The 72089-nt window shown below is 43.8% G+C and overlaps 1 protein-coding gene and 1 long non-coding RNA gene across 3 annotated transcripts; one reads left to right on the forward strand and one right to left on the reverse strand.

The window, feature by feature from the left end:
• Window positions 1–19126: 19126 nt before the first annotated feature.
• On the reverse strand, window positions 19127–43311 carry SYPL1 (synaptophysin like 1). 2 transcript variants are annotated; one of them, XM_023638879.2, is made up of 8 exons: window positions 42170–43311; window positions 41874–42063; window positions 41229–41741; window positions 40943–41014; window positions 26795–26916; window positions 25304–25511; window positions 20859–21044; window positions 19127–19370 (listed from the first exon to the last, which is right to left on the reverse strand). In XM_023638879.2, exons 2-8 carry the CDS (start codon window positions 41928–41930, stop codon window positions 19236–19238), a joined length of 1293 nt encoding a protein of 430 aa, XP_023494647.2. In that variant the 5' UTR covers window positions 41931–42063; window positions 42170–43311; the 3' UTR covers window positions 19127–19235. The 2 variants fall into 2 exon arrangements, with proteins under 2 accessions (XP_023494647.2, XP_070121534.1); XM_070265433.1 differs by lacking the exons at window positions 41874–42063; window positions 42170–43311 and having other exon boundaries at window positions 41390–41552.
• On the forward strand, window positions 41570–50890 carry LOC138923873 (uncharacterized). Its single transcript, XR_011438093.1, has 2 exons — window positions 41570–41708; window positions 47649–50890. It is a non-coding gene; the product is annotated as an uncharacterized lncRNA (long non-coding RNA).
• Window positions 50891–72089: the final 21199 nt, after the last annotated feature.

Raw genomic sequence — 72089 nt, forward strand, 5'->3', positions numbered from 1 at the left:
AGTTGTAGGTCCTTCTGGTTCTACTATGTGGGCTGCCACCTCAGCGTGGCATGAGGAGTGGTGCCATGTCTGCACCCAGGATCTGAACCAGCGAAACCCTGGGCCACCAAAGTGGAGCCAGTGAACTTAACCGCTTGGCCACCAGGCTGGCCCCCACTATAGCTTTATAATAATCATTGTATCTGCTGGGATAATCCCATAGCCTCCTTCTTATTTTTCTCCTTCAGAAATACCTCGGCTATCCGGGGCCTTTTGCTCCTCCATACATATTAGAATCACCTTCTCATGTTCCGTGAAAAACCATGTTGAAATTTTGACTGTAACTGATTACAGTACATCTTAGATCAATTTGGAGTGAATTGACATGTTTGTGATAAAGTGTTCCTATCCGTAAAGATGGATAGCTCTCCATTTAGATGTTCTTTACTGTTTTTTGCTAAAATTTTATAATTTTCTGTGTACAGATTTTGCACATCTTTTGTTAGATTTTTCCTTCTCCTAGAACTTGTTTAGTTTTAGGGTATTTTAAATCAATAATAATAATATTTTAAACTAAGTTGTTTTTTAATTTGTGTCTCATATATGGAGATGACTGAATTTTTTATACTGATCACATCAAAATCGTCTATTATGTCTAATGATTTATTTTTAGATTCTTTCAGGGATTTCTATGTAGACGATCATAGCATCTGCAGATAAGATAGTGACCCATTGTGCTGCGTAGGATCTCTATAAAGTGCTGAAAAAAGTGAGGAGAGTAGGCACATTTACTTGGTTCCTGATTTTCAAAGGAAAACTTCCAGTGCTTTCCTACTTCTCATGATATTTGTCTAAGAGTTTTATTTAAGAGTGGATTTTAATGAGACTTTTGAAGTCTCACACAACATTCTGTTTTCATTCCGTTGGCCAGAACTTAGCCACCACAGTACACGTGGCTGCAAGAGAGGCTGGGAAATAGCCTTCTAGCTGGGGGGCAATGGGCACACCGAGTCCTGTTAATTTGAGATTAAAAGGAACAATGGACATTTGGTCAACGATGAGTAGGCTGTACCGTATCTTGGGGATGTTGCCCAGAAACCAAGATGGATAATTGGCTAGTATCACGTGGATAACTTTCAAGATATAAAAATGTCTTAGGCCTTTCTGTGAAATTATAAAAACAAATAATAATATTACAAAAATGCTGCAAGTTACTTCCTTAACCCATGGTGAACCTTACCTACTTCCTGGTCTCAGAGCTCCATTCTGGATCAAACCCCACGCTCTTCTTGTCAGGGAGGGAAGAGTAGAAACCACAGCACTCTGATCGTTTCTTTTAAGATGCACAAAGGGGAATTACCAGGACCAAAGATATGAAAATCTTCATGGTAGAAGGAAAAATTGAAGTCTTAACCAGTTTTTATTACCAGTGCCATTTGTTACCCCACCACCTTGGCTTTCTTGTCCTTTGAAGGCATTCCACCAGCCCAGGAAGCTAAGATACTACCCTTGGTAGGTTGTTCCCAGAGAAAGGCAGAGAGAATCAAATGAGTTAAGGCTCAGGCACCGTATATTCAAAATATACTTTTGCAGTCTTTGCTAGAGAAGAGGCTTCAAGAGCTTGAGTCTTTTGAGCGTATTGAGTCTATTTCCTGGCTTTAAAAAAAATTAGCCAGGGGCCGGCCCCATGGCCAAGTGTTTAAGTTCACACACTCTGCTTCGCCAGCCCAGGGTTTCACTGGTTTGGATCCTGGGCGCAGACATGTCACGGCTCATCAGGCCATGCTGAGGCGGTTCCCACACAGCATAACCAGAAGGACCTGCAACTAGAATATACAACTATGTACTGGGGGGCTTTAGGGAGAAGAAGAAGAAAAAAGAAGATTGGCAAAAAAAAAATGTCATAGAGAAATAAATCAGAATAAGATTTCCAGGGCTGGAGGGTGAGAGAAGAGAAAGTCAGATGCTCCTGGGAGTCTCCAGGGGGAGGCTGGAGCTCTGGGTGCTGCCTCAGCGAGCACACCTGGTGAGAGGTGATGGAGCTGCAGACAGTTTTGAGGGCCTGAGGGCACAGCACCTGTGTCTGCGTCCGGCTGGGGCAGTGGCAGGAAACGCTGGTAAGGTGTGTGTGGGCAGGGGGAGGTTGGGATAATTTTCAGCCTCATGCTTCTGAGCAGTGCAGGAGCATCTGGCAGAAAGTGGCGGGGAAACGACAGAACCGGCGGGCAGGCCTGAAGGCGCCTGGGGTGAGGTGGAGGAAGCCCTAGTTGCAGGACTGATTTTTGGCTCCAGGAACATCTCAGTGTATTTGGTGTGGGGGTGAGGATAACCTCATCCGAGACCAGATGGGGGACAAGGCCGTCAGGGTCGGATGGCGCCTTTTAGGGCCATGATGAAATGTAAGCTCCCAGAATCTAATTGCCAGCTTGCAGAGAAGGAAGGGGGACATAAAAAATATTGAATTAACTGAGTTTAATCTGAAACAACTGAATTTACCAGAAATGTATCTAAAATTATATTAATAAGTTCTCAAAATGGATATGATGAGTTATAAAAAATAAACAGGAAGTCACAGTTTTACATACCTGACTGTAAAGTGAGAAGATAGTTTACCTTTTGCAGTTTCGAGACTCTAGGTGTGTATCGAAAAATAGCCCAGCAGAGCATGGGCTCCTCGACCGCAGGAAGAGTAAATTCATCACATTTGAGGGCTCAGCGCTGAGCAGATATTTAATCAATATTTGTCGGATGAAACTGTTTTCCAGAAAGGTTATTAGCCGTCTGTGTTTCTACTTTAAATGTTATGCATTTACTTATTAAGTCAATCTGAAGTTTATTTTGGGGAATAAAGTGAGAATCTAACTTGCTTTTCCCCTAAATGTCCAATTTTCTCAATACCAATTATTGAACGATAATTCCATTATCCATTGACTTCTGACACTTCCTTTTATTCTAAGCCATTATTTATAAGAGGATATATTTCAAGGCTAACTGTTACACTGATGCGTCTTTAATAAACTGCTTAGTTATTTCTTTTAAAAGTAACAACTACTCCTCAGTTCAAAACCCTGCAAACGGTCCACATTTCACTAAGACTAAAAGCCCAAGTCCTTACAAGGGCCTGTGAGGCCCCGTATCACCTGGACCCCAGTACACATCTCTGACCTCATCCCTTAGTACCTTCTCCCATGCTCACCCCAGGCTGGCAACACTGGCCTCCTTGCCCTTCCTCTCTGTGAGTTTAAAGTCTGTCAATGTGGTGGTTTGAACTACATGTCCCAGAATTCCCTTCTCCTCCTCTTGGCAACGGCCTCCAGAGAACGTGGTGTGGGGTTTGGAAGACAGCTGTGTGGCAGCAGCCCGGATGCTGTGAAGGCGGCCGCAGGGTGCCAGGCGCTGCTGCAGCCCCCGCATGCGGTCCCCCATTGGCTGGTGCACTGTGTCGATGGGGGCAGCTCCTCCTTCATCTCTTCTGAGCCCTGAGCCAGGCGCGGGCCGCTCCTCAGGGGAGGGCAGCTGCTTCTGCTGGTCACCTGTGCAGTGGAGGTGGCGAGCAGAGACGGGGGGCGGGGGGCGGCGGGGGGGGGAGGGTTCCAGTTGGGCTTCACAGCTTCCAGCAGTTCTCCTGTTTCCTACCTCCCTTTTCATGTTCAGCTTTCCTTTCCGACTGCTGGCCCTGCTGGTCCACCACGACTTCGTATCTATCACCAGATGCAGAGGCAACCTCCAGCCACAAGCGTTTTCATCTGCTCCTGAGTCCCATGAGGGTCAGTCCTTCTAAGACACCCCTTCGTGGCTCTGCTTTCCTGGCTGAACCTGATGCACTCACACACGTGAGGCAGGGTCCCACCTCTGCGCCTCCGCCCTGGCTCTCTCCTCCCTCTGTGGGGATGCTCTTCTCTCAGCCTCAGGACCAGCACCTGCCCCGCCGTCGGTGTTCACTCCACCTTTCCAAAGAGGCTTGTCTTAACCGTCCACTTAAAATCCCCACCTGTCTTCTCCAAACCTCCCTCCAACCCCTGAACTTGCTTTCTCTCTTCTCTTTTGTTCCTGTCGCAAAATATGACACAACTTTTGGTAACGCACCTGTTTTTATTTACTGAGATGACGTGTACTCTTTGTTGTGTGTCTTCCTGTCTAGAATGGAAGCACCACGAGGGGCTTTGTTTTGTATCCGTGGCACAAAGTAAACCCTTCATAAACATTTGTTGGATAAATGAATTTTTACGTATTATATTTATACCCTTACGTAATTATGGCGGGCATAAAAACATGACCTTTACTTTAAAAACAAAAAGCTGTTAAAACTTTAAAGACAATGGATTGGTGGAACAAACAACACAGGACTTCTTCCTCTCTTTCCACATTTCTTCTGGTAAATCACCTAATCTTCCCAGCCAGGCAGCATAACTGACTGCAAGCAAAACCTCACACATACGTATAAGTCAGTCATTTTCCTTTTTCTCAAAGTAAATTACAGCGTGTGTATTTTTTGCAAGGGGAAGGGGTGGGGAGAGGAGTGTGGGGGATGTTTTGCTCGTGAAGGCAGAACTTGACGTGGAGAGAAGGGAGTGGTGTCTGTGAAGGAGGAGAAGGCAGAGCTAAGTTCCTGCCGTCTCTAGGGCACCAGAGAAAACACTGTAACTCGACCCTAGCCAGGGGCCAGAGTGGTTCTGGTAGCCAGGGGACCTTGAGATGGAGGTGGGACAGGGAAGAGGGAGGAAGGCAGTAGGAGGGCAGCTAGCACCTTGCCTGGAACAAGGCGGTGGACACAGACAGGGAGCAGAACGGCACACACGGTGAGCCGACAGTAAATGATGAGTGAAGCTGAGAAAAGCCATAGGTGGGCATCACCTCCATTCACAGTAGTTGTCGACAGGACCCACTGCGCATATGTTACTATGTATTCGTATTTAGTTTTCTCCCCCTTAAACGTTTCTCTTGTGTAATGTTTGATACATCCCAAAGAGTTTATGCAACATCTATAATTATGAAGCAGAACAATATATCGAACACACATGAATCCACCACCTGGTTGATGAACTTTTGAAACCCCTATGCGCCCCTCCTGGGACTCAAATCTCCTTTCTCCCTCCGAGGTAAGCATGGCTTGAATTTTACGTTTATCATTGCCCTGCTTTCTCAGAAATTTTTTTTAAACGAAATATCAATGTACACCTCCATCACGGTCTGCTCTGCTTCTTTCTGCGCTTCTGTAATTTGCTCTTCTCACTCAGCATTGTTTCTGAGATATGTGTGTTCTTGCATGTAGGGGCAATTTATTCATTTTCACCGCAGTGAAGACCATGACTTTCTAAAAGATGTTGTTCCAGCCTGTTTTAAAGTTTTTTAAGTTTTGCCTTTCACATTTAGATTTTCAACTGATCTGAAATTGACTTGAATTATGCTCTGAGGGGCACATCTGATTTTTTTTTTTAATATGGATAACTAATTGTCCCAGTATCAAGTACTAAAGAGCTCATGCTTTTTCTACTCATTCATTTATCCCAATATTCATTATTAATTCAACAACACAAAGTGAACACCCATTATGTGCCAGGCACTTTCCAGACACTGAATCTGCAGCATCGCCTATGTCACGCATCAGTTTATATACTTGCACAGGTTTCTTTCTTAAATATTTCTTTTATTCCCTTGGTGGGTTTCTCTCTCCTTCACAGCATCATACCACGATAATTCCAATAGCTTGACGCAAGCGTTACCCTTTAGCAGGGCCGATCTCTCCAACCACCTTCTTCCCTAGGAGTATCTTGGTTATTTGGGGCTCTTCCATAACATGAGAACATATAACATAAAAATCAACTTGCCAGTTTTCCAAAATCTTTGGAATTTTGATTGGAATTCAATTAAATCTGTAGATCAGGCAGAGGAGTTTTGCAGTGTTCTTAGAAAAATCTGGCATATTTTATTAGCTTTATCTTTTGCTTCCTAATGTTCTTTTGTTACTTTAGATAATATATTTTTCTTAAATTGTTTTATAACTGTTCTCATATAGAAATGCAGTTTTTGTATACTGATCTTATCTTCAGCTATCTTTCTAAACTCATCAATTCTAGTACTTAGTTGGTAAATCATTTTGGATTTCCTATGTGGACACATACTATGTGTTAATATTAAGAGTTTAGTTTTTTGCTTTCTAATATTTACAACATTTTTTCTTGTCTTATTGTGTTGGCTAGGGTCCCCAGTACAGTTATTTCATTTCGATGCATTCCACTTCACATGTTCTTTAATCAAACCTCTGCACCTCCTCTCTACTCATTCTCAGTTGATGACCTTGCTTATTTCACTGAGAAAACAGGTGCAATCAAAGAACTTTCTGTCTAATTACCACCAGATCTACAAACAAACCTTTAAAAATTCTGTTTTCTGGGGCCAGCCTGGTGGCGCAGCGGTTAAGTGCACACATTCCACTTCTCGGCGGCCCGGGGTTCACCAGTTCGGATCCCGGGTGCGGACATGGCACCGCTTGGCACGCCATGCTGTGGTAGGCGTCCCAGATATAAAGTAGAGGAAGATGGGCACGGATGTTCGCTCAGGGCCAGTCTTCCTCAGCAAAAAGAGGAGGATTGGCAGCAGATGTTAGCTCAGGGCTAATCTTCCTCAAAAAAAAAAAAAAAAAAAAAATTCTGTTTTCTGTCCTAATACCTGAATGGATGAACTGTGTTTGCTCTCACCAAGATCATCCTTCCCCCTCTCACGTTCTCAAGGACTCAGTTCTGCAGTCGTCCCTCCTCTCCTTGCATCACCAACTTTTCCTGTTCTAAAGTGAATCAATCCTCTCAGCTTAAAAAGATGCTAGAATAGGGACCAGCCCTGTGGTGTGGTGGTTGGGTTTGTGCACTCTGCTTCGGCAGCCTGAGGTTCGCCAGTTTGGATCCCAGGCGTGGACGTACACACTGCTCATCAGGCCATGCTGCGGTGGTGTCCCACACAGAAGAACTAGAAGGTTTTACAACTAGAATAGACAACTAGGTACTGGGGCTTTGGGGAGGAAAAAAAGAGGAAGACTGGCCACAGATGTTAGCTCAGGGCCAATCTTCCTCACCAAGAAATAAAAAATAATGAAAAATGCTATAGCAGCTTAAATCTTAAGCACAAAAAATCGTCTCCCCTGACCCCACATTCTCCTTTAGCTCTTCCAATTCTCTGCTCCCCTTCACGGTGCAGCACCTCAAGAGTCATCCACACTTGCTAGCTTTCACTCTCATCTTGAATCATTCTGTTGGACTAATGGAATTAGCCCACGGTTCCCAGAATTCCACTGAAATAGCCCTTCTAAAGGACAATAAACTCCACAATGTCAAACGAAATGGTTGATTCTCAGTCCTTACCTTGCTTGATCTCTCAGCAGCACTGGACAGAGTTGAGTGTGTGTGTGTGTAGGGGGTGTAAATACATGGGGTTTTTATGTTTGTTCATTTATTCAAAATTTACTTATTTTTTCAAAGAGGTAAAGCATTTGGCTGCATGATACAGACAAACATCTACCTAAACTACTAAAGGATTTTTCTGTTGTTGCAACCAAATGCATTCCTTGCTGGTTTCTAAGTTTATAGAGTCTTATTAAAAATCTCAACAAAAGAAACTCTACTATTTATTAGAAGCAACATGGCACAGTTGGGGGGAAAGTGAATTGACAGTCCAGATTTACTTCCCCATCGGGACTAGAATGGCTATTACTTTCACTCAAGCTTGCTACACTTCGGTTCCCATTTCTAGAGTGAGCTGTATCCGTCATGTAATGGTTTTTGAAATCTCTATCTCCTCTCAGGTCTGGGGTAAAATCAGGAGCACGGACACAGCCTCTGATTTAAAACGAAATTCTGGATTGACTATTTTGGTTTGAGTTCTTGAAAAAGGGAAAATTTGCATCAAAACTATTTCCACAGTTTGATAGTTATTCTAGCACCTCTGGTCACGTGCTAAGGAGGAGGAAAACAATGACTAAGACAGTGAAACAGGACATTTTCTCTACTCAGTCTTCCCTCCTCTCACTCACTAAAAATGTAATTTGACAGAAAAAAATGAGGAGAATTTCTGCTTCCAAAACGATGGAGTGGATGTACTTTTCCCTAGTCTCTCAGCAGGTACAACCAAAAACCTGGGACATTATATATAAAACAAACATAAGAAGTTTCTCAAAGGTGGAGAGATGACTAAAGACTGGACAGGGACCTTGAGACCCAAGGAACACTCAACACGGTGGTGAGTTCTCTGGATTTTCTTTTTACTTCATAAATCTCAGACTTGGAAGTGAAAAGGCTGGCAATCTGGAAGCACCGAAAGGTGCAGACTGAAAAAAAAGAAAACCCCAACAAAAGCTGGGTCCCTTTAGTCAAAGGACAAGAAAACTTTTAGACAATAACCACTCTATTCCAGCCAAACACCACAGAAAAAACTGTGGCTCCACTCATAGCCACACCAGCAAAAGCTGACAAAGAGCCTCGAGTCCCACCCGTGAGGCTACAGAGGCGGCCTCCCCGTCTCTGCGGGAGGAAAGTCAGAGGAGCCTGCGAAAAGAAAGGCTTACGTGAGTCCCAGAGTCTCATAAGATGATACCCCTAATGTTCAGGTTTCAAGAAAAATCACTCATCATACGAAGAACCGGATGGATTTCCAACTGAACGAAAAAAAACAATCAATGGATGACAACGCCGAGGTGACAGAGCTCTTAAAAATCTCTGACAAAGAATTTGAAGCAGTCCTAATAAAAATGCTTCAACAAGCAGTTAGAAATATGCTTGAAGCAAATGAAAAAAGAGTAAAGAAAGAGAAATCTCAGTAAATAAAGAACCAAATGGAAATTTGAGACCCTGAAAGTGACCAAAAGCTCAATGGATGGACTCAACAGAGGAATGGAAGACACAGAGGAAAGAGCAAACTGGAAGACAGAATAGAAATTACTTGATTTCTAGAGAAAAAAGAGACTATAAGAAGATAAAGAAGAAGAACGGGTCTCTGAGACCTGTGGGACTGTAACAAAAAAATCTAACATTTATGTCATTACAGTCCTAGAAGAGGAGCTAGCGGGTGGGGCTGAAAAAGTACCGGGACAAATAATGGCTGCAAACTCCCAAATTTGGCAAAAGACAAAAACCTACAGATTCAAGAAGCTGAACAAACCTTAAACAGGTAAATCTATTTTTCCTGATGTATCTTTTTTTCATTGTTTTATTTTTAATGTACTATATCCTTATTTTACATGGGCTTCAATTAACACAGAAAAGAATTAAACAATAAAATTAATAACGTGAAATATAGGGCAAACATAAAACACCACATTCAACAGAATATACATTCTTTAAAGCACATGAAATAGTTAAAAATTTTGATCACAAATTTGGTGAAAAACAAGGCAAAGCAAATTTCAAAGGATTGATTATTGCAGAGAGCACAATGCAACTACCTTAGAAGTCAATAAAAAAAGAACGAGAAAATCCTATGTTTTTGGAAACACATGACTAAATAACCAATGGATCCAAGAATTATTATAATGGAAAATTTGAATATATTTAGAACTGAAATGACAAAAATACTGCATACTGAAGACTTGTGGGATAAAGCCAAAGCAGTAGATAGTGGAAAACATAAAATCTCAAATGTGCATATTAGAAAAAAAGGTTGAAAAATTAATGAGCTAAGTACTCATTTCAAATTAGAAAAATGAAAAAAAAAAACCAGCAAAACAAACGCAAAGAAAGTAGAAGGAAAGAGCTAAAGAAAACAAACTAGCAAGGGTCAATAAAGGTCTAAACATGATCCTTTGAAAAGATGCATCAAACTGACAAACCTCTGGCGAACAAAAAAATGGAGGGCACAAAATAACAGGAAGAAAGGATACAACAGCAGATGCTGCAGACACTAGAAATGTAATTAATGGGCTATCGTGAACTTCGTACTTCTAAATTTGAAAACTCAGATGAAATGGAACAATTCCTCAAAAACACTACTGATTCAAGAAAAATTTAAGAACCTGAATAGTCCTATAATCACAAACAAGATTGAGTCAGTACTTTTAAAATAATCTTCCCGGAAACAGAATTCCAGGCCCTGATGATAGTACTGGGGAGCTCCATCAAATACTGAAGGAATGAACAGCTCCAATCTTACACCAACGACTTCAGAGAACACAATAAGGGCAAACACTTCCTGACTTGTTTTACGAGCCTGGAAGATGTTGGCGACACGTATAACCAAAAACAACAGTACCCAGAATATTATGGAACTACAACAAATCAATAAGAAAAAAAGAAGAAACAACAAAAACAGTAATTTCACAGGAAGAATACGTACATTGAGAAGTGATGTTTAACCTCATTCATAATCAGGGATATCAAAACCGGTGTGAAATATTTCACTCACGAAACTGACAAAAGGAGAGTGAAACAATGCCAAGTACGGGTGAGACTGTGAGTCCACTGCTGGAGGGAAGGTAAACGGGTACAACCGTTTTGAGAAATGGCGTGTCATCACCTAGGTTGAATAGGCACATACCCCACAGCCCAGCATTTCCACTGTACCGTTCCTAAGAGGAAAAACTCCACCAACCCGAATGTCCATCAATAGGAGGGGTATGTGAGTTGTGGTCTATCTACACAATGAGACTACATCAGTGAGAATAATAAACTACAGCTAAACTCATCAGCCTGGATCATGTTGATAATCGATAATCGATTCTTGTAAGTCAACAAATCATGAGTTCATTTTTATAAACTTCAAAAGTAATCAAAGCCACATCTTATTTTTTTTTTATCTTTTGAGGAAGATCAGCCCTGAGCTAACATCTGCTGCCAGTCCTCCTCTTTCTGCTGAGGAAGACTGGCCCTGAGCTAACATCCGTGCCCATCTTCCTCTACTTTATATGTGGGACGCCTATCAGAGCATGGCTTGCCCAGCGGTGCCATGTCCGCACCCGGGATCTGAACTGGCAAACCCTGGGCCACCGAAGCGGAAGGTGCGAACTTAACCGCTGCACCATCGGGCCGGACACCAGCCACGTCTTGTAGTAAAAGCTACAAGAAGAGATAAGCACAACATTTAGAACTGAAGATGCAATCAGGGAGGGCTAGTGAGAGAACTTTGAGGGGCACTGGTAGCAAGCGTTGTTTCTTGGCCAGACAACTGTACATTTTCATATACTTTGTGTTACATTTCATAACAGAATTATCTTTGAATGGCACAGTAGGGTGGATAATGACCACCCAAAAACATCAAATACGAATCCTGGAGTTTGTAAACATCACCTTGGGAAAAGCGTCTGCGGTCGTGATTAAGGCTCTTGAGATGAGATTGCTATGGGTCATCCAGTGGGCCTAACAGCCACCATACTGTCCTTTTGCAGGCAGAGGGGTTTCACACAGACACTGAAGAAGGCATTGCGAAGGTGGAGGCAGAGATTGGAGTGACGTGGCCACAAGCCAAGGAAGCTAGCAGCCACCAGCAGCTGGAGGAGGCGGGGGTGGGTTCTCCCCTGGGCCTCTGGAGGGAGCACAGCCCTGCTGACACCTTGCTTCCACAGAGGAAAACAGGTTTTGGACTTCTGGCCTCCAGAACCGTGAGAGAATACATTTCTGTTGTGTCAAGTTTGTAGTAATTTGTATAGCAGTCTCGGGAAAGGCAAACAAATGGTGAAGAATGGGTGAGCGCTCCTGAGGGATTGGTCCAGAGGCCCATCAAGATTGCAGACATTTACAGCAGTATCCATCTGCACAGCTGAAGGGTTTAGTCCAGCAATACTCAGCAGTCCTACTGTAGGACCCAGAAAGCTGACAGAATGGCCTGCGGTTGCGCTTCTGCTAGGGAAGGAAAGAAAGAATCCTGGCCCGAGAGTGGAGCAGCCAGGGAGGGAGGAAAGTGAAACCGGAAGAGATGGGCAGAAAGTAGGGAGAGTTGACAGCAGTCCTGGGAAGATCAAAGCATGGATGCAGTGGGGATTATCAGAACAGAGAACTGAAGAGATGCTGGTTGTGGTCAGCAAGAGTTCAGAGGGGCGGCAATGAGGGTCAAGAGGTCTCGGGTGTGGTTAGAGGTGAGCGAATAAAGCATAATGGGGAAAAGCAGAAGACGAGCCCTCCCCAGGTTCTGGAGGATGCTGTGGTTAAGGCCCTGCTCACTTGTCTGAGGTCTCTGCTACTATCCCCAGGCCCCCTCAGTTCTGATGATAGGTCAATACACGCTGTAAAGAGACTTAAACTTACGTAAACCAATTTCTCTACCTCTTAAAACAATCTAGCAACAGTCAGAATGGCATTTACACTCCTCACATGGGATAATGGTTTGAGACTCCTTTGTGCAAATTATTGACCAAGCTCGTTTTTCAGGTCTGTCCAGAAGCAAAGGCTGGCCAGGGTGCTTTCTGCCGACAGGAGCAATGCTGCTCGCCCCTTACTACGCAAACAGATCACCGGAGGCACTTGTCAGAATGCAGATTCTAGTTCAGCAGGTCTGGAGAGGGGCCTGCCGGTCTGCATTTCTGTTGGCTCCAAAGTGATGCTGCTGGCTGCTAATCAGGGGATGAATCCGATGAAATATTTCCCTGTCTAAAAAGGTGATCCTTAAAGACGTGGCCCACTTGGAAGTGACCTTCCCCTCAAGGAAGGGAGGCTGCAGCAGAACCAAGGACGAGTTTATCATTTCCATGTCCCGGGATTATGACGATGATACCCAATGGGTATGATACCCAATGGGGTACGCTGACTACCCAAAGACCATCAGGTTGTGACAGGGAACCAACCTGTACCTCGGAATGGAAACATGAGATAGTTCATATCTACTAGAATAAGTGAATTTAGCAAGGTTGCAGCATACCAGATCGACAGACAAAAATCAACTGTATTTCTATATAAAAATATTGATTACAATGGCATCAAAAATATTAACTACTTAGGGCTAAACCTGACAAAACATGCACAGAACTTGTACACTGGAAATTACAGAACACTGTGGAGAGAAATTAAAGACCCACATAAATGGAAAGTTGTGCAGCGTTCACGAGTCAGAAGACTCAATGTTAACATGTCACCTCTTCCCAAATCGACCTATAGATTCAACACAATTCCAGTCAAAACCCCAGGAGGCTTTTCTCCAGATGTTCACAAGCCATCTACAATTCATATGGGAATGCAAGCCCTGTAACAGCCGAACAACTTGAAAAAGAAAGCTGCAAGACTGACACTACCTGATTCAAGACTTAAAAAGCAAAGTAACCAGGACAGTGTGGTATCAGCATCAAGACAGACAAACAGGTCAGCAGAACAGAATATAGTGCGAAAATTGACCCACACATACGCGGACAACTCACTTTTTAAAAAAAGTGCAAAGGCAGTTCAGTGGAGAAAGAACAGCATTTCAACAAACGGTGGTGGAAACACGGGACAGCCATATGCCAAAAAATAGAAACTTTGATCAATACTTTGTCCCATATATAAAACTCAACTCAAAATGGACCATAGTCCAACATGTAAAACCTAAAACTATAAAATCTATACAGGAAAAAAAGAGAAGATATTTATGACCGTGAGTTATACAAAGATTTCAGAGATAACAACATCAAAACACAATCCATGAGGAAAACATGATAAATTTGAATTCATCAAAATCAATAACTTCTGCTCTTTAAAAGACTGAGAATGAAATAACAAGACCAAGAATGGACTTATACCTAGAATATCTAAAGAATCCTCAAAACTCAATAAGAAAACCCAGATAAAAGTGGGCAAAATTTTGAATAGATACTTCACCAAAGATGGACGATTAGCAAATAAGCACGTGAGAAGATGCTCCACATCATTAGCCGTTACAGAAATGCAGATCAGAACCACAGGGAGATACACGCCTATCAGAACGGCTAAAAGTCCAAAGACTGACCATACCAAGTGTTGATGAAGAGGTGAAGCATCTAAATTCTCCTGCACTGCCTGCTGTTGGGAATTTAAAATGGCACACTCTTAAAAAATCACACATACTCCTACCATGATTCAGCTATCCCACCCCTAGCTATTTACCCAAGAGAAGCATATGCCCATACAAAGACTTTTATATCAATATCCCTAGCAACCGTATCCGTATTTGCCCCAAACTGGAAACAGCCCAAATATCCACCCGCAGGTGAATGAATAAACCATTTGCGCTATACCCATCCGCGCAAAGGAGTAACACTCAGCTATCAAGAGGGATAAGCAGTTGAGACACAGCATGCCTCAAAATAACCATGCTGAGTGAAAGAGGTCCAGCAAAAAGAATATATACTGTGTCAATCTGCTTACATACAACTCTAGAAAATGCGAACTCCTGGTGACAGAGATAAATGCTGCTGGGAACTAAGTGGGATGGACGGGGCGAGAGGGCCTACCAAGGGGCGTGGTCACATTTTGGGGAGGTGATCGAGAGAGGCTCACTATCTTGATGTGCTGACAGTTTCACAGATAAAGACATTAAATTGTATACTTTAGATATATTGTCGTTTATTGTATGCTAATTAAACCTAAATAAAACTGTTTTACAAAATTTAACTATATTTTTCAAATTCAACTAGCAAGCAAGGCTTCACTTGTAATTATTATTCTTGTACAAAGAAAACCCAAACTGTAACAGTAAGAAATAGACTCTGTATGATATTATAAAATATATAATAGTATTATGTTATTTTCATCAGTTTAATAAGTATTTTCCATTTATTTGTCTATTCTACAACATAAGAATTATTGACATTTATCAAATTTTATATATTACTACTAGAATGACCAAGATACAACATGGTGTAAATTTGTGACTAAGTTTGCTATACTAAAACAAAATTGCAGCAACTGTATTTCCAAATGAGTATACTTTTTCTATTTCTCATAGATTTCAATGCCAATTATCATGTAACTATAATTAGAGAAAGATAATAGGAGAAAAAAGAGGTTTAATCTAATTTCCAAATACAGCGAAGAAACAAAACTATCATTATCTGCAGATGATATAATTATCCACATAGAAAGTGGGGGAATCTACACGTTGTTAAAGTTAATAAGAGGTTTAGAAAGGTCGCCTTGTAGAAAATCAACAGATAAAAGTCAGCAGAAGTCTTGTGCATCGGCAATAAAAATTACTATTTAATTTAGAACATAAATGTTACTATGTATATTTATGTAACAATGTAACACAGGCTACAAGATACATATGTAAATCTAAATCTCTATATAGGAAATTATAACTTTACTGAAGGACACAGAGAGATAGTCTGTGTTCATAAGCACAAAGGCTTGGTATTATAAATATGACAATTTTCCCAAATTGATCTACAAATTCAATGCAATTCCTTTCAACTGAAATCTCGCAAAAGTTGTTAGGAACCTGACCAGCTGACCCTAAAATTTATACGAAATAGATTAGGGTTCAAGATAGCCAACACAACTGTGAGTGACAATAACGATGGAACCCTGGTGCTTACTCTATTAGATAGTAATTCTTCCTGTGAAGTTACGTATAATTAAAGGTGGATAGGACTAGATATGGTTCTGGTATAGAACATACAGAAGTAGCTACAAATAATATGGAAACCTGATATATGACATAGGTGACTAAAAAATGAACTTCTAAATAAAGCATACTATGAAAATTGGGTATCAGTATCGAACATTACAAAAATTAGATCCCTACCTCAACTATATACAAAAATACACACTCAAAGGCTTAAAGATCTAAAAGTGAAAACAAAACGAACGTATCTGGAAGAACATAGAGATGGATATCTTCATAACATTGAGAAGACAAGGATTTCTTAAGACAAAAAAGCACAAACCATGAAGGAAGAGAGTTAAATGAATTTTAAGATAAATTTTTGTATGACAAAAATCATAAAATGGAAATAGAAAGCATGGACAGGACAAGACACCTGCAATCCATACAAATGCCAAGGGATTAGTATCCAGAATAAAGAGCGCCTCACGTCAACAGGGAAAAGACAAACACCACAATGAAAAAATTGCCCAAGGATAGGAGTAGACAGTGGAGTAGCGGAAACCTACGTGGCCAATAAATACAGAGAAAGATCACCAACCTCAAGAGCCATCAGAGAAATGCAAATTAAAAATATCAAAGACATTATTTCCAACCCATTGGATTTACAAAAGTCCAATATCGTCAAGTATTGGCAAGAACAGAGGGCAACAAGGGACTCTGACATACTGATGGGAGACTAAATTGGTACAAGCACTTTGTTGAACAATTCTGTAATACCTAGGTTACAACTGAAAATGTATCTTACATTCATTCCAACAGTTCCACGTCTAGTGAGGATAGGTCCTAGAAAAGCCTTCATATATATCCTAAAAAATTTATTTCAGTGCTTTTCACAATAATGGAAGGTGAGAAAAATCTAACTAAATTTCAGTAAAGAAAAGATTGTATCTGTAATGCTCTTTTTTTTTTGCTGAGGAGGATTCACCCAGAGCTGACATCCGCTGCCAATCTTCCTCCTTTTGTATGTGAGCTGCTGGCACAGCATGGCCACCAACAGACGAGTGGTGTAGGTCCATGCCTGGACCCAAACCCTGGCTGCCAAAGTGGAGTGTGCCAAACTTAACCACTAGGCCACCGGGGCCGGCCCTATGTTTTATTTCTTTAAAAAGACAAAATCAAAACAAATCTGACAGAAATAAAATAAAATGTTAAGGTCTGTTCAATCTAGTGGAGGGAACTTGTTTATATATTACTTCTTACACTTATCTATCTGAAATACCACATAATTAAAAATGTAAAAATTAAGTGTGAAACATAAAGTGCGTAACAAGCAATACTGCCCTTAACATTTATAGCAGGTTACAAATTACTTGAGGTATCTTTATCCAAGTGATCTCAATTCACAAAAACATTAGTAATGACGCTGTTTATAAATAATTCTCTGTAACCTATCACCTAGTGAGTCAAAGCTTTCACTGTTTCTGTCCTGGAAATTATCCTGTAAATTGCCTAACCTTGGAATGTTGACTCAAAATCAGGGAGTGAAAAGGCAAGAATGGACATCTTCCTAGATCTACTGTAATCTCAATAGCTATTAACTCTTAATGTCATTTACTTTACATACATTTATCACCAACAGAAAAATAAACACCAAAACATCCAGGACTCCTTGAGGAATTTAAAGGGAGACTCCCATAATCCTGAAGCTTATCTGGCCTCTGCCCAAGACCACTGCCCTCCCCTCTTCAGCCCCATGGACTCCAGGTTAGGAAGCTCTATATGAGATGCTATCAACAATCACAGCCGACATTTATAAAGTACCTACCACAGGCCGAACACTGTCCTAAAGACTTCACAGCTAGTACCTCATTTCATCCTCATAAACGCTCTTTGAGGCCAGTCCTCTTCTTCCTATTTTCCAGATAAGCAAACGGAGGCATACAGGCATAATCAATGCACCTAAAGTGAGCCAGCTGGCAAATGGTGAAGCCAAGGCTCCCACTCGAGCAGTCTGGCTCCAGAGCATACTCTCTTAACCAAGAGTCGCTGCTGCCTAACGCACAGTCAGTTAGAAAAGGTTTACCAGAAAACTTAACCTGAAAGTTACAAAATAAGCATTTTTAAAATGAGATTGAAAGAAAAAAGGATAGAAACAGGGTCTCCAAAGCATGTTTTCTCTTTTATTCCTTGCCAAACATGCAAAAAAACTATTGTGATATTCTATTTCCGGCTTTGGAAATCCTCCCATTTTGAATTGCTTGTGCCTTTATGATGGTTTCTTTCCTTTTTTTGGTGAGGAAGACTGGCCCCGAGCTAACACCTTTCGCCAATCTTCCTCTTTTTGCTAGAGAAAGACTGCCCTTGAGCTAAGATCTCTGCCAATGTTCCTTTACTTTGTATGCCGGACGCTGCCACAGCATGGCTTACCGAGTGGTGTAGGGCCACACCCAGGATCCAAACCCATGAACCCCGGACTGCTGAAGTGGAGCACACTGAACTTAACCACTATGCCACTGGGGCGGTCTGAAGGTTTCTTTGTAATATAACGATCAGTGCACTTTTTCTTTTAACTTCTTTATTAACTTGGTTGCATAAAAGATATACATTCTCATATTGACAATTCTTGTCATGAACAAAAGCAACAAAATTAAGGTAATAACAAGATGCACTTCACATATAAGTAAAATGTGAAGAAGCCCTGTATTCAGAACACAGCCAGATGTGTGTGCAAAGACAGTGCGCCCATAATACAACTCCTTAGGTTCCTGTTTACGATGCATAATTCCTAATCACCCAGAATGAACATTAAGAAACACGGAATCCACATCACATTTATTTCCACAATATCAATGCTAAACTCAAAATAGCAACTTCATTGAATCTAAATGCTAAGTGTTTCAAAAGTAAAAGGCAATCTTAATTTTGTTTTAACCCCATGAATAGGGTCTGCAAAAAGGGTGGATTACTTCACTCCACTTGCAAGGAGACTAGGTCTCAGCCTACACTTAAATAGCATGAGCAAGAAAGGACAGCAAACACACACCACTAAAGAGCCATGCCCACACATGTCAAACTTCTAGTTGAACCATGTGCTTTCTACTCAGACAGCAAGTCTACTGAACAACCAGCATAATGGATGCTTACACCTCATGCAACAGAATTACTAAATTAAAACCATACGTCTATTAGAAATTTCCAAACCCCACTCCCAAAACAATTTTAGTACACCTATGAAGTACTGTAGTTCATTTAGAAAAACAGAAATAAAACATACTCCCAGTCTTTGTGATTAAAAATTTTTCATAACATATAAACAATGTTCAGATATGAATTCTGAACTATGATTTATGTAATCAAGGAGTTCTTAAACAAAGACAGGTCTTAGGTCTATGAGCTATATACAAACTTCAGTAGTGTATATTCTAAGTAGAGATCTTCTTCCTATTATGACGTGACAACAGAACTCTTCTGAGACAACATATATGTTACGGCTTAAGGAGTAAACACTTTGGAAGGCAAACAACTTAGTGAAGAAATTTCTGTTCATTTAAAAATGTGTATTATCTCATAATAGGCCCCTGAATTTTCAAATTTACACGTGGGAATACATTTACATCTTAAATCTCTAGGAAAGGCACAGGTTTTATGTAAAAAAGCAGCAAAATTTTAAACCCACCAATTTATTGAAAAGGCCATTACTTTTATTAGAAACCAATAATGCTTCTCAAGATGTTGGCAACAGGTCATAGTAGAGCCCCGTATTTCATACAGTGTACTTTTCCCTTTCATTAGATCCCGGAAGGAGGGGGAACACCTCCTTGGCCATGGGAAGCAGAAGTATTTGATGGACTGTGTAAGCTGGTCTCCTTGTACACAAACCACGCATTTCCTCCCCAAAGTATCATATTCAGAAAGCCGAAGATCTGAGAAAGAGAAAAATAAACGTGAAAACCTAATATCTACTTAAAAATTCATATCCATCTTAGTTTTCCTTTAAATATTTAACATTTCAGACAGTATACTATAACTTCATTTAAAGTTTGAACCAGATATACAGTGGAATAAAAAGGGCAACCTTTCCATTTCAATGCCAAATTTGGATACATAATGACTTATTCCCATTGAAATAAATCTAAATCTCCAAATCTTTAACATGTACTATCATGACTAAAACAAATCTTATTTTGCATGCTCATTATTACCAAAAAGATGAGGTTAAATTTGAGAACAGCAACCAAGCCCTCCTTTCACAACTTGTGCTTAGGCTGCAGTGCTCCGGTGGAGGAACGCGGGGCCCCAGGCCTCCTTCTCTGAGGGCTCTGCTCTCTCCCATCTGAAGGGCTGGGAACCGCCTTTGTGGATCCTTCCCTGTTTCCCCGCTTCAGCCCACCACCAGCTCCCCACTCCAACAGCTGCAGCCAGAAGAGAAAGCAGTCACAGAGCCACTTTACTTCACACCCCTATTAGTCAAGCTAAAAGAAGCCAGTCTTCCCAGCACAACTCTGACAAGACGAAGGCCTCAGAGGTGAACAGGCTGAAGCTGCCCCACTTCACAGCTTCTGCAGACACGAACAGTGACTCAGGACACAGGCGTGGGGTAGAGGCCCGAGTCCCATCATCTTACCGAAGGCCAGGGCTTTATAGCTCTGTGTGTATTTGCATAGAAAACAACATTTCTGAACCTGCGCATTTCTGATCACTGTCAATATAAACGCCAGCAACAGACTTTTAAATTACAAGTTATGAAACAAACATTTGGCCAAACTGCTTTATAAGGCACTGCTGACTTCACCCACTGGAAAAACATTTTCTTGAATAGACACGAGACCTCTCTAAATATAATATACTCAGTATATCAATGATATATTTAATAATACATCTATCCTATATCACATATAAATTATCTAGACAAACATGTTAGATTATGTGAGAAGCCCTAAGTGTATCACTTGCATAGATTCAGAGAAAGTCAGGTCAGACAATAGGCTCTAAAGTCAGATTTGGTTCACACCGGGGTCTCCCCCTTACTGGCTGCGTCACCTCGGGCAAATGAACACACCAGCTAGTGCGTCCCAGTTGTGAGACGAAGACAACACCACCTCCCACATCCTCTAGGATTGCTGAATAACTTAAAACGACATGAGCGTATTGCCTAGTCAGTTTTAATGAAAAGAAAGACTCAATCGTGATCGTGTTCTAACCTGTTTATGAGTAATAATTTCCTTAACAAACGTTTCTTCACTGTTATAAAGGTAAAGGCTAGACGATAAAACTAGGATTCTGACAGCTTAGTAGAAAGAAAAATCAATTTATTCATCAAAAGACTTATTAAAAGCTATTGTTTCTTTAAATTACTGGTAAGGTTTTTCTAATCGGTAAAATAAAATATTTTATAAATACTGCATACATACCACAGATACATTTAGGGATCCCATACTAGTCACAGAGCCAAAATGACACGTCACTCTTTGATTACAAGGTCCAAGTTCTCGGACAATATTGGGACCGGTAGCTATTTTAATATCTGTAAGAGCTTTCGCCCAGGCTGAAGTGCTCACCAACCACAAAAAAGTGGCAACAAGAGTAACGACAAAGTCCTACAACAAAAATAAGAATGAGTTAGCAATGAACAGTCAATTTAAAAGTATTAAACTGCAAAGCCATGATGAAAAATCTGAGATCACATTGAAGCTATGGCACTGAGAAATGGCCCTCATGATATACTTTCTAAAAAAGGCCACCGTCAACACAGTATACGTTGCTGTTTATTATCATCAGCCCAGGGCCTGGGCCACGGCAGTGAAGAGTCATCTCCTTACGAGTCTAAGATGTTACCTAGAAATCAAAGCCTGATGCAGCCCTCACCACAATCCTACACAGGCCACTGACGCCCCAGGATCGTGCCTTAGACCCTTGTCACCTAACTGTACCCCCACATAATCTCTTCAATCCCCCCACTCCCCAACGGCAGCTCTTCTTCTAGCTCACTCCTTCTGCTGCCCCAGCCCCAAAATCCTGTGAACCCATCAGGACCTACATCTGATGTCAGCACATTTCTACCGTCAGCATCACTCATGCTCTCACGTCCCTCCTTAACTAATTTACAGTCTCAGGTCCTTCATTATGCTGCCCTGCATATACCCTCAACTACCCCGCCACTCTCCTGCTTTCTACACTCTTCCGGCAAAACTGTAACTTTAGGTAAATCTAATTCTCCACGATATAGATAAGGAAATGACGAAAAGCACATATCCAGGATGACTCGTCTCTTTTTAAATTTATGACCATGAAATTTTAAGAATGCTCATTATATTAAGTTAAAAGGATAAAAAAAAAAATCTCTCTTAAGACACCTTATCACTAGTAATTTTCTACTAAATTCTTTGCTACTTATTACATTTCCAAGAATAGGACTGAAGTTTTTTTTTTTTTCCTGAGGAAGATTCACCCTAAGCTAACATCTGTGCCAATCTTCCTCTATTTTTTATGTGGGTTGCCACCACAGCATGGCTGTTGATGAGTGGTATAGGTCTGTGCTTGGGAACTGAACCCAGGCCACCAAAGCAGAGTGTGCTGAACTTAACCACTAGGCCACGGGGCTGGCTAGTAGGACTGAAGTTTTTAATATTTTGATAGCTTTTTATTGAACTAATAAGATGAAGAGAGAAAAAAACATTTATTCTCCCTACTCAATCTATTCTGCTGGGGAACTAAAATTTTGTCAACTAGTATTGGTTACAAAGATCTAAACAACACTTTTTAAAAATACACATTTGCATAATATAAAGTATAAGTCCCACCTTGTGTGGTCTTCCTTTAAATTAATGACCAAAGTGGGAATAATGTAAACATCTGTATCTTTTAATATTACATATTCTGAGCATTTGGGTACATCCAAAGCTGAGTTCTTACACACCTGCAGCAAAATCTCTCCAAGCTCAGAAATGGGTTTTGGAGCTCATCACAGAAGTGTTTTGTCTCTTGAATAAATGTGATTAGCTTTTAATTATTTTTGCCAACCAGCTTTGAGTCATTTATTTAGGATAAACATCAGTGACCACTTAGGAGACACAGAAGCTATGCTGTATATACCTTGACCACCTGGTCAAGATGGCAATGAATAAATGCCTCGTGTTTAGAGAAGCCAAAACAGTTACTAATTTTACAAACACAGAGGTATGTGCATTTTGCACTTGAGCTCTCCACTGCTAGCAGTCCCCTTAAAAACAACGTAGATCAAAGAGAAAAGGACAGAAACATTAGAGCCTACATTTTCGGCAGTGTAGGAGGACTCTCTTCTTGCTGCTGTACTCTGTTATACTTTCGGCTGCAGGTAGACATTTTCTAAACACCTGCTAGAAATCCAATGCCTTTTGGAGAACTGATAAATAGTATGAGGTTACCACATGTTAAACAAGTTCCCTCTGGGCTAAGTTCAGAGCTTTGAGCAATATACATCAAATTCACTTAATTTTCAGGTTTCTTCCTTCCAATTCCTTATTTAAAAAACACACTTGTTCTCATTACGCTCTTTAAATCTACTTTGCTGGCTTAAGGCATGACATTCTTATATTTCGAAAGTAGGTACTTTTCTGAAAATAACGCCCAAGTAACCCTAGGGTAAGAGGAGGTGGGGACATGTGGGCTCTCCTGCAGATGTCCTGTCCTACTCGGGACTCTAATTAAGCTGCCATCTATGTGAACAGGTGCCACCCGGAGTTCTGCAACGCACAACCTGCAGCCGCCTGGGCAGTGCTGATCCTACCGAGAAGTTAGAGCACGATTCACAACAGATTCTCAGGATTCGGGATGCCCTATCTTTGGCTGGCTTTGATTTATGATATTCCTGATTCTCCACATGACCCAGAACTCTTAAACTCCTACTACTTAACACAAAGAAGTGCTGTATTTACTTAAAAAGGGAACTAAACTTGATTTAAAATGTCACAATTGAAATACTCCTAGAAGTATCTTAGCAGATAATTGAGAACTTTGCTAAAAACATACCCTCATTAACAGTACTTAAAAAAAAGTGTCATATTTGACTATATTTAAAAATTTGAGTATCTCAAGAAAACTTTATTTTACATTTATATGGTTCAATTAAAAGTAGAATTCAAAATTTAATTTGAAGTTGGATAAAATTTAATTTGAAGCAGACAAGAACATCCATTAGATAAACGAAAAGAAATCACTTAAGGAACTAATTCTGGATTCTCTCTCTATGACCACTAATTGATCACTCTGAGGTGGAAAATTACTTTTGACTTTCTGAATGATGCAACTAGGTCAGTTTCATTAGACAGAAAAACCCTCAACAAAAATAGATTTGAATGCTGCTTTTAAAAACGTGGTATTTCTAAAGCTTACTAAACAAAATATGAGAAATAAAAGGCTCATTGCTAGATTTAACTTAAAAATTTGTTGGGATAATGACAAAATGGCGAGAAACATTTTCATGTAGAATTTAAATTACAAAGAATTTTAACAAAATATAATTATTGATCATCACAGTTCTTTTTAAAATAAGGTTTGAAAAGTCTGCAGAAGTCGTCGATTCCTAATATGTAATTTCTGTTGAGCAGGCCTTGCAAATTAAAGTACTTGATCTCTATCTTTTTCAAGGGCACCTAATAACCAAGAAATATTTTATGAAAACATCTGGTTTAAGGATTTCTTCTCAGATATAAGAAATGGAATAAATACGAATGATAAAAGGTTGTTTTATTCCTTACTTACCATTTGTATTCTTATGATCCAGGCAGCAAAAATTTAAAAAAAAAGTAAATAATTGATACTTGTTACTGTATTTAATAATTTCTTCATACTCAAATAGCCTTCCTTTTAATGTAACTTCACAAATAATTAGCAGACACCAGTGTTTTCTCATAGATATAAATGACCAGCATCACAAAAACACCTGTTCTCCCTTCAAGTCAGTAACACTAATACTCACTTTGCAGTTATTCTTTTGGAGTGGATGACCAGCTTAAAATCACGGCTTATCTCTGCACTTGTCACAAATAATCCAGGCCAGATTCTTCCAGCTAAATCTCAGAGATTATTTTTATTCCTAGCTCAGTAGACTCTGAAGCCAAGAAAGGTGTCAGGACTTCCAACCCAAACCCTTTGTTGCCATCTCAAAGACAGAACATTAGCTCATGAATGCCACTGCTGCTGAATGTAGGAATTATCTAAATCAAATTTTAAGTTAAGGAATCTGGGAACATAGCCCAGGAGTCAGCAAACTTTTCCTGCAAGGGCCAGACAGTACATAGTTTTGATCTCTGTCACAACTACTTAACTTTGCCACTGTAGCATGAAAGCTACGAAAAAGCTATTAAAAAAAAACCAAAGCAATTAAAACAGAACAACAGCGTGTCAGACTGGCGTGCGGCCGTAGTCTGTAACCCCTGATAGGGACTATGAAGCTGCAGGGGCAGAAAGGGGATCTCTGAGAAAGGGGACCAGGTCAGAAGCAGGAACACAGGTCTGGACTACTAGAACGGCAGCCACTCGTCAAATTCAACGCAGTAATTTCTCTGCTACTTGCAACCTAATGTGCTCTATGACATATTCGAGCTCTTTCCAGGTTAAAATAGAGTTAGAAACCAACCAACCAACCTCTGGACTCCCTGGAGAACACAGAAAGCGGCGCAAACAGGCTAAAAGAACTGGTTAAACATGACGAGGGGAGAAAGCCCAACCTCAGAGTAAACACAGGGCAAAATACGCTGAACTGGCTCACGCCAAGGCTTTTTATTTCCAGTGTGAGAAAATCTGTTTTTAACTTCAAATGTAACATACACTTCTCCTATACAAAGCACTTTTGTCCAGAAAGCGAGCGGCTGCTTACCGTCATGGTGAGCTTCCGGCTGTCGCGATACAGGCTCGTGTAGCCGAGGTAGAGCAGGAGCGCGGCCATGCAGTAGAGGAAGACGAAGACGGCGAAGGTGACGTAGAACTGCGCCGAGGAGGAGTAGTCCCCGATGAGCACGTGGTCTCTCCACTCCACATCACACACGTTCACACCCGGGGGGGCCTGGAACGCCACCTGATTCAACCTAGTGGAAAAGGCTCAGGTCAGTTTAGGAACCACTTAGACTCTTCCAACAGAGATGGAAAGACATGGGCAGAATATTGAAAATGCCATTTCAAAAAATACTCCCTAAATATATTATAAACACTTTCCTTTTGAGAAAAAAAGGGGAAAATTCAAATATTTAAGTAAATTAAAATTTCTGTGAGAAATGTACATTAATTATAAATTATACCTGGTAATTGGTCTATGATAGACTAAATATAGACTGAATTAAACACTTCCCCATCCAGATACTCTCTTCCTGCAATAAAAACTTAGCAGATTAAGAGGGCTGATACGAAAAGTTCACAATTTGAGACACGATATTCCCGTCTAGGAGGCCAGGTCCGTGCCACCAGCACGAGGAGAGCCAATTATAATGACTCCCATTTTAACCCTGGATTAATTAGCTGCTAACTTCACACCGTCTTTAATTTTCCCCATCTGTAAATGGCAAAAGCACTTACCACTAGCGATGCTGTGCAACTTTGGAAGAGAAGGGGTGGGAGACGGAGAGGCAAGGACTAATTACCGAGCACTTGCTATCTGACATATCTTTGAGATTCTACTTAATCATCAAAACAGCCTGAACAGGTACTATTTCCAATTTATTGGACAGAAAAATTGAGTCCTAGAGAGGTCAAACAAAGTAGTAAGCGGAAAAAGATTCACACCCTGGCTTCAACACAGGACATTCAATAAACTTTTCAATGACTCCTGAAGTCAAACAGATGAATTCACAAACAAAATATTCATTTCAGTTTGAGAGTAAGAAAATAAGTTTTATGTTAGTGAAAGAAACAATGAACACTTCACTTTATATAAATACACGTCTTAAAAGTATATAAACAACACTATTATTTAGCAACTGCAAATACAAAGAAATTTGGATTTTTCATAAGCCGTATTTGCTTCCACATCACGGTTTCTCACACTAGGGGGATGGAGCAGTCTCTGTTTTGTTTTGTTGTTAAATTTCCAATCCACTGTGGGATGACAGAATAAGAATGTCATGGCCATGTCACAGAAAAGCATTTCAATGCTTACTTTCATTTTCTGCAGTTATTTCATCACAGACCAGGAAGGCAGCTTGCAGACAGCACTGCTCTATGCACCACAGTCTGAGTAGCACTGGTCAGTACTTACCAATGAGCATGCAACTTCAAATTTCCTACCCCCTAAGATCAATAAATTGCTGGAAAGCTGAATGAGTCAATATAAAAGTAAAAAGAGTTGTTAAACCATAAAAACAAACAAATAACTCACCTGAATGGATAACCAAAAGCGGCTGTAATAGTTCTATTTTCAGGAGTTTTAGGACAAGACACTTGAATTTCCGTTTTGCCCTTAAAACCTCCACAGGTGGCAAAAGCAAAGATAGAAGCAATCTACACAAAGTGAGAACAAAAAAAAAAAAAAGAAAGAAAAAGGAAGAAGCATTACTGGGCCCAAAACATGGGTCATTAAAACCTTAAATATACTGATTACTAAAAATCGGCTAACATTCTAGGAATCCTTAATTACAAATTAGACGTAAGTGCTGAAAAACATTTAAAACTTTATTTGCGACTCTCAACAAATGCAGTTTTATTCTCCACTGAGTACAATATAGAAATTAGTATACCAACCCATATAACAATTCATTTGCTCATACTCCAGTGTGTCTACTAAATATTAGTATGAAATTCAGAGGAAGTCTTATTTATTAGTATCAAAATCAAAAGGGGTGAATGGGAGGTCTTTTTATTTGGAACCCAAGGGAAAGTGTAAAGCCAAGAGACTGTAAGCAAAGAGGAGACGCTATTTCAGGAGCTCGTGGGTATTTCCGGGTCTCAAAAAAGTAGTTGGAAATTTGTTTTCCTAATCATGCAAATGCTTAAATAACAAAATGGTGCTCTCTCAAGTGCTAACTACAACAGCAAAAAACTAGAAGAATCCTAAATAGTGAAAGAGAATCAAGTCAAATCAAATTAAATTCATACAATGGAACATTATGCAGTCAATAAAATGTTGGGGAATATCTAATGACATAGACAAATGTTCATTACTCATAAAGTTTGTTTAAACAAAGCATTGTGCATGAGTCTACGTTACATCTATGCATACGCACACAACAAAAACCTAGACTGGTTATGCATCAAAATTTTCAGTGGTCACCTCTGAACAGAAAGTAAAAGATAATTCTTTTATCTATTTGCATCTTCTAAATTTTCTACAAAATAAAACAAAAAGCCCCGATACAGTATAGTGAGCAAGAGCTCAATCCTGCAGCAAATGCTAATGGCTCTATTTAACACGTCTATGTGGAATCTGATCATTTCTTACAGCATCGCCACACCCTCATCTAAAGCACCACTACCTCTTGCCTGAATTACACGCTGACAGCCTTCTGAACTGACCCTCCTGCTGGCGTCTCTGCCCCTGCTTCAGTCCCAGGTCAGTATATCAGCCAGGGTGGCGGTTTTTTTTGAGGAAGATTAGCCCTGAGCTAACATCTGTGTCCAGCTTCCTCTATTTTGTATGTGGGACGCCTGCCACAGTGTGGCTTGATAAGCGGTGCGTAGGTCTGCCTGAAATCTGAACCGGCGAACCCCAGGCCACCACAGCGGAGTAAGCAAACTTAATCGCTACGCCACCAGACTGGCCCCCAGGGTGATCTTTTAAAAATATAAGGCAGAAAACTTTATCATCTGCTCAAAACTCTCCAATGGCTTCCAAGTTCTCTCTGAATAAAAACCAAAGTTCATATAATGGTCTACAAGATCCTTTCCTCCCATGAGATTTCTGATCTCATGTTGCTACTTTTTCCCTTACCAAGTCCCTTTACACAAAATGGTCTCCTTGCTATTCTGTAAAGACAAGGACAGGCTCCTCCTTCACAGCCCTTGTGCTGGCTCGCCCCTGGGCCTGGAATACACAGTTCACTTGCCACCTCACAATGCCCGCTCCAATCTGACCTTACCGGAGAGGGCTTTCCCCACCACACACTATTAAATGACAATGCCCCCCCGCCAAACTATCTATTCTCTTTATTTACGCTCTGCGGTTTTTCCTCCATTGTAATAACCACTGCCTGACAGTACTTAGTTACTTGCTTGTCTTCAAATGTAACCTCAAAGAGGGCAGGGACTTTGCTTTGCTCAAGCTCACCATACATCCAGCAAATGAATAAAATTTAGTGCACGTCTGATATCAAAGCCTATACTGTTGAACACTGAATAATGCCTCCCATGGATTAATCCAGGGCCTTGAATCAGGCCATAATCAGGATCAAAAACGATCACGGGCTCTTGTTTCCATGAAGAAAAAACAGACGAAAAGGAGCTTGGTCACAGTGATGCAGACTGAGGTAATGTACGGCACACAGTGGGCAGTCTCTAGTTAAGAGTCACCAGGGGAAGGGAGAAGAATGGATGCCCTCTCAGCACCGATGTGCACGAACACACAGGGTGAAAACAGAAGGCCAGGAAGTGAGTCTCGGGCATATACACCCACGTTTAGGACTAGGAAAAAGAAATGGGATACACAAATTGAACCAACGGAACAGAACAAGAGGCCAGAAACAGACTTGTGTGCAGACAAATCCTTTCTACGAGCGGGCACTGCGTATCACCAAGGAAAGGAGTGCAGGGGTTTAAAAGTGTCTGCTCTGCCGCTCCTCCCCTCAAGAGGCGGAGACCGGTTTCTCTCTCCCCTCAAGCACAGACTGGACACAGTAACTCGCTTCTAGTGAACAGAATATGGTGGAAAGAATGCAATGGCCTTTCTGAGATTGGGTAAGAGAGAGAAATCTGACTTCTGTCTTCCTTTCTTGCTCTCTTGAATCACTGCCCCCGGGGGAAAGCATGTCAGGAGGATACCATGCAACTTACAAGGAGACTCATGTGGGGAGGAACCGAGGATTCCAACAACCGTGTGAGAGGCCTTGGAAGTGTCTCATCTGAGGCTGGCCAACAGCCACGTGAGGGAGCCGGAGGGCTTGAGATGACAGCAACCTCCGAGACCCTGAGCCGGAACCACTCAGCTAAGCTGCTCCCAGATTCCTGACCCACAGCAGCCGAGTTAATAAATGTCTTGTTTGAAGTGCTAAGCCTGGGGTAATTTGTTACGTAGCAATAGATAACTAACTCGAGGAATGACTGCTCAATAAATGGTCTGGATGCGCTAGAGACAAATGTAAAAAGTGAGTCTTTAAGATTTTTAAAGATAACATAAAAGAAAATCTGTGACCACAGAGAAGGGCACAAGTTCTTAAGATAAAAAAAGAAAAAGAAAAAAACCCCACTAACCATAAAAGATTACTAAACTCAAGTACAGAAAAATAATTTTTTAAAATCAAGTCAGCTTTTGAATGTAAAACAAGCTACAAACTAGGTGAAAATAACGTCACAAGAGATTAGTATCTACTACTATATAGATCTAAGGGAAATTCATGTGTACTACAGAACATATACAAGAATGTTCACAGTGATATTACAATATCAAAAACGGGGGGGAGTCAACAGGAAAATGAATAAAATATGGTAGTACACACTTACAATGAGACGTTACATAGCAATAAAGATATAGAAACTACAGTGACCCACGTCCACATGGACGAATCATGGAAATCTAATGTGAGTGGAAAGAAAGAGAGCTGCCTAAGACTACAGAGACTATGACGCCATTCTTGTGAAAGCGGTTTCCTCGTCTAGCTCACTCCTGCCGATGTCTGGCTCCGGCCCTCACCATCTCTCACTGGGACTAGCCCAGCGACACTTCCTCTCATTCCCACCACCACCCGTCTTTCACAGTGTGGGCTCTGGAGCCGCAGCGTCCACTAAGGTAGCCACCAGCCACACGTGGATACTGAGCACTTTAAAAATGGCTAGTCTGAATGGAGATGGCTGTTAGTGTAAAATATACAATGGATTACAAACATCTAGTATAAAAAAAGAACGTAAAATATCTCATCAACAATTGTTTATACTGACTACTTGTTGAAATACTACTTTGGAAATAATGAGTTAAGTAAAATAAATTACTAAAATTAATTTCACCTGTTTCTTCTCATGTCTTTAGTGTGGCTAACACTTAAAATTACTCTGGGGGCCGGCCCGGTGGCGCAGCGGTTGAGTGCGCACGTTCTGCTTCAGCGGCCCGGGGTTCACCAGTTCAGATCCCAGGTGCAGACCTACGCACCACCTGTCAAGCTATACTGTGGCAGGCGACCCAAGTATAAAGTGGAGGAAGATGGGCACAGATGTTAGCTCAGGGCTAATCTTCCTCAAAAACAAAAAAAAAAATTACTCTGTGGCTCACATTTGTAGCCGGCATCGTGCTTCTACCGGACAAAGCTATGTTGAGTGACGACGGCACATGCATGTGAAATAGAAATCTGGTCAAGTCACTCCTCTGTTTAAAGGGATTTCCCCAATGGCTTTCCAGACCTAAATTTAACAAAACAAAAAACAAAAAACAAACCTCAAACATCTTAAATTAGCCTAAGATGCACAGCTGGGAGAGCCTCACCTCTATCTTCCTGGGTTTCTGTTCGCTACCCTCCCTGCTGGGTACTGTGACTGTGACACTGTCCTACTTACTGCTCCTCAAGCTCGCCAGGGACTGAGGCCTTGGATGTCTATGTCCCCTCTGCCAGGAGCTGCCCCACCCCTGTGCCTGCCCGCTCCAAGCTCTCGCCGTCCGTAAGGCCCTACCCAATTCTGCAGCGGACTGTTCTGCTTCCTGGGCTGCCAGACTTGGGGTCATTAACTCAACTACAGGCACACTTCTTGTGTATCTTGCCTTATAAAAAAACCCAAAAAACAAACAACAAAAACTAGCTTCCCAGTTAATACGAAAATGAGTAAAGCAATCGCAGACAGTGCTAGAGCTTGTTGCCTTCAGACCAAGGCCTCTCTTCCTGTGGCTGACTGCCGGCTCTGCACGCGTCTTATTCAGGATTTGCAGAGCCTGCCTAGCAGAAGGCCCAGTACAGAGCGAATCTCTCTCAATAACTGCTCAATTAAAGGGAAAAATCAATTCCCAATAATCTACAAATACAACCCTATTTCAAGTCTTACAAAACCATCATTTCAAAGGTGTCTTTTTGTTATGAGGATGAATAAATGTCACATTTGCGATTCTGGTCTTTACCTTACGGAAAAAAAGGGACAAGGTATGCCCTTTTTACTAAATGTAAGCTATCCAACATCTCACCTGTTCCCATATTCCACTGCTATTTTGATTTAGATAGAAGTTATAGGGGCCAGCCTGGTGGCGCAGTGGTTAAGTGTGCATGTTCTGCTTTGGTGACCTGGGGTTTGCTGGTTCAGATCCCGGGTGTGGACATGGCACCACTTGGCATGCCATGTTGTGGTAAGCGTCCCACATATAAAGTAGAGGAAGATGGGCATGGATGTTAGCTCAGGGCCAGTCTTCCTCAGCAAAAAGAGGAGGACTGGCAGCAGATGTTAGCTCAGGGCTAATCTTCCTCAAAAAAAACAAAAAAAAGGCAGCAGCTATATACTGGCAGCCCGTGGGTGAAACCTGGTCTGGAGATATTTGGATGGTCTTCTCAGTATTCATAACAAAGGGAATCTGCTGTCAATACTTCAATATCAGCATACTTCACATAAAAATTTGGATGTCCTGCTTTTCCTGAGTGGGTGTGGGGAAACTGACGCCACAGCAACCTCAGACCCACACTCCCATGCAGCAACAATCACAAGGAACTGAGCGACAGGTGACACAGACGGGGCATGTGCTTTCCAGACTGCCTCCACGTTACTGTCTCAACAGCTAACCTCACGCATGTTGGTTACCAGTAACCAACGAATGGACTGTCTTCCCAAAAGCTTGTTTCACTCATTTACCTTGTGAGGGTGGTTCCTACGAGCACTTCGGTTTGTATCCTAGTCTAAAATGAGGAGTACTGCTATGCTGACCCATACATCCTTGCTGCTGGTGAAATTCATTTTCCCACCTCTCTCTCCCTCATGCAGAATGACTACACTGCTGACACGAAAGCCCATCTGTAGAGTAACTAGTAAGAATCCAGGGCCAGGATGACAGCAGGCTGCTTCTGGTCAAAAAGGTTCCATATTCATTACGACACCTCAAGTTCCTGGAGAAACAGCTCCACTTATCTCTCGGCCCGCCAGACCCACGCCAGAGACAGGGCAGACGCCTTTCCAACTTCGAGAGCTGTATCTCTGACACTAATGTGACAGCCGGGTCCTCTGTGATACTCTCCTGTACAGACTGGAGCACTCAATTAACTGGTGTACAAGAAGATCCTTGAACTTCTCTTGAGATCTACTTTTAGACTTCAGCAAGGAATTAGAGCTTTATTGAAATTAATACACCACTGGAACCAGAGAGTCCTGTGTCAGTACAGTGTGCTGGGGACCCTGAAGGGAAGGGGGGTCTCATAACACGGACGGACGGGCAGCAGTACGTCCACCTCTTCTTTCACTGTCAGTGTTCATAGATGCAATGAGAGTGTGCCTGGCTAAGTGAATTTATGGAATAAACGATTTAGTTTTAACTAAACGAACCATCACAAAATGGACTGGTGGTTTAAAAATGTCTTTATGGAAACTCTAGACAAATAATACAAAAACTCACGTCCAAAAGAGGAAACAGAAGCACTAACACCCGACATGAGCTATATTCGTTAGCCATATTGCAAGATAAAAATATTCTACTTAATCAGATCACATGAAGGTGGCAAAAAAAAAAGAATTAGAAATTATCAGACGACTATCTAAAATAAGGATTTAAAAGTATGAACGAAATTCACCCTGAGTGTATAATATGCCTTAAGGTACTGACATAGCAAAATAACTGTAACTTAGATGCATATTAGGGCTCTGTGAATAAAATCTTACAGATAGGGATTCATGATAAAAAAAAGTTTGGCAACTCCTGGTATTTTCAAGGAGTTATTTATGCGACAGCCAGAGTCCCAGGCCAGGCTCTCAGTCTAAGACCCTGCTCAACTCACTGAGGGCTCTCCAGGGGAATGTGGCACTCATGTAATTTATGGGGTCTTCCACATGTGTTTAGACGCAGGGTCCTCACTGCTATTTGGCTTCATCAGTAATCTGATGTCATCTACTTATATTTCTTTTCATCCGAGGTTTATTTAGGAAAATTATATAATTGAAATCTTCAGAAGTAGACTGAAAAGTACACTGCGTCTAAGTGTTTATGTGAAAAACCAAATGTATGCCATTTTACTGAATCAAATGATCAGTCAGTACTTCAATGCACTGTTACAGCACGTCTGCCTTTACATCAGTAAGATCTGACGCCGAGAGCCACAGCATGGACTTTTATGAGTCAAGGTCTGAAACACCTGCTAACGATATTCATTTTTTAAAATGGTTTGTTATTGATCCTGATATTTCAGTTTATTCCTACTGTGCACTGAGCAGTGAAGCCAGTCACAAAGTGTTTCAGTTTCCCTCTTCTACCATCTCCCTCTGCTTATAAAGTACAAGCACAGAAAGTTCTAAATAGCCTGCCTAGTACAGTTCCATGAGCCTGAGGAATTTGGATCACGAGAAGTAAACTTGAGTTCCTTCTGAAATAAGAGCTAGAAGTTCCCTGCTAAGAATTATTATATGTTGAAAACATCTTTATGTCACCTTTATTCTTAACCAACCGTTAAGCTGAGTATGGAACTAGAAATCTTTGAGGAACCTAAATATATATACTTATTTTAAAATCATTTCAGACTGTTGTATTATTTTTACGTTTTTTGGGTGAACTGATGTCCTGATGGCTGGTCTGGTGGCTGTCTTGAAGTGAGTCTGTCACTTCATGGAAAACTGAAAGTACTTGTTGCCACTGATATAATTTGAGTTCAGTGAAAATTAGTTTTCTTCATGTGTTTTAGGGTATCTGACATAGGCTCAACTTGAGAGTTTGTTTCCCACTCTTTTCTATCCCTGCCTGGTGGCTTTATAGTCATCTCCCTCTCTAGTAGTTTCACGGTGATTTCTGCCTGGCCGTCCGAGTCCCCTAGCCCACAAACACCTCATCTCATGATGGACCGACCTCCAAACCACCAACATAGGAGACTATTCAAGTCAGCACCAATCCAGATGTTAAGCTGGCAGGCAGACGATGCAGGGCTTTGTTAGAAGGCTCTCTCTCTTTCCACCTCTTTAAGTACTCAGCTCTATGGACGTCATAAATCCAGACAATAGGTCGAAGCTTTTTTCCAGATTTATTTCCCAGATCAGGAAACATTCTTCCCCCCACCCTTATTTTCTGTTTCATTTCTGGTCCCCAACGATGTTTACCTCGTATTAGAAGAGCAATTCTCAATGTGTGGTCTGTGGAGTACCATATGAGGCAAAAAATATCTTCATAATATTACTAAGACGTCATGTGCCTTTTATTCTGGGTGAACACTTTCGCTGATTTGAGCCACAGCTCTGGTGGGTAACACTGCGGGGCTTTAGTAGGAATCAGCAATGTTATTTCATTGCCATGCACTTGCAGTTAAAAAAATAAAAACAGTTTCACTTAAAACTGTCTTTGATGAAGTAGTAAAAATTATTTTTATTAAATGCTGACCTTTGAGTCTTCTTAATACTGTGTGATGAAACAGGATTTGCAAATAAAGACTTTTACTCCATACCAAAACACAATGGTTGTCTACAGGGAAAGCATTGAAACAATTGAGGTGTATGCTGAACTAGTAAATTTTTTCATAGAACATCATTTTTTTTTTTAAGATTTTATTTTTTCCTTCTCCTCCCCAAAGCACCCCGGTACATAGTTGTATATTCTTCGTTGTGGGTCCTTCTAGTTGTGGCATGTGGGACGCTGCCTCAGTGTGGTTTGATGAGCAGTGCCATGTCTGCGCCCAGGATTCGAACCAACGAAACACTGGGCCGCCTGCAGCGGAGGGCGCGAACTTAACCACTCAGCCACGGGGCCAGCCCCCATAGAACATCATTTTTACTTGAAAGAATAAATAATAGACAAAATACAGTTTTCCAGACTTGGATATCTGGCAGATAATTTTCTTGAATAGGAACAAAGTTAAGGAAAATTGGCAGCATTTGTTGCCAGTGATGTAACTCAAGCTTTCAAGTGATTTATTATTGTTATTTTTAAACAAATAAATGTTTTCCTAATGTCTCAGCTTAAATTTCTAATATGGTAAATACCAATAGATACAACCCACACAAACAAAAGCTCTTTGGGGGCCCTCAATATTTAAGAGCGTAAAGGGGTTCTGAGACCCATGTTTGAGAACCACTGTATTAGAGCATGGTTCTGTTACCTTAATTTTCTCTTTTATATTTTATCAGAGAATGCTATTTCCGTGCGGGGTGACTGTGTACGTGTGTGTAGGTTTTTGGTGCATTCAGAAAGCACTGAGGCCATATATGCTTTCTCTAGGAAAATTACATCTGATCTACCCGTGAGAGGCCTGACGACAGAAACTGAGAGGATTTCAGGGAGAAGAAACAGAGAGCAGAGGCATGGGGTGAGTCAGTAAGTCTAATAACAAACCCAAAGGGTTGAGAGTCCTGGGAGGCACAAAATAGTCTTTGAAATCTTTTTCCCCTTTCCATAGTAGGGGAAAAAAGTGAACGCAAATGACAGAATTAGGAGAAAGGTAAGTTTCCCAAGAAGTAGTCTATCACAGACTGACAGCCTAAAAATGTAAAAATTAAGCAAATGGATGAAACAAACATCACTCTATACATGCCCCACCCCCCACAACGCAAACAGCCTGTATTTTCTGGGGTGCTCCTCTGTGCCACATTATAAACCATAAGATTAGGATAAAACATGGTCCCTGTTTGCAAAAATCTTACAATCTACTTGGGATGACTAAACTTTAAGTATTTTATATAAACTTTTATGCATTTCTGACAGTTTGTTTAAAAAATTGACATATGTGATGCTCAAAGGGTTACAGGTTTTCTTATTGTTTTTCACACTAATTTTCTTGGATAATAATTTACTCCAAAGTAATGTTTTTAAAGGTTCTTTTGAATATACTCATTAATTATAAGTATAAAGTCAGAAAAAACATTCAAACTTGTAAATGAATCTAGAAGACTCTACTTGTTTTTAAGATCTTATTATAAGCATGCATTTAACAAATAAGAAAGAAATTACTTCAGATACCTTAAGTTTTTGTTTTTTAAGCTTGAAATTTTGGGTAATATTTTCATTAATTTGTTAAAAGACCAATTGGACACAGAAAGGTAAGTTATCAAGATGACTAAGAACAGACAGTTAGAGGCATGGATGTAGTAATCACAATCATGGGGCCCCGGGCAAATTACTTAATTTCCCTTCGCCTTGCTAACATGGAGACAACAGCAGTAACATGGGACCTGGAGATGACAACTCCAGGCTGTCAGGATTAAATGAGAAATACAGGTAGAGCCCTAGCACATACATCACACTCAATAAATGTTTCCTGTTAATACTGAGAATAAACTCGATCAGCAAATACAAAAACATTCAGAGATGGTTAATAATTTTAACATTCAACTTAAGTTAGTCTGAAATTCCTCACATACTCCCCAATCAGTATCTCTTCCACAATTTTATATGTGTGGCATTAGGAAAGCACATTACTTCGATTCACTAAGTGCTAAACATCTCTTCAGTGCCCACCCTATGCAAGACAGCAGCTAGAAAGTCCAAAAGGCAATGTTCGACATTAAAAGGAGATCAAATCACTTTAATGAAAAACTTTGATCTAAATAGCAGGGATAATTGACTATAAAGAAAGACCCAAATTAAAATTTACCAGAGAAATATTAAATACTTTAAAAAAAGCTGCTTAGATCAAATTAATCCTTGACTTTTACTTCCAGTGTTCAACTCCTACACATGGGACATCTATTCTTACCTAAGTTTCCTACTGTCACCTTGATGGGCTGCTCAAGGCAGGAAACACGGGGACAAATAAGTTTAAACATGTAGTAGAGAGCTCAGCGATCCTGAAGGACCAGGAGGCAAGTACGTCAGCCTACAGGGCTCCATGCGAGGCACTGTCGGGGTCTAGTCTTGCTTCTACGCGGCAGCTCAGAAGCTACTAAGAACTGTTCCAGCACATTGTCGCCACTCACACATTTCTATACTAACTCAATCGTTTCGACAGCCCTGGAACTATTGCTGTTCCCACATGAGGGCAACAAAGAGTCAACCTTTACCGAGTACGAATTACACAAAGAGAACTAGGGCAATGCCACTGCTAGGCACTATACCTCGGGCCCGGAGTAATTAAAAATAAATAAATAAATAAAAATAACATGGTGACTGCAGGTTAGAAGCAAAGTGCTTCTGCTTCGGTGGCTTGTATCTTTATTCTGTCAATAAATATTTACTGGGCATCTTGCCTTCATGTCTGTAAGGCCTTCAGATTCGGAACCCCTTGAAGCTTACATGTTATTAGGGTATACCTTAGTCTAAGGTCTTCTAGAACCTTGCTAGAGATAAGCTGATGCGGGGAATTATTCTTTTAGTTACATAGATGGTAAGCAGGCTTTATCTGGATTTCGATTTGTTTGTTACCTTATTTATTGACAGACCTCCATCACTGGCTTATGAACGTGAACAATTCATTCAAAACACTTAAAAATTCCTCCTGTGGGGCTTTCTCCTCCAGAACCTTGTTTTAGCATTTGCCCCCTCTCTGCCTCTGTTTTTAACCTCCAACAAGTCTCTTCACAAGTCTCTGCTCTACCACCCACAAACACATTCCGTCTTTCCAGCTTTGGGACGGCTACCACCAAAGCTTGGCCATCTTCACAGTCAACTAGCAGTTTACTCTCACTGTCCACCTTCCTACCACCCCTCCATTCAGCTGACTACCACCTGGTTCCTGATTTCACTGAAACCGCTCTTACTAAAGCCACCAGGAGCCTCTTGATTACCAAAGCCAAGGGATGCATTTTAGTCCTTATCTTACTTAACCTCTCTATTGCACCGGATATTACTAAGCACGCTTCTTGAAATTCTCTAATAGCGATGCCAAGATGTTATTTCTCTCCATCTTCCTAAGCGTTCCTTCTCTCCTTTGCTGGCAGTTATCTGCTGAATCTCCAGCCCATACATGTCTTTTAAACTCTAGATCCATATATCTAACTGCCTATAGCATACTTCTACTTATATGATCTAAAGAGACCATTCAATACATCCAAAACCTTACTGATCTTCCATCGAAAAACTGCTGCTTCTCCTTAGTGGTATCTTGGTGGAGGCACCACTACCAACTCAAGTCAGAAACACGGCGGTCACCTTAGAGTCCTCCCTGTTCTTCACCCTCCAAGCATATTCTAATTTCTAAACCTCTCTTCTCTAATTCCACTTGAATTAATTTTAGGCCCTTATAATTTCTCAAGCAACAGGTCTCCCTTCCTTCACGTATGTCCTTTCCAATTCATTCTCTACATTGCTGACAAAATGAAAATTTCTAAAAGGCAAATCAAATTATATTAGCCACCTGTTTAAAACCCTTCAACGAGTGAGTCTCCACCTCATAGGGTCGGAATTCTGGGCTTAAATGGAAGCTATCCAATCACCAACCCAAAATTCTGTACCCTGCACATACGTATCTTCCTAAGGAAAGGAGCCAGGTCATCAAAGGTTAACCCCAGAAGGTTAAGAATCATTGGTTCATAGGATAAACTCCAAGCTATTCTGCAAGCCCTTCAAAATCTTTCAGAATCATCTCAAACCACACCCTCCCTCCCAGTATATGTTCCAGCCAACCCCAGTCACTTTAAGTCCTGAATTAGGGCATGCTGCTTCGACTTTTCACACCACTGAACAGAAGATCCCCTTTGCCTGGAAAGCCACTCCCCACCCACTTCCCAAGAGGGCAAGCACTCTTCCTTCAAGAGTTCCTCCGTCTAGGAAATTCTCTGACTTCTCCAGGCCGCTGGTTTCTCCTTCCTACTACAGTTTGCCTGTACCTTTATTATAGTATTTTTCACATGGCGTTTTCCTATTTGCTTTCATGTCTTTCTTTCTCAACAGATCTTGAGGAAATGACCATGTTTTACTCGTGTTTGTAGGCTGGTGCTTTGCACAGCCCCAGTATATAACACATACTCAAATATTTGTTGAATAAATATTCACTACACCATCAACAATGAAGAGTCTTTTCATAAAACGTTCTCCTGTGTAATAAGTTGTTCAAACTGAAAGTAGTACTTCCTTAAGAAGCTTAAAAAAGGGTATTTTTCAAAATATATCAGACCACTGATCACTAATAAACTTACCATTGTCTTAAAACATTAAGGAAAAAAGTTGTCTACTTTTTCAAAGATGGACAAATAATATAAGCACACACATAAACAACTGCCTCTTCACTGATTTAAGTGAAAATTGAAAATTTAATTATAATCCTCAACGAAATTCAAGCTAGGAGGTATAAGCCTTTTTCTCAACCTTTATATTTCATTAGCCTAGTGAAATGTGACGTTCCTCCTATAATTTAAAATTTTTATATACTCAAATAATAATGTTCTTTATATTTAAATCTGAACCTAGGCTGACAGAACCCTAAGTAAATACATCTACGTGTCTTTAAAGGAAACACTTGTGTGAAATCAGCACTACTACAGTTTTCAGAAAACCCCAAGTAAAACTCGGCAGGGAAAGGGCAAGAAACCTTGGGCGTGGGTAGGAAATCAGATCGAGTGCCCATCTGAGAATTTCAGTTTCTGTGCTACTTTAAAAAAACATCCTCGGCGGGGTCTTTCAAACAGGAAATCAGAAGTTCTGCCCCTTCACCACCTTGTCTCTAAAACACAGGGCTCAAGCGTTACGGATGTACATGTCGCTGGCTATCAAAACAACCTGCTGCACGCCAGGCAGGGGCCAGCTGCCCGCGAACCGCGAACACGGGCCCCCAAACCGGCCCCAGAACATGCACGAGGCGCCAAGGCCGGAGGAGATCTGCAGAGCCCTGCAGGCGACAGATCGCGGCCAAGGTCGCAGGAATCAGTCTCTTTTATGTTAATGATTGAGAGTGCCCGGGGAAGGGACCACAAGCGGGCTGCGGGATGCCGCCGGGAACACACCCGCAGCCGAGTCCACGGCGACTCCCAGCACGTGTTTCGGTGGATCGCACCGACCAGATGCGTTTCGTGAAAAGACCGCGTCCCCCCCGCCCGCTCGCCCGCCGCCCTGACCCACGGGTTATTTTTACCCGGTTCTAACTCGGGGCCAAGCGGAGCGGCGCAGGAGGCGCGGAGGGCTCGGGGCCGCCCGGGGCCGTCCGGCCGGCGGGCGGGGAAGGGAGCGCGGCCCGGGCCGGCCGCCGGTTTCGGTTGGACCGCGCGCGGCAGGAAGTCCCTTTCCCGGCGCGCAGAGAACCGCGCGGGCCCGCCGCCCGCCGCCCGCCGCCCCGCCGGGCCTCCTCGCCGCCGCACTCACCCACTCCAGGACCTTGATGAAGCCGAGCGGCTCCTTGAGCGGGCTCAGGTTGAGCTGGAAGGAGGACATCCTCTGAAGGAAGGAGGGAGAGAGTCAGCGCGGAGGGCCGAGGAGGCGGGGGACCGACGCGGCCGGCGCCCGGGCGAGGAAGGGCGGAGAGCGGGCGGCGGGCGGGGCGGCGGTTGGGCGGCTCGCCGAGGCGCAGGGGCGGGGCCGGGGAGGGGCGGAGAGGCAGGCGGGCGAGCGGGCGGGGACCGGGGAGGGGCGGCGCCGCCCCGGGGCGCACCTGGCCGAGCCGGCTGATCCGCTGGCGAACCACGTAGATGTTGGACGCCATGCTGAGCGCCGCGCCCCCTCCCAGAAGCCCGACCCCGCGCGCCGGCCCCTGCCGCGCATGCGCCCCCTGCCCGCGCCGGGACCTCAGCCGGGAGCTCCTCCGCCCCTCACCCCGAAGCCCGGCGCGCCGGCTCCTCTCGCGCATGCGCACCCTGCTCGCGCAGGGCCCCTGCCGGGGGCGCGTCCGCCCCTCGCCCCGAAGCCCGGCGCGCCGGCTCCTCCCGCGCATGCGCGCTCTGCCTGCGCGGTTCTCGGCTTTCCCGCAGGCCGGCAGCCTCCGCCGCTGCCCTTCGCGGTTCCCCGCTCTTAGGTGGATGTGTAAAGCATCTACACAGACGAAGCCGCGCTTCCGGGCTGCTCTTCGGGGCCTTTTATGAAAATGCTGGAAAGTTCTTGCAGGACCACAGATTTCGGGCGTCTCTGCCGTAGGGTATGTCCGAAGCGTGATTCCCCAAAGGTTCTTCTGGAAATTGAGGTTTTTTTTGGTCAAACTTGTCAAATTGGAGCCAGAGTTGAAGGTTGTAGGAGGAAGGTTATACCGAATAGAAAAAGCTTGGCTGGACAGGCTCCTGACCCACCTACCCGTCTCTCTTACCTGTTGGTCACGTCCTGTCCTTGGGGCGACCCTGGTGTCTTTCTGCAGAAGGCTCATTGCCGCTGCCCCTTCAAGATTCGGTTTAAGTGAAACTTCCCTCCTGGCCTCGGAGTATCGGAGCCCCGAAGTCGTGATTTCCTTACTGGCTTACCCAGCATCTTGGAAGTTCTTGGATAGCTGGAATGATGGCCTATTGGCATGTATGGTAGGGTGGTTAACACCATGTTACAGTTAAGTAATTAAGGAAGAAAGGAGTTTAGCACATTAGGATCCAGTCCCAACTTCCAAGTACTTACCTATGTATACTAACTGATTTTCCAAGCACCTAGCTATGAATTAGCAGGTTCCTTGCCACTGAAGTTATTCTAGAAGGGTTTGACAACGTACTGAACATCTTTCTAGGAAGCTAACCTTTCTCCTTTGACACCTGATTCTTGTTGGCTTCCCAGAGAATGCGAAGAACATATTTCAGTTTCCTTGTTGACAGAGACAATCTTATTCTTTTTATCCTGACTCCCATTCCTCAGTCCCCAGAGCAGTGCTTTATGCTAAGTGGGCACCTAGTAGGTGATTGTAGACTCCTCTTACTAAACAAGAAGGCATTGGAGATGCCCATCAGGGCTGAATCGGTGGAAGATGACGTTGCAGTGGTACCCAGTGCACCTGAATCCACTGTAAGCAGTGTTCCAAGTCTTCCTGGTTCCTCTTCTTTCTCCTTTTCTACTTTGTTTCTGCACCTCTTCCCCTGGCTTCCAGTTATTGGAGCCCCCAGGTAGTGATCTCTTTACTGGCTTCCTTGCTACTCTTCTCTTTGTATCCTCTTTAGTCCATTTTTCTAAACTTTTACTCCCACTCTATTGAGGCTTTTTCGGTGGGCACCTGGGGCTGCGTTGTGGATAGTAGTGCTGTTACTGGCTTGGGCTCCATATTCACAAAGATTCAAATTAGACTCTGATGTTATTTCCAAAGGAGATAGCCACTGACAGATCAAAACACTGTTCACTTTGCAACTTTATTTATTAACTTGAAAAATCTGAAATACACTGTAATTTAGTAACCCAGCTTTGGCATTTCTCCATTTTTTTCGTTTTTTGAAGGTCTCAGAAATTGGCATTGGCTGAGCCCATTCTCAGCTTCTCAGAAGCTTGACTTTCTCTTTCCTCTTTTCTGCCTCTCCTCACTTTCACTTCTCTTTCTTGTTCATCCCCAGCAGCGGAAGGCATGGTTGTTTCGCCTCAGGAAACCTTTAGTGCTAGAGCACGCACCTTGAACTTTAAGTTCTCTTCTTTGGCCGTGTGCCACTAGGTTTTGTAAAAGATGGCGACCACTTATGGTGAGCAGAAGAATAGTTATCTGGTCACTTGTCAGAACTCATTCACAGGATCTGCCTGGGCAAAGCAAAGCAAGAGTGAGCCACTGTTGTTACCTTCAGTGATATATTGGCCAGCACTGCTCTGCCAGTCAGCTGAGCTCTGGGAACTCCCACTTTCCGGAGAAAGAGCTGGTAGTGGCTGGTGGAGCAAGTGCAATCTGATTAGCAACCAGATAGTTGTGAATTTTTTAATCCCAGAAAAACAAGACTGTTTAAACAATAGCATCTCGTTGAAGGCACAATTGTTCCAAATCTGGGAAGAATGTTCAGATAGCTGTATCACATTGACTACAACACTAGTCATTTTCTAATTTGTTCTTCAAATCCGAGGAAGGAGCCAGAAGCTCTGGGCACAACATGTTCCACTCCCTACTAGGCTGTTATGGAAAATAATACTTGTCACGCAAAATTGTCCTATCCGTGCTAGTATAATTATGGCTAAGTTACCTACATAATTTGCCGTTTTTAAACTTCTCTTTGCTGTTTATAAAACATATTCCAGGTTGTGGTACTTGGAATTTTAGGATGTGAAAGAGGTCAGAAGGAAGCTGTGTTTAGGGAAATCATATCCTTGCCTAACTCTATTCTTCTGTGTTTCTCAAAGTTCTAGTCACTGTATTGGGAAGATAAGACTTTGTAACTCATTCTCAAGCAATGTTTATCTTTTTTTTCTGAAAAGATAGTGTTTAATACCAATACATTCAAAACCTGAGTTTTGCCTGTAAACACAGGTCTTTTCACTGATGAATTCAACGATCATTTTAGAAAAATTTAAAAATCACTCTAAATTTATTTAAATTGTGCAATATATTGACTCAGTGGGCACCATAAATTAATCTCAAAATAATTAAACTGAGGTCTTTTTAAATTAGCTTTCAGCTTTTAAAATAATGTTAGATTTACAGAAAAGTCACAGAGTACGAAGAGTTCCTGTGTACGCTTCACCCAGTTTCCCCTGATGCTAGCATCTTCTATAACCTAGATGCTATTGTCACAACAAAGAAATTAACTTTGGCATATTACTATCAACTAAACTACAGAACTTTTCAAACTGCACCAATTGTCCACTAATGGCTTTTCACTGCTTCAGGATCCAATCCAACATACCACGTTTAATCTAACGAGATCTTTTTTGAAGGGCTGTTGAGGAGTGGAGGGAAATGAACAAGACAGAATCATTTTCCATTCAGTTGAAAACCGAATGAAATGCACGAGAAGGATTTAGTATATGGCCAATTGCCTTGACCCAGGGGCCCCTTGCTCTGTGACTGCTGTCTGGGTGTTAGTACCTGCCCCCTATCGGCTCCCTTAGGTTTTTGTGTCCAAATTTGTGGCTGCGACTTACTGTGGCATATGATTGACTCAGGTGCTGGCCTGAAGCCTGGTGTCTGCTCTCACAGCCCTGGGCCCCACCCCCACTGCACTAAGCCTGAGTTTCTGGAGAGCAAGAGAGCCCTCTGGTTGCTCTGCAGTCCTTTACAGCCACGGTCAGTTTCACTGCTCAGCAGCAGGGCTGTGTTCTCCCACAACTCCTGGGCTGAAATCCTGCCTCTGCTTTGTGACCATCAGCGAGGGGTTTAACCTTCCTAAGTTTCCATGCTCTCATTCCCGTTTTGCAGAGAGGAAATGAGAGTTGTAGTGAGGTTTAAATTTTGTAATTTTCAGATATCATATAAAAGAGTGCCAGGTGCAGAACAGGCACCTAGTAAACATTACCCGTTATGATCATTGTGTCCCAGAAGCAGAGGGTGGGTCAATCTCCTGATTGGGTGGTCAAGAAGCAACAAACACTTAATGCCAGAGCAAAGTCATTTAAGGAAATCAAACTTTGATTTGTTGGCTGGAAGAGAGAGTTATAAGGACGACCATCCCACTGGTAAAAGGAAAGAAATAGGAAAGTTGGGAATAGAATTCTAGAAAGCAAAGAAAACATAATTTTTCACTACTGAAAGCATGTGGGGCAAAGTTCATGCTAATCCTCTTCACCTGGCTCTGATTTTAATCTATTTGTGGCTAAAGTGAGCAGAGTTCTCATCACGATTTTAAGCTTAGCTCACGTGTAAGCAGTGAATCAATGAGGAAAATGTTCTAATTTGGAGAGGTTAATTTTATAATAATCATCACAAGTACTGTGATTAGGTTTCTAAAGAAAAGAGGATTCTTGTAAAATAGCTTTTATCATCAAATAAGTTGGAGTTTGTAGAGTGTTTTGCGTCTTTCAGAGACCTTCTGTAGTCATTTTTTTCACGTGATGCTTGAGTTAAGGGAGGGTGTAGGAATTATGGTGCGTGTTTTGCTGAGAGGGAAGCCCAGAAAGAAGAAAGCTTATCAGGAAAGGCCTCATAGAGGAAATGACACAGGCCTGAAGCTTGAGAGATGTGAAGGGGGTTCCATGGGGGGGTGGGGGGGTTGGGGGGAGGGAGTTCCTGGCGCAGGTACAGCAGGAGGTAGGGCGCGGTGATAGAGGAGGGGGGGTTCTTCTGTGGGACTAACTTCCTCAATATGTCTGATGCTTTGGGTAAGGGGAGCAGTGTAGAGGCAGGGCTTTCTACGCCAGCTGGGACTCCGGACTGGATTCTCTGGCAGTCAGTTGCTTGGAGGCAAAGGGGAGTAACATCAGATTTCAGTTTAGGAAGATCCCTGTGGCAGTAGTTTAGAAGGCGAACTCGAAAGATTGTTAGCAGGTGGGTTCAAGATAGCTGATATTTTCTAAACCTGTTGGTCTTGCAATCTCAGGTCCCAGATGTGGTGACAATGAGCAAGAGTAGACAGCCAGGGTGGCACTACCAGCACAATACTGCCAGCAACAAAAGCACGAGATTTAGACGCAGAAACCGCTGGTTCCCACCCTGGTTTTGTCAGAGCTACAAATTTTCCTGGAGCATTACCATTTCATCTCCTTTGACTTATGCCTGTGTAATGAGAGTGTTTGTATGTCACCAATTTCATGTATATGTTAATTAACACCAATGGAGTACTTCCAACGACACATCAGGACTTGGGAATGAAGACAAATGTGAAGATGTCTTAGCTGGTCCCAGAATCTTATCCAGGGGTTCGGGGTTCAGTTGACTGCCTAAGTTACGTAGCTGGGTGGATATGGAGATTTTAGAATCCAATTTTGAGCTGCTTCTGTCATAATAGTTATTCAAATTAGTCCACGTTTTATTGTCTCCCTGAAAAGCAGAGCGCCCAAAAGATTTACACGGAGATTTCAAGCTTAACATTGCATTGTACCCAGGGCTCTCTTTGGAAGTCTGATGCGAAACAAAACAAAATGTCCCTAGTACTGTATGGATGGCTTGTTTATTCTGTTCTCTGCAAGTGCAGAACCCTGACTTCCTGCCAGGGAGAGAACAGGGTGTGAGCAATCCGGGGAAGTAAACGGAGCGGATCTTCATGCTTTGTTTTTAGCATGCTGGACAGGACCACCCCAGGATCTGAACTTCCTGTGTCGAATGGAGGAAACCCAAGAAAATGCACGGCAGTCCTTCCCTCCTGATTCTGTCCCTGTAGATTTTGTGTCGGAACCACCATGATTTTTTTTTTTTTTTGAGGAAGATTAGCCCTGAGCTAACATCTGCTGCCAATCCTCCTCTTTTTGCTGAGGAAGACTGGCCCTGAGCTAACATTCATGCCCATCTTGCTCTACTTTATACGTGGGACGCCTACCACAGCATGGCTTTTGCCAACGGTGCCATGTCTGCACCCGGGGTCCAAACCGGTGAACCCTGGGCCGCCGAGAAGCGGAAGGTGCACACTTAACTGCTGCGCCACCGGGCCAGCCCCAACCACCATGATCTTCTGAGGGACACTGTAGCATTTATTAAGAGAGAACAGATCACCAAAGATGATCCCTTTCACTGTTGACCAGTCACATGCCCAGGAAGTCTGTAATCTTATCAACAACAAAAAATCAGTCTTCTAAAATGATACAACGAAGAGAAATAAAGAAATGCCTGAGTAGAAGCTGGCAGGGAAAATTCTGATGCTGATGAAATGATGGCAATGGAAGTTTGTTTACAATTTCTCTAGGAGGCAGAAGAAGCTGTTTTATACAGTAGCTTGGTTTCTAGAAAGTTGACTGTAAATGTAAATGGATGTTTACTTTAACTACACTTTCGGAGTTGGCCACTTAAAGGATTCTTTTGGAGAACATCCTTGTGATCGTTCTTTATGCTTCATAGCTTTGTATGTTTTATACCCTCTGTCCACCCCAGTTTTTTTAAAGCAACAATCATTTGTAATTTTCTTACAAGCTAAATAAATTGGTCTTTGCCTTCTGAAACAATATTTGATTATTCTTGTTATTTTCTTAGAAGGAAAAGCAAGATTTTTTTGCTTGTTTGTATTTAAACTCCTCTGCTTTATTATTTCTCTTCATTTTTTTTTTCATTTCCTAGACTGACCAAATGATGAGATGCCTAGGAATTTATTGACTTTTTGTTATCGATGCATAACCCTGAGAGAATGAGGGAAACCCCAAGCACCCCGCCACCTGCCTGTGGAAATATTCATCCATCCTCTGGCGCCGTAACACAGATCCTGAAAGACCATCGTAACACATTCTCTATCTTAGGTTAGCTGCTGTGTGCTTGAAAATACAAACACCCTGGAGAATTATTGCATTCAATGGTCTATTACAGCACTATACTTTAATGGAAAATTGATTATTTTTCTCCGGTAGTGAGACAAATGGGAGTTTTCATGGGCATGTAGGAAAGAAGGGGCCATCTTAGAATCTGAGGCACCATCCCAGGGGGACAAGCTTACCCGAAGGACGAAGTTCTGGGCTGCCAAGAAGTTGTAAAAGGGATGCTGGATGCCTGGGAAGTATGTTGGAGAAGCTGCTCATTATGGAAGAAAAGGAAAATGGGAAGCAGAGATAAAGTAAGTGTGGCTTCCTGCACAATTTAGTTTTGGGAGGACTGGATTTTCTCAGCATACTCAATTTCAGAGAGACCTGAAATGAGACCTCTTCCTTCCAATGTGTATTGATCATTCATACGGACCTGGTGTTTTGCTAAGTGCTAATCATACAAAGCTGAACAAGATATTCTTGTCCTCAGTGAGTTTACATTCTAAAAGGAAAGATAGGCCAAAAGAAGAAAAAAGAGAAATATATTTTCAAGTTGTGATATGTACAATGAAGAAAACATACATTTTTTATATTTTTTGTTTTCTGCTCTACAATTTGACTACCCTGCAAAATCCGTGGTAAAACAGAGATAAGCTGGTAATGGCCGCAGTCTTTGTAATCTATATAATCAATTACTTTTGACTGAGGTCCTGAGTAAGTTAGATCCTATGTAAGAAATCCTATGTAGGATTTCTAGGGATAATCTTATGACACTCCCAGAACTCTGGAATTCTGTAGACTCAGTATTCTAAACACTGAGGGGCTCCTCAGAGCCAATTCTAATAATTGAGTAGGTCAGGTTGACCGCTACCTGTGAGGTTTAAGACCTACTTGCTGTGTGCTCCCTCCACCCCCAACACAATGCCCATCCCTTGGCTACATTTCCAGAAATTCCAGGGTTAAGAATTCTAATAGACTGGCCTCAGGAGAAGAAAACAGAAAAAGGTGATTAGTCGTGGAGCTGCTGGTGAGAGAGAGGACTAAGGAATACACCCAGAGCCCCAGAATGAAGCTAACAAGAAAACTGACTGAAATGCTCCAAGTAGGAGAGTGAGTCATAGCAGCTCTGGATCAGTAACCCAGGTAGCGGGAAGAGGCAAAGTGGAGAAGAGGATTCATTCTAAACTTAAGGGTAGCATGTGGGGAGCCACTTGAGGTCCTTGCTTGCTCTGCTGTTAAAGGGGGACTGTAAATATGTCCTATGAGAGGCTGCATGCATGCTTGTAAACATTCTTTTCTGTAAGTGATTACGACAACCATAAGAAATAGGAAGTCAGTAGGTGACTTATGTTATTTGTACATTACAAGGATAATTGTACTATAGTTAATACAACACTGAAGAACAATGTAAAATATATTTTTGCTTGTTCTCACATCTGTGCTAGTGAAAGAGGTAATATGAGGAAAATGAACGAGAGCAATTGAGTAAAACTACTGTCTTCTTGGGCCTTTGAGTGGGCACACGTTTCTTTGTCTGCCCAGCATCCTTTTGGGGGAACACATCTTCCACCCTCATTCTAAAGTACTCCCAATCAGCTGGTTTGGCCCAAGGAGGGGTATGTGATCCAGGCTCAGTCAATCAGAGGATTTTATCTTCTTAGTCACAGTGATTAGTTGATGAAAGAGTATGTGATAGAAGTTGGACCAGTCAGAAGTCTCTCTGGATATTTTATCAGCTATCCAGAAAAATACCCTTTCTCTAGGATCATAGGCTCTAAGAACTCTGGAGGTTGGGGGCAGCCAGAGTCCATCTTCCTGCCACGTGGAGTCAACTTGAAGATGAAGCCAAGCAGAGGCACGCAGTGTGTAGAGAGTGGGGAAGAGAGGCCCTAACTGATACTGTATCCATTCTAAGGGATCCTTGTGTGGATGTGCCTGAGTAGCAGGGCAGGTTTCTACCAGCCTCTGAGAATGGGGCAGTCAGGGCTGTGACTCACCCTGGAACCAGCTGTCCTTGTCAAGAGGGGCCAAGCTCTCCCGGGAAACTTACAGTGGAAGGAGACTGACGACAGCAAATAGCCAGCTGGGCCTACTTGTAGGTACTGGCCTTTGGGTGACTTCAAGATTAGTTTATAGCTGCCCGCTCTCCCCAGAGCCTTCCTGTGTCCCCCACTGCCTCAGGTCAACCTGAGTTACCCAATTCATCTGGTGAAAAGAGTGAAGAAGAAGTAGGAAGACTGAGATAGCGTCCAAGTCCAACAGAATTCGTTTTCTTGTCTTTCTCACGCATCTGATCTTAAGAAGCTTGAAGGCAGGGCCCGTGTCTCCCGCTATAGGACCTTCAGCCCCAGAACTCGGTAAGCATTTCAGCGAAGCACTGAATGAGTGAATGTGATGTGGAATGTAGAGAGAGGGGCCCTGAGGTATCCAGCCTGAGAAATTCATTGCTTTGGATTAAAAGCACAGCTTCGTCGAGCATCGCCTTAAAAAAGGCAGATACGCAGAGGAGACACAATGTCTTTCTCTGTCAACCAGCAACTCTCATTTTTGGCAGCTATCCGAACAAGGGGAACCATAAAAATTGGATTTTAGAGAACACTCATAGTATGATAGAAAGGGCACAAATTTGTGTAACTAATTTGGAAAGCAGTTTGGGTTTCTCTCTCAAGTTTAACATTCACATCCATATGACCCAACAAGGGATGGACCTAAGGGAAATTCGTGCAGATATACAACGGGAGACATGTGCATGGATGTTCTCAGCTGCACTGATCACAGGGCAAGACCTGGACACTCACCAAATGCCTGTCAACAGGAGAGTGGGTGGAGGAACTGTGATATACTCACATGGTTGAATATTATATGGCAACAAAAAGAAGTGAACTACACTAATTCACACCAGTGTGGATAAATCCTAGCAAGGAAACAATAAAACATGAAGTGAAGACAGTAAATGCCCCAAATGTGTATGACAGGATATAATTTTTATAGAGGAGGAAATAATGAATATAAGAATATACTCTATAGAAGTACGTATGGATGCAATAAAAGCAAAGAATTCTGGGTGATGGTTGTCTTGTGTGGGGAGAGGCTGAGAATGGTATGAGGGACCACTGGTTAGACAAAGGTTATGTTGAGGTTCTAGCTTTGGTTTGGGATGGTAGGCTTACAGGTACTTATCTCATTATTAATGAAATAAATAAGTAAAAACAAAACCAGAAAGCCAGAGTTGCCTAGGAAACAGCCTGAAGCTGGTGCTTCATTCGGAAAGGGCAACCTCAGCGCAATGATGGCGAGGGAAAAGGTGAAGGGAGGCAGGGAAGGACGGGGAGCAAGGCAGAGGATGCCTCAGCACTGCTTCCTGAAGAGCTCTGAAGACACAGGCAGGTGAGCCTTTTCAGCCACATGGAGCATACTCAGGGAGGATATTCAGAGAGATTGTGCCTTGGAGCAATCCTTGGGAGGGAGGAGGGAGAGGAAAATTGTTACACTGGGTCTCTCCAAGGGAAGGTGGCTTCCCCGGGCACCACTTCTGCGTTGCTTCTCTGGCCCCCTTTGCTGGCAGCTGGGGAGAGCCCATCTCAGGGGCTGTGTTTTAGCCAAGTCCACAAGTGGTGGGAGAAGCCGAAATCTCAGGGCGCATGGCTTATCAGCCCAGCTGCGCAATAGCAACAAAGGGAAGGCCCTGACCCTCCGGCAAGACTCTGGTTGGCCCCTGGGGGAGTAAGTTCCTGGCTGTGGAGGCAACTGAGCCAGAGCTGGTAGCTGCGGGTCCAGGCCAAAATGGCACTGAGGAAGCTAAGAGGTGCATAAGATGTGTGCCGTGTGAGCGGGGGGGCTTGGGAGTCAGACCCAGGTTTGAATCCCTATGTGAATTTGGATAAGTCCCTTAAATCCTCTTGAACCTCATGTGGAATACGAGAATAGTGGTAACTACCTCCAGGGGTTGTTGTGAGAATTCAAAGGAGAGCACGTACATAATGCGACCAGCAGAGTCTTTGGCACCTAAGAAGTCTTCAAAACCCGATATTCACCTCTGTTCTACCCCATGCCATGAAGCATAATTGAGACAGTACTGGGTGAGGGGCAGGCCTGGCTTCATTCTCCTTCTCTTCTCCTCGTCCCATCCTACCCTTTTGCTGACCGTGGGCAGACGAAGGCACTGGCCATGTGGTAAAGGATGAAAGAGAACAATTTTTACCCCCTTCCCAACGTCGACAGTCCTGGGGCTGTACCTCTCCTCTGTGCTCTCAGTTTGAAAAAGTTGGGTTTAAAGAGGCATCTCAAACAAAGATGCTTCAAGCAGGCAAATAATTTGCCACTCCCTCAAAATGATAGTCTTCCAATATTTATTTTGGTTGGGGGCAGAGCTGGTCCCAGCAGGACAAAACCACCTTTCACCAGTGTGTCAGGAGTTGGGCATGGGGACCCGAGGTCACCAACGGCAGATTTCCAGTTCATTTCAGGGATGTGTCAACCCCTTTATGACTTGCTGCCTTCACCACCTGTCCACCTGGTCATTCCTTCATGTGTTTAGGGCCCCTCCAAGGGGAATCAGGTCAGCTGAGCTCTTGGTAGCTGATAGACACCACTTTAATTCATCAATTTAATTTTCGGTCATATAAGAATGTCCATTTCCTGATTTGCCTGCCTGATACGATCAAGTGCCAGTGCTTTTTGTAGCAGCTCCCTAGGCTCTTGTGTTTGAATACTTACCAGGGACTGCAATAAATGCCCCTGCTATTTTGCTGGTGAAATGTAGTGTTGTGTAGGTGGAGGATTTAATTTCGTAGATTTAGGTGAGTGACTTAAAATTTCCCTTTCTTGTTCTTAATTTGCATTCTAATTTGGAGGTAAAACGAAGTTACTTGGGGGCTAGAAGAAGCTCTCAAAAGGGGCTCTCCTTGTGATTAGTACATATTTTACACATGACCCAATTCCAAGATACTCCTCCTCAGAGCCTTTTCACAACAGCATTCCTAATCGCTAGGTTTCCTCTCTTCCCTTTGAGTGAACCCCGTGGCATCCACAAGCATGTAAAAAATTCTGGAGGAGCAGCACTCCGGCACCTTCTTCGCGAATTTCCTTTGGCCTCCCCCTCCTGGCTCGCTTCCTATGTCCACAGGTCCAGTTGGCCCCAGTTTCTTTCTAGTACGCCATGGGCAAGGCAGTAGGAAGTCATTTTAAAGACTTCACACTCCTGACTTCAAGTGTCACTGGAGAAATGATCTTCTGCCTGGTCCCATAATACCTCTTGGGCCCCCAAGAGAGAAGCCTGGAATTCTAGTATCGGAACTCCTTTCCTTTGGCTCAATTTGATTGTTCCTTAAAGATCAATGGACTGGAGGACTGGCATTTTAAGCTGTCCTGGGTCTTCTGTCTCTTTGCTGTGAATGGCGGGCGGCCTGGGTCAGCGGAGGCTCTGACAGCTGCGGGATGGAGGAGGAGATGCTGTAATTAGGGAGCTCCGGACCCACAGGGAGCTCCTGCAGCTTCCGTTTTAATAGGGGCGTCAAGGACCTGCTTACAGGTGGTAAGCAATACTCCAACCTTGAAATCCCTGTCTCTTGCTCACATAGCTGCTCCTGCCTGTAACTTTCCAGTTAGAAATGTTTGTTTACGGTAGCAATGGAAAATAGCATAGGTTAGCGAACTAGCAGAGGTTGGCGAACCCACAAAAAAATTAAATACCAGAAAAAATGTCACCTAAAATGCAATATTAAAAAAAGGTGAACAATAAAAAACTTGCGAGCCAAGAAAAAAGGCTCCTCGGGGGAAGAAACACGTACTATGATATTTTCTGCCTCCTTTTTTTTTGTTTGCCCCGTGGTGTTAGGCTATCTTCTATGAAGGTCATCTTTTATGAAAATCAATAACTTTGGCTAATGTTAGGATGTCAATGTAAGGCAATGTGAGATGGCGTGGTAAGTAAACAGTAGGCATCCTGAATCAAAGGATGGGAGCGTTTAAGGATGCAGTAGCCCAGCCAGATGCTCCCTTTTAATCAGATTCCTCCTCTCTGTGGGGCTCACCCTCTGGCCTGGACTTTCTTGAGCTGCCAGACAAAAGGCGAGAGAGTTGAGCCTTACCTTCTTCCATTTCTAATCTTAGAGAATCCACTTATTCCTTTCATCAGTTGTCAGGACCAGTCTCAGAAATTGCTGAGAACTGGGTGTGAATAATAATTACTAATATTATATGGTTCTTTGTAGTTTGCCAAGCATATTAACGTGCGTTATTGCATTTAGTCCTCCCCATCATCCTGGGAGGTAGACATTACTATTATATTATCATCACAATTTTGTAGCTGTGGAAACTGAAGCTTAAAGAGGTGATGTGACTTGTCGAAAATCATAGAGCAAGGGAATGCCTCTAAACTCAGGTTTTCTGGCCCCAAGTCCTGTTGCTTCACAATTCACACTGAGTCTCAGGAGATGCCAGTTGTCCATCAGGCTCCCCTCACTCTTACTTTACTAATAATAACAGTGGTAATAATGGCTGACATTTTGGGGTAGTCACATGGTGCCAGGCACATCTCATTTGATCCCCATACCAATCCTATGATACAGAGTTTGTAACTGAACTTACTTTACAGTTGAGTAAACTGAGGCTCAGAGAGGTTAGGTATCTTGTCCCAGATGCATAACAGTAAGTGATGGAGACAGAATTCAAATCCAGGCCTGTTTGGTTCGCCCGCCAGCTCTTAACCACTCTACTCTGTGACCTTGCTGTGTCCTTTGGTTTCTCTTTCAAGGTTTCCGGCTCTTTGCAAATGTCTGATTCAACACAGCAGAGCACATATGGTGCTTTCAAGGGCAAAGGACCGAACCACAGGCTGGGGGAGGGCACACAGGATGGACAATGGGGCCTCCAGGACTTATACTAGTGGGAACCACAAGTGACCCTTGGCACAAAGCTACAATAAGGAAGGCGTTAGTCAGGGGGGGCGTGGAGCCCAGTGCGGGAAGGGGAAACACCAGACTTTCCAACCCGCGCTGAGGCAGCAGGGACTTTCTCTGGACCCTCTGCCCTGAATCTGGCACTGGATGGGAGAATGAGTGCTTAACACCAAGTCATCCCTTCCTGGGAACGACCTATGACCTGCGCCCAGCAGAGGGCGCAGCGTTGCCAGCTGGGTGTGATGGCAGCGGCGTGTTCTGAACACGGCAGCCCAGGCCGAGGCTTGAAAGTCCCCTAGCTGGTTACAAATGCTCCAGTCCTGAGTCAATCCTAGAAGATAAACTTCTTTGAGGTAAAGGTCATAATACACTGAGAGTTTTGCTGTGATAAAAAATAATAGAAAGTCCTCAACCACCTTTCTGTGATATTTAGCTCATTCCCTTGCTGACTGACTCTGGCAGAGGGGTGGGGGATGTCAGTGGGAGAATCCACGTGTCTTCCATCTTGCCCACTCCCTAGGGAAGCGGTGGAGCGCTTTTTCTCCATCATAGCTCATGATTCTCAGCTCTGGCTGCACCTTAGAACCACCTGGGGGTCTTTTACCATCGACCCGTGCATGGGACCCACCACTCAAGCATCTCTGAGGGGCGTGGACCACATACTGTAATTTTTATAAGCTCCTCAGGTGATGGTGAAGCACAGAGGGTATTATGCTCTGGAATTTCACACTTGGAAATAAAGAACTGGCCCAGGTGTCCAATTGAACTTTAGACCGTTTTGGTGAGTTTGGAAGGGAGACGGGCATTGTAGACCAATTTTAAAGAGGGGAAGAAAGGAAAAGAGAGGGAAGGGATTTTCCAGGCCAGAGGACTGGTGAGGGCAAGTTTGGGGTAGGAGGCAGCCTCTTTTTCTTTGTCCTCCCACATCCTTCCTTCTGGTAGTGTATTACAGTATCACTTATTCCGATGGCTTAGCTTTCCATGTACCCAGGCACGAGATTTCTACTCCTTCCCTGGCCAACCTTTCCAATTAGACCTGTACTACTGTTCGAATGTGTCTCCTGGTGTGGAAACCCAAATCTTTCTTTTGTGATTCTTAGCTCTTTGCAATCCCGAGCAGTGGGTCTTGAGACCCCCCATCTATCTAGAAGGAGCTGGGGACCACGTCTGGTGCATTCTGTACAGAGCAGAGCACGTGCACGCGCACTGAGGATGCGTCAGCGAGGTGGAATTCAGACCTCACTCGGGCTCAGCTTTCAACCCAGCTGTAAACTCAGCGCATCTGCCACTGGACCTACAACAGTTAATTCTGTTAGGACACAGAGCTAAATCCCCCAGGAGGCTTGGCCTGGAGAGGCCCCCTGAATGGCCGCCTGCTTCAAGGTGCGCTCATATTTCTTGATTTAACTGGGTCAGTGCGGTTATTTTTGCCATTTGATTTCCGAGCAGGGCTGGCTTCAGTGTGCTGGCAATTCCCAGAGATCGTGGGCTCTGAGTGACTGGGGCAGGCGTTCAGGAGCCCCCAGTGACTATTACTTCATTTCATTCCTCCCCTTGCCTCACGGTTTATGTGTGAGTTGTTATGGGACCGAGTTCTATTTTTAACCGCAAACACGCTCTGTTCGACTGGAATCATGTTCCTTAGACACTGCATTATGCAAGCTGGCTCCAAAGTCTGCCAGGAGTGCTGAACTAAACTGTGACAGTTCCCAGCTGTAGTCATTGAAACCCCAACTGAAACAAACAGCACACTTGCTTGCTGCGAGATAGAATTTCAATTGTGTTAAATACCTGTCTGGCGCTACTTGATAAGAAAGCCGTGTCTATCCACTTCATTCAGCGTCTCTCATCTTGTCTCCTGCCTAATCCCAGAATAAATCCTGTGGGCTTGGGGAAGGGCATTAAACAGGCTTCTGGTGAAGATGATTAAACTTGAAACAAGTCATAACGAGGCACAAGCAATGTAACGCTCATTGTCATGTGTCTTCTCAGGTCATAGGCAGGAGGGGAGCAAAGATGATTTAGACGGAGGGCATCCTGTTGAGAAGCCACCCTGCTGAAGGGGCTCCTGCTGAGCCGTTCATTATCCTAAAGTGAGTCTGTCACACAAGTCTGCTGGTGGGGTCCCAGGCTTTCCTTGGGGTGATCATAGAGAAGTGGCTTTTGAGAATTGCACAGAGCCAGAGACTTTTTCCTCTGACTCCTGTGGAGTCCTGGTACCCGGCTTATCCAACATGACCCAGAGAAGGGGCAGAGCTAGAGTCTCTGAAGGGAGAATGTTAATGTCAGTCAGGATGCTTTGGTGGCAAGCAACAGAAATCAACTCTTTGAATCAGAATTAACCTACTTAAGAAGAAGAGCACTTTTTAGAAATTAAGTTCCATGAGAGCAGGGGCCAGCTTGTTCACGACTGTTTCTCTGGTGGAACAGAAGCTTGAAGATAGTAGGCACTCAGTAAATGTTTGTGGACGAAAAGAAGATATAGGGTGATCAAAGAATTGTTAGGAAGACTGAAGCCAGTTCCAGAAAATGAAGAGGCTGAGAGCATCTCTGGAGGGGTTTGGTTCATGACAGTCAGCAGGACCTCGCTACTGGAATGAAAGCTCTCTGACTATTCCTATATTTTTGAGTGTCTATACTCATGAGTCAAAATCCGGAAGGAGAGTGTATTAGTCAGAGTTTTCCAGAGAAAAACAGGACCAATAGGAGACACACACACACACACACATAGATTTACGATAAGGAATTGGCTCACACAGTTATGGAGGCTGGCAAGCCCAATGTGCAGGGTGGGCTGGCAGGTCGGAGCTGGAGACCCAGGGAGAGCCTATGTTCCAGCTGGAGGGCTGTCAGGCAGGAAGAGCCATGTTGCAGATGGAGCCCAAAGGCAGTCTGCTGGAAAATTCTCTCTTATTCCTGGGATAGTAGGTCTTTTTGTTCTATTCTGTCCTATTCTGGATGAGACCCACCCACATTTGGAGAGCAATCTTTACTCCCCTGATTGAAATGTTAATCTCATCCAAAAACACCCTTGCAGAAAGACCCAGAATAATGCTTGCCCAAATACCTGGGCACCCCATGGCCTAGTCAAGCTGACACATAGAATGGACCATCCCAGAGATGGGGAGGGAGGGCCCCGCTGGCCTGGCTTGAGTCACGGGACTGTCCTTTGGGCAAGTAGAAGGCAGGGTATTTATCTGTCAGTGTCGGAGCCTTTGCACAGTGGGGCAGAACGATTTCCCAAAGGACAAGTGGGGAGCTGTTCTCAGGAGGGAGAGGAGCGGATGCTGGGCAGCCACAAGACAGCACTCACTTTCTTCCAGGGGAGTCCCACTTTGTCACTTGCTTCTCTGTGGCTTCTGTGTGGCTTAACATCTCTCTGCTCCGCCTGCCTCTTCCAGCTCCCCTCCTCCATGTGGAAGGGAGAGTGGCAGGGGTGGGGAGGGAAATCGTTTCTGTCCCTCTGCCCCTTCACCTCCAGTCACCGGTAGAGGTGGCTGTTGGAGGGTTGACCACCAGCTCTGGCCCTTGCTCTTATAGGTTCATGCTATTGATTCAGCACTCAAACACTGCCTCACTCTGGAAAAGTCTCCCTACACCGTAAAGGGCGTGCACAAGACATCTCTGCCCCAGAAGAGTTCCAATCTATTGGACTCCATGCATTTTCCTTCTTTTCCCTTCTTTACCTACTAGAGGTGTCGTGTAGCTGTGGCTGTTGCTAACCCATGGTGTGCCCTTGTGGAATTAAAAAGGCACCCCTTCCTCAAGATACCTTACATCCGTTGGTCAGAAATTGTCATCATGTACTGATTTTGTTAGAACAAGGTGCTGCTATATACCAGAAAGTTGTCGCAATAAGTCTACCATGTTTACAATGTGAACGATGCCTCCTTAGATACGGCACCCTTGTGCAGCGTACAATTTGTCCACCTGTACATAGCAGGTCTGAACTACCAAGGGAGAGGCAGGCCACCAGAGGCCAGAAAAGCACAGCTTGTTCAATGCTCTTGTGAATGGGGGTGTGTGTGTGTGGGGGGGGGGTGAGGGGGTGGGAGGGTGTATTCTCTTTCTTTGGGTTCTGATCAATAGCTGAGCCACTGATCAGAGTCAAGACAGAACTATGAGTCCAAGACTCCTCTAGTCTGGCAAGTCCACCATACTCCCCAAAGAAACTGCCTGCAAGGAATTATGGAACACTGCTCTCCTCTTGGGGGCATTCCTGGGGGACAGACAGAGCCCAGACCAGACCAGCGGGCAGAGGCAGTCAGCAGATACTGCCACTCCAGGGCGCATCTGATGTGATGGCCTCTTCAGAGGTTTGTAAGCCTGACTCCTGAGTAGTATAGATGGACTGACTCACTTCAAATTCCATGGATCCACGGTGGGGTGGACAAGATCAGTAGTCTCAAATGAAAACAGGTAAGACAGAAATTAATAGAAATTCTAATGATTTCCCCCATATCTCAATAGATCACATTGTACGTGTCCTGGGGTAGGCACAGCCCACTTTGTTGACCACTGATCTAGAATCTGTTACTCCACTTACAGCAGCTGTGCAGGCAAGGCTAATTGATTACCACGCTCCCCCTGAGCCTGGAGGCATTCTCATACTCCATTACAATGCAGTGATTGCTAGGTCGGGGCTCAGCAAACGGTGCCTTGAGGGCCTTATCCAGCCTGCCGCTTGTTTTTATTAATAAAGTTTTATTGGAACACAGCTCCACTCACTTGTTTACATATTATCTATTGCCAATTTCGTACTCCAGTGGCAGAGCTGATTAACTGCCTCAGAGACCATACAGTCTAAAAGCCTGTGAAAATTAATAAGGGGAAACCTCATTTAAAATGGAGTTGGGGGCCCAGAAGGCAGAGCCCTCATGTGCCCCTACTCGACCTCAACTACAGGAAGGATTGTCAATTACAGACCTCACCAGGAAGAAGTCCTCAACAGGAAGCATCCTCAATGACAGACCCCAACAGGAAGAGATGTACATCGCATCCCCAACAAGAAATCGACTGCCCTGGACACAGCCAATGAGAAACCACCACAGCCCTGAACCGTCACTTTCCAACAGTGGATTTTGTTCAAAACAACCACTCCCAACTTCCTCCTTTTTCTCTACATAATAACGTTCCTCTCCTTTGCTTGCTGGACTTGCCTGTGGCTTTTGCTATAGCTGGCTTGTCCTCAATTGCAATTCCTTTGCTATTCCTGAATAAACCCATTTTGTTGGTCAAGTTACTGGCCGTTTTACTTTCTTTAGGTCAAAAAGTGCCAAATACTTATTATCTGACTCTTTACAGAAATGCAAGAAATCTGACCCCTGCTCTAGGTAGTCAAGTGTGCGTTGGTAATGAAAGGTAAAACATTTGTGGGCTGGCCCTGTGGCCAAGTAGTTAGTTTTGTAGCCCAGGTTCGCCGGTTCGGATCCTGGGCGTGGACCTACTCCACTCATCAGCCACACTGTGGAGGCATCGCGCTTACAAAATAGAGGAACATTGGCAATGGACGTTAGCTCAGGGCAAATCTTCCTCAAGCAAAAAAGCAAACAAAAAAACCATTTGGTATCCCTGTTCTCAAGTCAGGCTAGACTTTGGAGAATACCTCTTTGTGCTAATGAAGTCAAGCTTGGCCTTGCTTTCTTCTGTGGGTACTTAATCTTTGCTAGCTTTTTAGAAATCGAATCCATTGGTCAGAAGGGCCCAGAAGTGAATGTGGATGAAACTGGTCACCTGAAGTCCATGTCCTACACAGTATGGTCAGCAGGGTCCACTCCACCCTCAGCTCCTCTGCTAGTTGCCTCCAAGTGGCTGTGGTGCTCCTCAGCACAGGTGACACCAGCAGCCCCGAGGCCTCCACCACCAGAGGGCTGCAAAGATGCCGCATATCACCAAGGGGGCCGTGGGGATCTCTGCTGACATGTTCGGATTTCTTAAGAGGAATTTTTTTTTTAATTCAAAATTTGAGGGGCCAGCCGCATGACCCAATGGTTAAGTCCGTGTGCTCTGCTTTGGCGGCTCAGGGTTTCGCTGGTTCGGATCCTGGGCACAGATGTGACACTGCTCATCAGGCCATGCTGGGGTGGCGTCCCACATAGCACAACCAGAGGCCCTCACAACTAGAATCTACAACTACGACCTGGGGGGCTTTGGGGAGAAGAAGAAGAAAAAAAAAAAAAAAAGATTTGAAGTAGTAGTTGGGAAAGGAACTGAAATGGTGTATTTCTCCCCGTCCTGACAATTCCCAACTGTGACAACACTCCCTTATCTCTTCCTCTTTGGCTCCAGCCATCGGAAGTGGGAAAGAAGAAAAGGAGTAAGAGCTGATAAAGGAGGTAAAGAGAAAAGGAAGGCAGAGCCTGAGGGAAACCATGGTCTGAAAGATTTGAAGTGTTTCTATATGCTGAGCATGTATCATATATATATGCTTAAATATATAAACCTAAATAGAGTCCACCCCTGGCAGGTTTGGGCAATTCCCACTAATCAGGGACCACTGATCAGGGACCAGCCTGAGTCCTTACACAGGAGCTAAGAGATTAGGGAAGAACACAACAAACCAGCTGGCCTGGGGAAGCCACTCCACAGGCCTTGCAGAGGCTGGAGGTCCGTCAGCTGCTCTGCTCCAGCCCCGGCCCTCTCCTCACCCCAGGCCCCATCGCTGCGTCCAGTTTGGAGATGGGAGCAGGCCTGAGAACTGGAAGTAAAAATGACAAAATCTGCTCCTTGAAAGCTGTCACCATGGATAGGAAGAATTCTGTTTTGGTCACATGTAATGGACCATAACACAAAGAAAAAGGTGGGTGCTCCCTCTTTTCTGGGGAGAAGGACACTTGTGGTTTCAGAATGTCACATGCCCGGAAGACTCGTCCTTGGGCGTCTATGGAGCACCTCGGACGCAGGCAACAGCTGCTCTGCTGTGGCCCCAGGAGCCACATTTCCACAGCTTAGTGGGAGCGAAGGCCTTGGTGGCGGGTTTTCCTGGAGACAGCCAGAGCAGGAGAAGAGAAAGTGGCGGACACTCGTTTCCGGCAGGATTTGCTGTGTGCACACGTGAGTACATTGGTTTGGGTGATACCCACTCTGGCTCATTGGAGGCTGGTCCACACGTGCTGCTCTTGCTGTTGCCATTGCTATGTTTTCATTTTTGTTTATCCCCACACCCTCTCCTTTGGGAACTGCTGCTTTCCCATTCCACACAGTTCTGGCGGGCCAGTTAATTGTGTGGCTCTGGCTTTTCAGCCACAGAGGTGGTCCCTGTCGGGAGAGAGCCTCCCTGGGTCCCTCACATCCTGCTGTGTGTGCCAAGAATGCAAAATCCTAACCACTGTTTTATCTCAGCCAGTTCTCAGGGTTGTTTACACAGCTGGTGACCTTGTGGGACAAGGGACTGTCTCCCCCTGGACAAAGAGCAGGCTTGCGTGCTATAAAAGCAGTGGCTTCCCCCAGCTCCAAGATCCTCAGCTGTGGTGCACACCCATTGCCTGTGTGGTCGCCCTCTGGGTTATGCCATCTGGCTGCTCACCTGAGACTCCGGGAGGCCCCACCAGAGACGCTGGTGTTCATGCTGGGTGCTGTGCTCTGCATAATAAAGTCTCTAGTCTCTGACCCATCCCTTGTCTTCTGGCAGCATGCAAGAAACAGCAACGGGCTAACCTATTAGCTTGAAAGGAGGGTAAAATCTAAGCACAGAGAGGCTGGACATTTCGTTTCTGGAAATGGACCCAAACAGGTCTTCTCTGAAGTTCTTTTGAGACATTGATGTGAATCTAGGAGAGAAAATATTGAGCATTTCCCTGAGTTTGCCGATTGTGTAGACGGTGACCTGGCAGCTGTAAATGTAGGGATTTGAGTCATACTTTACACACGTAGTTGCTATGCTGTTACTCAGATCCCTCCCCGTTTAGGGCTTTCGCGTGCTGTAGTTGTAAGGGTGAACGCTGATTGCAATGCTGTGTGTCTCCCTCCCCTCCCAGCCCCCATCTCCACCTGTGTGCAATGCTCACTTTCTTCTGTCGGTGAGGGAAGTGGGTGTGGGTACAAGTGAAGTGCCCCCTCGGTTCTGAGAGCAAGCTGACCAAAGCGTAAAGTGGAGCCACCATCAAGCTGACATTTAGTAGTCTGGGGCCTGCGCAGACCAGGGCGCACGTCCACAGGCACTGAAACTGCCGTGGCATTGAACGTGAGTCTGAACAGCTCAGCGCCCGCCTCTGTGAGGACACCTGCCAGACTCCCTTCTCCCCACACGCCCGACTGGGGAGTGAACCCACCAGATGCAGTGCCTGGGGTTTGCCGCTAGGTGGACCTCTAAAGACTTAATTTCCAGCAATCAGTGTGGGTTTGGGGTGGGGGTCATTTTTCCCTCAGAATTTAGGTCCTAGGCTTTAGGTAACTCAGATTTCGGTACTAGGTGAAAACTCCTGCGGTTCATTTGAGATGTCCTGACTCACGCTGGTGAGTACGGTAAAGACAGCTATAAACCCAGGTTTCGTCGGTGGGGGTGTTCTTTAGTGAATTGTTCACCCGCGGGCTGGGTGAGTCCTGTTGTACTTCACCTGCTCAGAAGGGCACCTTTTTGTACTTTTCATAAGGTGCCACATGTCCTGATGCTGGCGCTGGTTTGGGGCCACCAGGAGAAGAGCGGAAGTCTCGTGCCCAACCCCCCGCCCTCCAATCACTGAGACAACACCAGCAGCCACTTACCTGGAGATGCGCTGTTAGAGGAGAGAAAATGAAAGCCACGCTCTGTGCCGTCGGTTTCTGTTCCAGCTGATGGAAATCCCTGACTGATGAATGAAAACTAGAGGAAAAGCTCCAAGAGAACAGAACCGGGAGAGACGCTTTCCCCCCTCTCGAGGAGTACGGGGCGATGCGTCTGGCCTGGGTTCGAGGTGCAAACCTGTTATCTCGTTCTGTGCCCCTGAGCCAGTCACTCTGCCCCCCAAGGCCCACTGTCAAGGCAGGACCACCGCGCTCTGACTTCCCCATGCCCACAACTGTCGTGATGTCCTCCTGCTGTGCCGTGGGCCCCAGGACCCAGGTATCAGAAGCACAGATTTCCACCTCCCTCGCAGTTGCAGGCTGGGGGACAAAGGAGCACCCCTCTGGTGGGATGGGCACAGTTCCAAAAGGAAATAAGTAGCTGAAGTTATTTCACGCACACCACAGCTCAAAGTCTGATGACACGCGGCCAATCCCTCTGCAGCGAGGCCTTTGGAAATCGCAGTGTCCCCGGGAAGAGCCTCAGACACCTGCTGTGTCATTTCCAAGACCGTCTTCTCCAGGTAAGTAAGCACAGCGGAAAGGAGGCCCGCCCCATAGCACGGAGGGATTTTCGGCCAGATTTTTATTTTTTCTGCAGATAGCTTTTGACGTTTACTTTAATTCTCTTTATTGTGAATTGAAACAACCATATAGAAAAGTATATGAAACATAAGGTACAGCTTAATTTTTCTCTCGTATAAAGTAAACGCCTTCTCAGTTCAGGAGATCACCAGCTGCGCGCCCCCCGGAGCCCTCGCGCGCATCCCTTCTGGGCTGCGGTTCCCCTTTTCAAAGGTGATCGCTGGGCCTCCTTTTATGCTCATTCACTTCTTTGCTTTTCTTTAAAATTTTACTACTTAAATATACATCCATGGACACTGTTGTTTGATTTTTCCCTGTTGTTGAAATTTTTTAGAAGTGCATCCATCCGGTGTGTGTTCTTTACGTCTGGCTTTCGTTCTTTATGTTGGTTTTGACCAGCGTGATGTTTGCGAGACGCGGTCACATTGCACACGGCTGTCGTTAATTCAGCGTATAGCGTCGTACTGTGTGAATAATCAACCGGTTTTTACAAATTCACTTGATTGTGGACATTTGCTTGTTACCAGTGAGGGGATCCTATGAAGACATCTGCGTTCTCCTCGATGCCTCCGTGTACCCACATTTAAGCAGAGTAGATATGTTGGGTTAGAACTGCCGGGGCGTGGGGTACGTTCCTTCGACTTGACTAGATGATGCCCAAGTGATTCCACTGATTTATGCTCCCACAGCTGTGGTGAGTGGTCTCTGTGCTCCACATTCTCACTGGCATCCAGTGATGCCAATCTTTGCAAATGTAGCTTTTCTGTTGGCGTGCTTTGTGTGTGTGTGTGTCTGAATCTGAAATAGTGGGTGGCCTTCTTAAGACAAATCACTTGGTCTTTAGAAGTGGGCGACTGACTAAGAGGCTGTTTTGAGGCCCCTTCTGGGGGCTGCACCCTGGAGAGAGAATGAGCTCAGGAGTCAGGTTTTGGGGTTCAATCCTGGGTATACTACCTACTAGCCGTGTGACCCCAGGCAAGTTAGTTAACCTCCCCCACCTCAATTTCCTCATCAGTAAAATGGGATAATAGTCTCTACATCCTGGGTGTGTGTGAGGATTAAATGAGATACTACGTGAAAAGGGCCTGCCTGGAATACGCACGTGGTGCATGTTAGCCATTATTATCCTTGAGAAGAATTCTCCCCTCCGAGGGCTTTGAGACTCACCCAGGAGAATGGCAAAAACATCATGCCTTTTGCGTTTCCGAGGTGCTTTACTTGTTGTAGACTCTGCAGGCTAGTCCTAATGTTAGCACTGCCCCTCAGCAGCGTGAGGGAAAGCAGGTGGTTTGTGTCCTTGACTGAAAATTACCTAAAGTGCTCAACTCCTCCGATCCTTTGAAGTGAACGTCTCCGAGGTCACAGACATTACAAGTGGAGAGTCAGAGGCACAGCAGGGGCCCCTTCTAGACTGTTCAACAGCAGTTTTGAGTCAGCCCTCTCCTACTTGTTGGTGTAGTGGGGTACTTACACACTTTGCTCAGGTCGGGGGTGTATGCATGGCCTCAAGGAGAGGTGGGTGGTTCGGGCTGCTGTGTATGGAGGGGAGAAGCGTGCAGTTTATGTTGAGTTTACTAAGGAACCAGAGTGAAAGCCCAGTGGAGCGCACGCCTCTAACATGCTGGAGAGCAGCTCGAGAGCGAGAAACCTCTGGAGCTCACTGGATGGGGTGAAAGCCTGGGGAGGAGGGGAGAGGCGCGATCCTGGGAAAGTTGAGGGGCTGGGGTGGGGGAACCTAAGGAGATCGTTGGTGTGAGTCAGAATGGTCTGCATGCCCAGGGGCAGCCAGCCAGCCAGCCTGCCACGGTCCCAAGCCATGCCTGTTGATACCCGTGCAGAGAAGTAGCTTTGGCTGTTCTGGCCTCAAGGCATCCTCTGGAGGGCACTACCACCTCGAAAGCCCTTCTAGAAACAGAGAGGGAAGTGGTGCTATGGAGGGACAGTCAGAGGTCCAGGACCTGGGTGGAGCTGCATAGAGCAGAGGCTGCCCTTGCTACACTGAAATGGAAAGATGTTTGCCGTGCACTATAAACCGGTGCAATTATACAATGACAGGTGCACGATTGCACCTGTAGCATGATGCCATCTAACAACAGATGTCTGTCTAAAAGGGTCCGGGAGGTATCTCAGTGGCATTAAAAGGAATTCTCTCTGGGTAGAATTACTGGTTCTTTTTATCTCCCTCTATTTCTGTATTTATTATGTATCTGCAGATTTTTCTGGTTAAATGAGTTTTTGTATTACTTTTGTAATTAGACTAAAAGGAGCAGGAACATTACCAGGATGTCTCGTTTAAACTAACTCATTGCGGGTGGGGAGGGAGGTGAATTCATGGATTCTTGTTAAAGTCAGCATTCATGATTAAGCTCCACTCATATTATACGTGTAGTAAGTGTCATCTACTTACATGCCTGTAATGTGTTCCCGTCCACACGTTGGTCACTGACTAGCTGATAAGATGTGAGGTTCACTCCCATTTGGGGGCAAGGCCAAAAGATCCCCCTGACCCCTCGCTCAAAGGTTCTGGCTAAGGTTATTTCCATGGCAATGAGGGAAAAAAATAAGCCAGAAGATGTGTATCTGGATTGGGGAAAGGCGAGGTGCATCTTTCTTCTGTCTGATTTTCCTTGGTGTCCGGCAGTGACGTTGTTCGTTTGGCGCTGGTCACGGTTGCCTCCTGCCCCTGACGGGGGTTGCCGATGTCAAGGACTTGAGAGAATAAATCCCTAATCTTCTTAAGTACCCAAAGGAGGGAGGAGTCCAGGGCTGGTATGGTGGCCCCAACAGGTCATCAGTGCACAGGCCCCTCCTGTTCCTGCCCCATACCCCTCGGTGGGTGGCTCCTGGCACTGAGCTCGCAGGACCACGATGGGATCTTCAGCCACTGTGTCCTCATTTCAGCTGCAACTGGACAGGGGAAAGGGGCCTTCCAAGAGGCCTCACCGAGGTTGCCCTCGTATTTGGTAATACCCAACCTGCACAAGAGGCTTGGAATGCAGTTGATTTTATTTATTTATACATATATATAAAATCTGCCCCATTGCGCAAGACTTCTGTTACAAAAGGAGAAAGAACAGACCCTGGGCAGGCAACAAGCAGTATCAGTTTAAAGCCTTGCTTTTTTCAGCAAAGTCCGTCATTTATAAGTGCTCCAGAGATTTCAGGATCAAGGCAGATTTATGGAAAAAATCAGAAAGCCAAAGGCGCCATAAAGAGTCCCACGGGAACAGTCTACTCAACAAGATGCTTTGTCAGCAGTTGGTCAGCCAGCGTCTCCTCCAGTCCCCTGAGGGCTCAGCGTGGCAGCCCCGCCACTCGGCTGGCACTGTCAGTGGCGCACAGTTGTCAGTGCAGGTGATCCATGGAAAGCGAGCACAAGAGCAGACAGTCCTTGTCCGTCATCTCCATATTTCCCTCTGTCCTCCTACAGTGGGACGTTCTTCTGACAGTCACTGAAGTTGCTGACATGGTTGGCATTGCAGTTTCTAGAGGGAACCCTCCACCCTTCTAGTGGGGAGGAGCTCCTGGAGCAGTGAGACCCAGAGACCCCCAGTGGCCAGAGATGGGCTTCTTGTAAGACCAATGCTTGGAGTAAAAGGGTCGTGGAATTCCCTTTTTAAACATGTCCTTCTTAAAATTCGGAATAAAATTTGTGCTAGTATATGTTATCTGGGCCTGAAATGAGTATAATCTCTCTTAAAACCAGAGTGGGTCAGCCTTTAACTAGAAAGAGTCTGCTGACCAGAATTAAGTAAGGAGGGGACAGTCCACAGGGGAAAAGATAAGGCTGCTCCAAAGACTGTCCCCGCTCTCAGAGAACGGTGGGGAGCTGCCCCTCGGGGACTTCCCGGGAAGAAACGTGTTCAAAAGGAAGGTGGTTTCACAGGAGGCCGGTTTTGAGGTGGGAGGAAGGTCGCTTCAGGAGGTTCCATCAAAGGAAACGGAGCCTCTGACCCTCTGGCTGCCTCCCCTGCAGCGGTCTGAACTCTGAACAAGTGCAGACCTTATCAGGGCTTTGAGATCCAAGAGGTTGTGAAGCTTTGCTTAATTCTCTAACTCTGGAAACCTTCTGCCTTGAAATGGGACATTTCCCTGGGTCAACTGCCCCTAACTCAGCTCGGAAATGCCTTCTGGAGTCCCGCAGCAGGTCCCCGCCCTTCCCTCGGCCCTCTGCTGGAATGTGCTGCCAGCATCACTACAGTCGCTCCTCAGAGCTTTCTAGGGCTCTCGGCCAGTTCTTGGTACTTCTTTTTGGTCTACAACAGAGAGAAGCTGATGAGCAAGTTATAGACTTTTGTGACTTATTACTGAGTACTAAGTAAAATCAATGCTCTATTATTACAGAATGAGCAACGTGACTGTCAAATAAGCAACTGATAAAGACAGTCAACTGAACTTAATGATCAACTGAGAAAGAAAAGCCCAATTTCTTGTACTTAAGAAAATGCTTATTGAGGCTGTACTACCTGAGATATCCTGCTCATCCTTAGAGGGACACAGAGAATGTGCTGAACGGTTTTTCTCTTTGCAGTGAGTTTATAATCCTCTCATCCAGGGGCAGGGGAAGTAATTATAAAATAAGACGGATCAAGATAAATCCCATGAAGAGAGTACCAGACAGTGATGGGGCTCAGAGGAAGGAGAGCCCATATTATCAGGGGAGGGCTTGGGGAAGCAGCAAATGCAGGTGGCCAGCAGGAAGCGTGAGTGTTCCAATGGGTCGTGTTTGGGATCCGGGAGTGGTCCAGGGTGTCCTGAGATTAGAGCACATACAGAAGGGCAGGAAGAAGCTGGAGAAGGCAGGCAGGAATTTATTCTTTCTTTTCCTCTTTATTCTAGGTTTTGGTATTATTTGAAGTTCGTGGTTAATAAACTGAATTCGCTTACTGTCACTCTAACTCTATGTACATATATATATATACACACACAAGTATGAAAGACCTATATATATCTGTACCCATATGTTTCTAAAAGAATGGTATAAAGTTTCCTTGGGTTTCCTAGGGACGAATCTGGAAATCTAACAAATGTTTCATATGGGATTGAACCAATAAAGACTATGCACTGAGATAATATCTTGAGATATGAATAATTTTCCCCACCTTATTCATCTTTTTATAAACTTAAACCAGCTAAGAAAACTACACAAAAGTACAGCTTAATGAATCATTATGAGGTGAATGTCACCTCGTGGCAGCACCCAGACCCGACGGCCTCCCTTGGCCCCAAGTAACCAGTGTTCTTATACAGCAGTTTCTTCCTTGCATTTCTTTCTTGCTGGTCATCCAAGCGTGTGATTCTAGCCACTGTATTCTAGCAATGTCTCCCCCTAGTAAAAATGATTTGATATGTCCCTCAAGCCATTTTTTAATCTTTAGCTTCCCTCCATCCCTTTCTCTTCCTTAAAATGTGTTGGCTGAGGACCCGGGGCACTTGACTGTGGTTTGGATCTTGTGATTGTGTGTGTGTGTGTGTGTGTGTGTGTTGTCTCTCGTGTTCCTCTGCCCTCGGTGTTCCCTGCAGATTGCCAGCCGAATCCAGAGACTGGATCACACTTGGGTTTGAACCCTTTGGCAAGACGCTAGGCAAGAGGCTTCTTCTATCTCATAACCTCTTATGTGTGATGTTAGCAGCCAGTGGTTATCAATGCCTAGAGCCACTAATTCATTGGGCCTTGTGAAACGATATTCTGAAACCGTCCTTTCTTTTCCATGTCATTTATTAGTTAGACTACATCTTTAAGGAGATGCTTTCCCATGACCGTGGTTCTTTACAGAAAGGTAATGCTAACATCCTTCCCAATCCTGGGAGACTCAAATGCTAAGCCTGACCCCTTAGCAGTCAGCTCTCATAGGACTTTGCAAAGCCCAAGCTGGCCCCAGAAACACCACACTTGTTCTGGCACTGGAGACTTGTGGACCCAGAATCAAAGGCCCCTTAGGCTCCTGGTCACCCCCTCTCCATGGGGTGGGATAGCTGTTTCTGTTCATATAGCAGGTTAGATACTCTGAATGATCTTCTAGTTGTAAGACACCAAAACACTAGGTAAATATTTTTAAAATGTGTTGTCGAGCTTCCCTAAGATAAATCTGCAGAAGTCAAAAAAATGAAAGGGAAGCAGGAATCTTGTAAGGTAATTGAATGACAAAACTGGTTTCTGCACAGAGGGTTTCTGCTAAGGTGTGGAGACTTTGAGCTTCCTTGTTGATAGTTGCAGGGGGCCCAAGGGATAAGGGATAAGTCTAGGGCATGCCCAAGAGGAAGTTTATGCGAGGAGACCCTTCTGCAGAAGGATGGGAATCCTACAGGCTATAAACCTGACGTGCTGCAGGGGCCGACAAGGAGACCTGACTGTTTCAATCTTGACACCAGATGGAAGGGAATAAAAAAATCTCTCCTGAGAATTTGTGATGACAAGCTGGCTCTGAGTTGTGGTCCAAATTTATGTACCCTGTGCGGTTAAGAAAAAACCCTCAAACACAATTAAATTTAGAGTGGTTCTCCGTTGATAGTGCCTCCAGGGAAATGGCAGAATCGAACATAAACCTTTTCTGGAGGAATGCAACCTCAGCAGCAGCCTCAGAGATTTTCTATAGAGAATTTCTTTGCTTCTAAGTAAGTGAGTGGTTCAAGGTCAAAAATTAAAAACAAAAAGGGGAAAGGAAGGAAGTACGTGACTGAGGTCCAATTGGAAAAATAGATATCAGAAACAGATCCTAAAGATGTCGGATATTGGAATTATCAGATACAAACTATAAAAGACATATTTAATGTGTTTAAATAAAAGAAGATTGAAAATGTGATTGGAAAAGAGATTTTAAGGAATGTCCAAATAAATTTGAAAAAGAAGCAAATAGAATATCTGGAAATAAAAAATTAATAATTAAAAATAAAAATTCCAAAGATGGTTTAAACATCAGATTTTAGATGATGCTGAAGAGACAAATAGTGAACTGGAAAATAAATTCAAGGAATTACCCATAATGCAGATCAGAGGGACAAAGACAAGAAAAGAGAGAGGTGACACGACTTGGAGGAGAGAGGATTGAGCAGGTGCCAGCCAGAGCTCTAGAAGGAGACAACATCAATGTCAGCAAGGCAACATTCAGAGACAAGGGCTCAGAATTCCCCAAACCTGATGAAAGCAACCAATCCTCATATTCAGGAAGTTCAAAAATTCACAAGTATAGATAAAAAGAAATCCACCCAGATACATTATAAGCAAACCATAGAATGCCAATATAAAGAGATCTTAAAAATAGCTGTATTAAAAAGGAATAGCAATTAGAGAAGCCCGATTCTTTATTTTTTTCAAAGATTGGCACCTGAGCTAACATCTGTTGCCAATCTTTTGTTTTCTTTCTCCCCAAAGCCCCCCCAGTACACAGTTGTATATTCTAGTTGTAGGTCCTTCTAGTTGTGCTGTGTGAGACACCTCCTCAGCATGGCTTGACGAGTGGTGCTAGGTCTGCGCCCAGGATCTGAACTGGTGAAACCCTGGGCCACTGAAGTGGAGCGTGCAAACTTAACCACTCGGCCACGGCTGGTCCCAAGCCCGATTCTTAACAGCAAAAATGGAAGCCAGAAGACAGTGGCATGATAGCTTCAATTTGCTAGTAGAAAATAACTTTCAAGCTATAATTCTATATTCACAGATTATTTCTCAAGTATTAAGACAAAGAGATTTTCAGAGAAACAGAATTTGAGAGTTTACCAACAAACCTTCACCAGAAGCGAATTAAAGGATAAACTTTAGGAAGAGAGAAAAGTTTACAGACGTGCAGAAAAGAATGATGAACAAAGATAATGGTAAATCTGTGGATATACATAAACTAATGTTGGCCCCTTAAAATAATGATGTTAATAAGTGTGTATTTGCTGAGGCAAATCAAAATAGGAACCAAAATACTGAACAAAAATAGTTTATAAGTTATAAGTGTGTGATTGGAGTTAAAATATTCTATCCCTCTTGTATTATTTGGGAGGTTAGATATTGATTAACTTTAGTCTCTAAAAATATG

Source organism: Equus caballus, chromosome 4, assembly GCF_041296265.1.
Source record: "Equus caballus isolate H_3958 breed thoroughbred chromosome 4, TB-T2T, whole genome shotgun sequence".
NCBI classification, from domain to species: Eukaryota; Metazoa; Chordata; class Mammalia; order Perissodactyla; family Equidae; genus Equus; species Equus caballus.

What these genes read in the sequence shown, in the direction of transcription:
- SYPL1 (XM_023638879.2), bottom strand. Translation starts at nt 41,930, where the DNA reads ATGAGCCTTCTGCAGAAAGACACCAGGGTCGCCCCAAGGACAGGACGT. An exon ending in GGATCAGCCGGCTCGGCCAG is followed by an intron (nt 41,015 to 41,228) that starts GTGCGCCCCGGG and finishes TCCTTCCTTCAG; the next exon opens with AGGATGTCCTCCTTCCAGCT. An exon ending in TCATCAAGGTCCTGGAGTGG is followed by an intron (nt 26,917 to 40,942) that starts GTGAGTGCGGCG and finishes CACTTTGTGTAG; the next exon opens with ATTGCTTCTATCTTTGCTTT.